Genomic DNA, 72,089 nt, shown 5'->3' on the forward strand with positions numbered 1-72,089 from the left:
ACACCTTCTCATAATTTGGAGATAAAACTTCTTCGTGATTAGACGCTCTTTCTCTTCTATCGTTAAACCATTGTTGTATTTTGAATCTTAAATACTCAGCCATTTCTGAAATGGGATACTTTCTGGCTTCCCTGCTCTGACTATTGAAACTCTCAGCATAATTGCTTGTCAGTTGATTGTATCGCTTACCGGGAAAAAAATGCTCTACTCCATCTTGGGAACCCAATTTCTTCCAAATAGGCAGCAATCCGGTGATCTTTAACCTTGATTTTCTCAAACCAACGATTAAATTCGTGGACAGTGTATGCCCTTGAAGCCGAATCAAACTCCGCATGACACTTATCACTTTTGAATTTGGCCACAATATTCATCTTTATGTGATATGTGCACGCACCGTGGTCTGCTTCTGGGAAAACAGCACACAAGGCATTAGCGATGCTTGGGTGTCTGTCGGATACGAAGACGAGATCATCAACTAATCCAATTGCGTCTCTCAGTTTTTGCATGAAATAAGTCCAGGAGTTATTATTCTCTGAATCAACAACGCCGAATGCGACAGGATATAGTTGCTCATTCGCATCCAATGCAATAGCCACCAATAATTGACCACCCACCTTGTGCTTAATAAAACTAGCATCAACACATAATACAGGACGACAAAAGGATTTGAAACCCCTAATTGAGAGGCCTAGGGACATGAACATATACTTGAAGTGACCGAGCTCGTCTGTCTGTATGTCGGTTATGGTACCAGGATTACACTTCTCCAACATGTAAAGGTATGATGGCAGTATTCCATAAGAATCATCTACCGTCCCTCGCACCGCTATTAAAGCATTTTCCCTTGCCCTCCATGCCTTATTATAAGTCAAAAATATCCCATAAGTTGTCTGCATGTCTTCAATTATTTTCTTAGGCAAGTGGTTATGATGATGGTCCATGTACTTGCTCTTCACGCACTGCCCAATAACCCATGCTGGTGTTTGCATTTTTTTCTTGGGCCTCGACAAAGTTGAGCATGAGTGTTGATGCTCAAATGTCCGGATCTCAAACATCTCAGAAAACTTACCTTTCACAGCCCGCAAACTCCACTTGCATGTCTCATCTAAACATTTGAGTTCCCAAAGATTTTTTTTCTTGACTTCTCCACTTTGAATTCAAAATGATTGGCCATCGCATATTTATATAGAGCAAGTTGAAGTTCTTTTTTATTTTCAAAGAACGAACCAACTTCCAATACGGTTTCACTAGTTAATGCCATCGCAAATGTGGGGTCTGGCAGTGATGTGTCTGTCGGGTCTGTCGATGGTGTACCCATTGAAGATCGTCTTGCACTAGATGGTGTACCCATTGATGATCTTCTTGCACTTGTTGGTGTACCATTTGATGCCTTTCTTGCACTAGTTGGTGTACCCAATGATGATCTTCTTGCACATGGTTGTATAGATATTGATGCTTTTTCACCACTATTAACATGCAAGTCCTGAGTAAGTGGGATGTGAGGCAAAGAGGTTTCTCCGGCTTCATTTTGACTTTCAACAAAGAATTCCAAGGGTACAACAGGTGGAACAAATTTCTGAGTAAGTTGTGGTGGTAGTATACTTTCTTGAGTTGGGTATGTAAGTAGTGGTATCTTTTCTTTACTAAACGCTGACTTCTCCACTACAGATACACACAATGGTGACACTGTTCGACCCAAAATCAAGCGTGATAGATATGTGTTCAAATCCCCATCATTATCAATAAAAACAGGTTTTGGATTTCTGATATTCGGAATATCATACTTCACTTGGAGCACTAAATCGTATGCTGATATCTGTAGATTAAGTCTATCGTAGAGTATATCAAGTAATTCAGCATAACGAGTATTTTGGGGTAGATCAAATGTTTTGATTGAAGATGCATCAAAATACAGTATTCCATCAGCATCAAGTTTTCACTCTCCATTATAGAAAACGAAAACTTCAGCTGCAATATAAAAACATGATTTGATTTAGAGACGGATAATTAATACTTCGCGAATCGCTATGAACTTAGCGAAACGGGAAGGCCTTCGCGAATCGTAAGGCACTTAGCGAAACGAGAAGTCCTTCGCGAATCGCTGGGCACTTAGCGAAACGGGAAGTAAACCCTAATCAATCTCAGAAAACGAACATCAATAAATCATGCTTCAAATAGACGTACCTATTGGAACAGTGCTCGTGCACGTCGTCGAGCTCATAGTGGATTTCGAACGAACTTCTCCGCCGAGATCTCCGACGAGATCGCCGCCGCCGCCGCCGGAGTTTAGAGAGAAGGAGGAGAAGAGCGGGAAGAGAGAGAAGGAGAAGAAAAAAATGAAAAAAAAGTACGAAGGTTATATTAAATAGTAAGGGCAATTTGGACATTTCACATGTCGTCACTTCGCGAAACGCTAAGTGACTTAGCGTTTCGCGACAAGGGCAAAATCGTCCAAAAAAAATAAAATCACCACGAGCGCAATAAAATTATCAATTTACCATCAGATCAAATAACCTCATCTTTGAGGTTATTTGATCAAATTTCCCCGTTAAAATTAGTGTTTTCTATTATTTGATTACAATATGTATATTTTTTTTTTTGTTTTAAATGAATAAGAAGAAAGCAAAACTTCTTAAAGAAGAATGGAAAAGAAAAAAAAATTTAAAAATTAAGTTCAAATTATATTTATTTATATTAAGTCTAATTTATATTTATTTAATTCGTAATTCAAATTATTATTAGATTTAGATTGATTATAATTTAAATATTTTATTTTAACAATATATATATTACTTCTTGTTTAATATGTTTTTTTTACTTACTAATTAGTGTTGAACATAATTTTTAATTTTTTTTAAAGGTGGATAATGATCTAAAAATCTCAAATTCAAGAGTATGCAACTAACTAACGGTTTATATTGATAAAAAGCGGTTCAATCTTAGAAAATCCAATGAGAGATACTATTTTGTCCCTAAGGAACCTAAGGAAGAAGAACCATATATGACTTGTCAAAGTAAAAGGTTTTTATGTTCCTTTGTGTAGTCGTTAGACCCGTATATGTGAATAATGGTGAGTGATTGTTTGATGGTAAGATTTAGATATTTCTATTCATACAATATGTAGCAGCTCAAAGAAAAATAAAAAACAGGCCAGTAGGTACAATATAAATAAAAGCACTAAATTAGTCATTAAATTAGTCATTAAAGAGATCACAAAATAGTGTTTGATTAATAAGGTAACAAATTTCAACTCTCTCAGACATTAAATGTCATCATAGAGTAGTTATAACAAGTCTCCAAAATAAGACTATAATGATAACAGTCTTATTTGATGATATTATTAGAGATTATCCCAACAATAAAAGTTAAATGATCAAATTTTGCAAGTAAGGATATCACAATTCAACAAGACAATGCTAGACCTCACATAGCATATAATGTTCCAGAATTTAGACATGTTGCCAGTAGTAATGGGTTTAACTTTCATCTTGAATTTCAACCACTAAACAGTCCAGACACTAACATTAATGATTTGTGATGATTTAGAGAATTACAATCATTACAGGTTAAGACATCATCATATGCAATTGGTGCATTGCTAAGGGCAGTGGAATCAAATTTTGAGAATTTATCACACACAACATTGACTTTGTTTCTAAGTCTACAAGGATGCATGGTGGAAATACTCAAGGAAAAAGGGCAATAACAACTACAAGGCCCCACATATAAAAAAAGAAGCTCAACTCAAGGCAGGCACTTTACCACATGTTCTGGTAGTAGATAAGTACTTAGTGAAGGTCCGAAGGAGTGTATAAACTACTTGGTAGAATTAAATGAAGCTGATGGACTTGAGGAGTTGATAACATAGATGAATCAACTAGAAGGAGACTATTGAAGGTGACATATATTAGTTTTTGTGTTGGCGGGAAGAATATGTCAGTTTTTGTTAATGAAAATAAGAATATTTAGGTAAGTTTTTGTATGTTTACTACTAATAAATATCTCCACAGTAGAGAGTTTGTTTATGCAGTAAGCATGATCTAACTTCTGATGTAATTAAGAGTTTTAACTATCAAAAAATGATCATCATAGAGTATTTGAAGCCTAAGTCTCCTAACATGTCAATATGTGGTGATTAAATGCTTTAACTTGTACAATTTTAGTCAAATTTAAGTAACCATGGATATATTAACATGCATCGCCAGAATAAAAACAATAGCACCTCATCGCAAGAGGGCAAAGAATAACAAGCATAGCCAAAAAAATCGGCTCTCCTCTCCATTCCAGCTGCCCTCTAGTTCTTCGTCTTTCCGACCTCCAGCGGCAATGTTTCGGCCACCAAGGAGTCCGTCGACGGTGAAAATAGGCTTTTGAACCCTTCTAGAGTCGAATCCGGCCACACTGGCTCCCAAAAATCCGGCAACGATTCAGGGCCCCGTGAATCCTTCAAAAAATCTACCGATTCCTGCTCATTTCTATCCAGAGAATCGGAAAATAGGAAGAACATAATCGGATAGAGAGGCAAGAGGTGGATGGTCGACTATTGTGAGAAGACAGAGACAACGGCGAGAAAAGAGAGAGGTAGAGAATAAGATTAGGGTTTCATAATGGAAGAATCTAGAGAATTTTAATTGAGTGAGCGAGTTACAGGGTATAAATGGGGCAGATTAATAGAGTCGTGTATGGTTAATATATGTTAATTGAGTGACATATGATGTAATATAAGTAAAAAGTGGGGATAATTGTAATAAATAAGTAGAGATTATCCTTATCATTTTTTAAAATATAAGATTTGAGTGGGACGCCCAAAATGACAAAGTGTAAAACTTTAAAAGGAACGGAGGGGGTAAGGGGGTAATGCATTATTTCTTAATCAACGTGAAATAAGTAACCGTAAAGCTTTGAATGGGACGAGGAGTATATTTTTAACAAAATACAATCTAGTAAAAAAAATATTTTTTACTCAGAAAATATGAATAATCTTAATCCAATCCGAAATAGCTAATCTAAAATTGTATTTCAAATTCGAATTACTTTGAATTTTTGATTAATCTGTTAAATGATGATGCCTATCAGTTAGATATCAATGGAGGGGGAATGCATTTATCATCCCCGCCTTTAATACCATCCCCACCTCGTTCGATTTTGTTCGGTTTCGGAGAATCCCCGCAGGCACGTTAATAAAATATTTTTTAAAAAAATAAAAAAATAATATTATATAAACAAATTTTTTAATATAATATATATTGTTATATATTAAAATTTTATATTATTATAAAGAAAAAAAATCTAAAAACTCTTATAAAATGTAGTGAATAAATAAATATATTGATAATTTAATTATGTTTTATAGTGTTCGAAGTATAATTAGGGTGAGATCGGGACGAATCGGGACGGATCGGGACAGGGGACACAAATACCATTCCCACCCATTCCTGTTCAGTTTCGGGGGAAAACCGTCCCAAACGGGACAATTCGGTTAAGTTTTTGCGACGCGGTTTCAAATTGTCACCTTCCTATCAGTTGAATTATTACAATGAGTTATAAATTTATGTATTAAAAAAGTAAATTTCATATTCAACATAGAAATAGTACTGTAATAGATAAATTAGCTATATAAGCATTTAAAATTGACAAAAGACCTCTTATACATAAATTTTCAATGGAGATGATTTCGGGCCTGAGCTCAGTATTTGGGCCTAACAAAATGATTCTTCATCATGATTTATGGCAAAAAAAACTCAAATAAGTAATTTTTTAGAATCATATCCCTACAATTATGAATCACACCTTAGGCCATTTTATTTTTCCCGTGAGATACAATCTTAAGGGTTAATATCCCTTAATTATTAAAAATAAACCAGAAAAACCAGAAAAATGTTTGTGAATGTGCTGTTTTAGGCCAACTTAACATCTGTTTTTCTACAGATTGCAGCAAATAATCAATACTTGAGATGAAGAATGAAACTTACTATATATCACTCACAAAGCAGAAGATGAAAAACGCTCTGCCACGATTGGCAACCACTCTTTAAAATACTTTTGTGAGTCTATCTCTGCGTTAGATAAAGCACCAAGAGGAGTAACAGTTATCTGAAAAAGAAAAACAAATTTAGATTCTTGCTTTAATCATGGGCTCCCAATTTAAAACAGTTTTACTCAAAACAAAATCACATACATATCCTTCTTTCAAGGAGTTATGGTCTGTCTCACCATCTTCTGTTTGCGATCCTTTTAGCTATAGAATTTAAAATATTAATATAAGAATGTATTATCACATAAATGAACAGAAATATTGTAAAGAAAAAGAAAGAAAGTGATGTTGGAGCTCACATCTCTTTTGAACAGGAGTCGTTCTTCTGATTTGGCATTGGCATCATCAGTTTTGGGTGTTAAAGATGGATTAGCTTCCATAGCCATTGTTGATAGTAGATTTCCTCCCTCTGCTTCAGAAGCCACCTGTTTCCACCCCAATTTGAAAAAAGTCTTTCCTTGCTTTGTTAATTTGTATCCCTGTAAATTATCAAAACATATACTACTATGTGAATTTTGAACACCAACAGTTAAATCTAATTACTGTTTCTATAAGAGACTTTGATCTAATGTTCATTTATCAGTTGTTTAGACTTGGAGCTTGTTTTGATGCAGGTTTTTTCTTTTGTAAAAGAAATCCGTGATTGATGATGGAATGCAAAGCCAGGACCAAAATTATGCTATTCTCAAACATGGCCAGTTGATGAAAATTTTACAAGAAAAAATTAGTATCAGATTTACCTTATGGTTTTCTACATTGGTAGGCAGATCTATATTCAGGAAACAGTTTGTGGGGTACGTTTTATTCTTGATATCCGCCAATATAGCACCTATAATCGGTAAGCATGCTTGAGCAGCCAGCGTGAAATCGTCGTCTTTGCTCTTACCCATAGACCTGCAAATCAATTATTCAAGATTATAAGTAAGCCACTTGAAAATATAATGTTAAAGTTTCCACATACCAATCATATGAAATAGAGATAGCAGGTATGTCATAGAAAAAGGCTTCGCGAGCACCAGCAACAGTCCCTGAGTAGACACTGCACCTCAAAATAAGTATACATTAGAAACAAGTAATTCATAAACAAGAACAAAAAAGAGCAACTGACATGTGATAACCGCAGTTGTTTCCCTTATTAATGCCACTAATCACCTGCAAGAACGAAGGAATTGATTATGAAATCTTCTTATCGAGTAAATAAGAAATCATGGAAAGATGGATCAACCAAGTCTGGAACAGTAGGAAAGAGTTCTCCAGAGATGCCCAGTGAAGTACAATCCGCAGGAGTTCCTATACAAGAAACATATACAAAATTGATGAGATTTAAACTGAGGGGGGGGATCGAACTCTCCCCATTATAGATAAATTCTGCAGTCATCTCTCATAACAAACCAGATACTCCATAGGAGGCAAGAGTTCCATCAATATCCATTCTTTTGACTGACAGAGCATGACGCCAAGTAATACTGTGACTAACTGCTGATTTTTCCCTGATGAAAATAAATTGTCATGTAGTATTCATAGGGCACAGCCATGGAAATCAAATAGTTTCATAAGCATAAGGGGGGAATTAAGAGACCAAGAAAGAAACCATTTTTATAAAAACTAACCCAGGAAATCACCAAAAGAGATCACAAAACAGTAAGAGTTAACCGATGATGATATTTTAGAGACAAAATCAAACAAAACAATGATAATCGGATGACAGAGAAATCAATAAAGATGGGTGATGGAATTCAGAAAGGTACGCACGAATCAGGGGCGCAAACTAGAAGTTGGAATCGATTAGTTGAGACAAGGGCGCGAACGAGAGCTTGGAGGCCTGGGGCGTCGATTCCATCGTCGTTAGTGACCATGATTGTCGGTCGATTCCCTCCTCCATCAGCTTCATTTTCCATAACCAACCAAGGTAACTGCAGGACTACGACTTGTAGGGAATGAAGTGTGTTGTTCTTCACGGTCTCTCTCTCTCTATCTGTGGCTGTTGTGAGAGACTTTGTTTTTATAAAACTAATGTCTTCAAAAGTTTTTTATTTGTATAAATTTAATTATAAGTTGAGAGGATGTTATTGGCTGACGATACATTCAATGTGGGTCTTTTGTTAATTTTTTTATTTTGTATTTATATAATTTAGTAATAAATAATTAATTTATAAATAATACAACAATTTGAAGAGATTTTGATAGATAATTGATATTTCATTTTATTTACTTACTTAGTTTGCAATTACAAAACTTTAATATATATTTGAAAATATTCGAAAAATCATGTTAATCAATAGAAGATTCTATTGTTTCATTCATATTTGATTGAAATAAAAACTAGAAAATAATATAATTTATAGTTATATTTTTTTTCATAATATCTAATCAATATGGTGAAAGTTTTACCACATTAATTTTAACACTCCTCCTTAACATACTATTGGATTTCAAGTTTAGTTCGGAGATGTTGAAACATTTCTCTTGGAAGTGCTTTTGTGAAGATGTCAGATACATGTTCTTCAGATCGATAAAATTCAAGTTGAATTTCTTTATATTTTATCGATTGTCGGATAAAATGATGCTTGAGTGCTATATGCCAAATTTGACTATATATGGTAAACTAGGTTATTAGCCATAACAATTGCAGACTTCTGATGAGGACTGAGACCAACTAAAACTATTCGAAGCCATATCGCTTGTGAAGTGACCAGTAAAGATACCCGGCTTCGACAGATGATTGTGCAACACTTTGTTGTTTCTTGGACAACCATGAAAACATCAACCAAAAGAAAAAACAGTATCTCGATGTGCTTTTTATATTGTCTAAGGATCCACCAAGATCACTGTCATAATAACCGACAAGATTAAGTTTGTGATTTTTCTAAAATCTCAGACCGAGGTTGATTGTGTTAGGATATTATAATATTTAATATTATCACAATATTATAAATTGTGATAATATCAAATATTATATTATATTATTTTCCCTATATGTTAATTATAATGCCTATATAATAGACATAACTTATGTAAATATAAACAACAATTCAATACAATCTTTCTCTTTTTATTCTAACATAGTATTAGAGTCTTGTAATCGTTTTTGAGTAATCAAGTGATAGTTTTTCGTGGCTTCCATCAATGGTTAAGGTTAACCATTGATGGAAGGTTCTAATAATTTATTATTAATATTATTTTTGTCGGTGGTCTTAAAAATCTTATCTGGGGTTTTGGATTTTGTTTGAGTGAATTTTTTTCCGTCTAGTTGGATTAGGGATTTTGGTAGCTTGGTGGAAATGGGTTTAGTTATTTTTGTTCTTGAGTGAGGAGGGTAATTTGGATAAATTGAATGTTGATTTGGTTGAATTAGATGATTTAGAAGAAGGTTGATTTTATTATTAGTTTAAAATAGGTTTAAATTTATTTAGTTTCATAAGATTGAATTGAAGTCTTTATTTATATATATATATATAAATATATAAAAAGAGTAACTGATTGTGTTTATTCCTTTTGCAGGTTTGAAAAATAATGTGCATTTAAACATGCCCAGTCAACTATGTCGATGACCTGGTCAACCAGGCCAAAAGTTAGAATCAGCAACTAATGGATATCATGCTAAAATATGATGATGAAATTTGACTACATACAATAGAGGTGGATGGATGAAAAATGAAAGCAAATGGAAGGATGAGGTGGCTCTATTAGGGTGTTCATCGGTTCAGTTTTTGGGTTATTCGAGTCATCGACTCGGTCATTTCAAATTTTTATTTTTTAGTCAATTCAAAAACAGAATCGAATTCGAATAAATTCTAATAAAACCAAACTGAATTCAAATTTGATGTTCAATTCAAATATCTAATAATTCAAATTGAATTCGATTTTTTTTCTTTTATTGCCAAATCTTGAATTCCAAATATTCTAATTCAAAATAAAATTGAATTAGAATGTTAAAAGGCATAGATAGATGTTGAATGATGAAGATGGATCTTAAATCTGAAATAGGTGTTGAACGAAAAAGATAGATCGAGATTTAAGAGTCTTGACAAAAAAGAAGCTCCGAAGATAGCGAGATAGATAGATCAAAGCTCTAGAGGGCGAAGATGACGAGATTAGATCAATAGTCTCATTTCTTAGGTGGGCGGTTAGACGAGAGGTGGGCATGTGGAGACTCTTTTGTATGAGAATATAAATGAAATAGGGAGGTGGCGGCTGAAGGATTAGATTAAGAGAATATAAATGAGGGAAGGAGGTAACTAGAGGGTTAGGTTAAGAGAATAGAGATGAGAATACTAGAGAGATTATTTGATTATGTTAGAAAATAGAGAGATTGTGTTTAGAGAATATATATGAGGTGGACGACTGATGAATTAGGTGTAGAGAATATTGATGAGATGATGGCGGCTGAAAAATTAGAATTAGATTTAGAGAATATAAATGAGATGATAGAGGAATTATTATATATTTTATATAATAATTTATATAATATATAATAAAATAAATAATAAAAAATGAATTCGGTTTGGTTTTTGAGTTGAAACCTCAACTCGAAAACTAATTCGAAAACTGTATTTGAATTCAAATTGGTTTAAAATGCGATTCGAAAACCGAAAATGAAATTTAAATTCGGTTTATTCAAATTTGGTGAATTCAAATTCGGTCGGATATTTGGTTCAAACTAAATATTGAACACCCTTAGGCCCCATGTCTTAATTAATTAGAAAAGAGGTTAGCCCTAGCAATCCCATTTAAATAAATAACAAGGATTTTGTTTGCTTCGATAAGGTTTGATAAACAATAGAGCCACATCGGCTCTTACCTTCTATGCGACCTTTCTCTCTTCCTCGACAGGCGAAGCAAATGCAATAGAAAACATAATTTCACAATTCTTAACCCCTTTTTCAAGATAATCCACCAAACCAGGGAGATCCATAGCCTAATTATAGCCAAAGTATAGTCTTTTTGAATGCAATAAAGTAACACAAACGGTCCCTCCGTAACTAGTCATCACTCATCCATAATATCAAATAAATCATTTTCATCTTTGGTAAATTTACCAAGGGTTATAGTCATAATAATTCTCATCTAATTCTACGGAAAGAATTAATTGAAAGCCCCTAATTGTTTCTGCTAGACCAACATATTTTTTTCCTGGATAACCGGTAAATACTTCTGCTACGAAAAAGGTTTGTGATAAAAAAAACACTCAATTTTTCTTGCTCTTTCCACAATTAAATGATCATTTTCAGATAATTTATCTAATCTAAGGATAACTATAATGTCTTAAAATTCTTTGAAACGTTGAACTCCTTTGACTATTTGTAAAAATATAATGGTCAAATTAGTATGTATCAAACCATATCTATTTTACTCGCTCAAAAAAGGAAGTATTAAGGATACCAAGAACACAAATATGTTAATAAGGGACCGAATCACTCGTGTTAGGATATTCTACATCTTAGGTTTTCCCATTCTATCATTTGGCTTATGTTCTTCATATAGCATTCAGGCTGAATGCCTCTATGAAATTACGTCAGTACTTCCACATATTATGGGTAACGTAGGAGACATCTCTATTTTCTCCTCGGGGAATCTTTCGAACCTTGTGAGCCAAGAAGTAATGTTTGAGTTTGTTGACTTCAAAGACAAGGGAGAAGCAATGACTTTCAACTAGTATCTATCTCAACTCTGGTCCTCTGGTTCAAGTCCAAGGTGTCCCAACTATGTCAGGGAAAATAATAGAAGAAACATTTGACTCCTTCATGCATGCTCATTTGGCTCGGGGGATATAGCTTAGTTGGTAGAGCTCTGCTCTTACAATTGGGTCCAAGCGGTATAATGATATTATCTACATCTACCCTCTACGCCTTTGATCCAGCCAGTGTAACCTCCTGACTTGCTTGCTCTAATCTTTTCTATGTTGATAATTAACTCGCTCATCACTCTTGATCTGGGCGGGAAGTATGAGCAGCGACATTCCCCCCTTAACTCTATACAAACTACATGCTTCTCCTCTCAATTGAATCCTAACTTGGTTGGTATGCAAGCTCAAGAAAGTGATTTACGTTACGACCGAAGACAAACTAAAGCAGGCACTAAGAACTTGGTTTAAAATGTGCAACAACATGTATAAGAGCCAAAATTGGATCGGACTTGTTTAGTATTGAATTGGGATCAAGACAAAAAAGTTCTTCGATAGAAGAGGCCCGCGTTTCCTTTGTTCAAACAAGAACAAATAGTTTTGATTCGATATTTCTTACGAATCAACTTAGTAAAATCTCTAGCTTGTAGGGACAGATTGAACTAAGGAAAAAGAACTAAACTAATAGACGAGCTCAATTGCATCAACCCTCAAATCTTGGTCGGAATTGAAAGCGGGAAATCTGACTACATGATCGGCAATGAGAATAAAACCTAAAACAAGTTTCACTCGTTTTTCAGTCCTCACATATAAGATTCAACTTTCTGAACGGAAAAGAATTTATTAGGGTAATTGAACAACCGAGAGCAATTTATTTACGATACTTAGTTGACATTCAGAAAAAAGTATTTGATGAATTATGAGTTCAATAAATCCCATGCCATTCTCTCACTTTTAGGGTTACCCCTTTTCTTAATGGCTTTACTACAACAGCTTAATTAAATAACCATTCAACTTTATTCATTCCTTCAACCTGCATGGATGTTCTTAAATATTTATCAGGCTCCTCCTCACTAGCTTTCTATCCAGTCTTTGCATCCACTTTGTTCCAATTTCTCTTTTGCTAGGCCCATAGCTAAAAACCACCTTTTTACTACAAATGGCTTTAATACATTTCAAAATCAAGAGATGTCTACTAGAGCGGATTCTATTCGAGAAAAAATAGCCGATCTAGATTTACGAATTATTATGGATCAGTCATTAGTAGAATGGAACAAATTAGGAGAAGCAAATTCAAAATTTAATGATTCAAAATCAAAATTCAAAGCCCCAATCGCCATGATCACTCCACGACATCCGACAACTCCTCTCTCTTGCCACAACGACCGCTTTTTCTTCTATAAGAAAGGAAAACAAAAACACAAAAGACGATAGATCCCCAAAAGCCTAGGCCCATTGCTCAAGGGTCATCCTTAAAGCTTTGGGGAGCTCATCAAGGATAAGAGAGTTTTTATGAGGAAAAAAAGAGCGAGAAGAGCTAAAAATATATTTTCCACCATTGTTGTCGTTCTGGAGCTCTCGAGTTTGTGAGTTTGGAGAGACAAAAATGGTTAAAGTCCTTGCTTTGCTTCGACTTTCTTCATTGAATTGATCCAAGCTCGGATCTGGTGTACTTGACATTGATGAAATATGTTCATCATCCTTGTCTTCTTTGTTAGTGCTAATTAGAACGTCATTTTTCTCAACTTTTTTTCTTCCCAATTCCACGGAAAAATTTCATCAACTTGAACATCTCGACTGATAATAACTTGACATTCTTTTAGGCTAAATAATCTATAGATTTTTCTCACGGTGTTGTAGCCAACAAAATTACATCTTTCTCTTGATTTGTCATGTTTACGTCGTTTCACTTTTAGATTTTGAGAATAGCACATGATTTTGAATACCTCGAGATGGTTCACCGATGGTTTTCTACAACTCCATGCTTAAAAAACAAAGTCTTGTTTGGTATGACTATTATTGAATAGGTAACCGACAGTGTAAACTACTTCAGCCCATAAGATTTTTAGGTAAACTTTTCTCGTGAATCATTTATTTTTTCCATTTTAACTTCCACCTGATTTTTCCTCTTAGTAAAAATATTTTGTTGAGGGGTACACCTTATTGTTAGTTGTCTTTCTGCTCATTCATCTTCACAAAAATTGTGAAACTCCTTAGAAGTGTATTCATTATCTTCGTCACTTGGTGGGTTTTTGATAAAGCATTCACTTTGTTTTTCAACGAGACTCTTGAGTTTTTTGAATATCGTAAATATTGTTGGTTAATTAGATGTTCGCAGCGGAATAATTTATAGATCTAATCTAAACATCTAATCATATGATCATGCATAATTGATATAATCATGATATATAGTTTATAGAAATATACCTTTGATGCGTGAATCAGATCAGATCTGGTAGTAATGAATAATCGAGAGCCCCACGTGTTGCTCCTCTACTTGGTCCACACGAGCCCGACTAGATCTCTTTACTTTCGACTGCTAGGACGAAAAAGACAAAGGGGAAGCAATCCAATTGCTAGATTAAAAGATGATTTCTTCCTCTTGGAGTTCTGACCGTAATATAGCAAAAGCCGTTTTAAAAGAGAAACAATTCTCTCTCTATTAACTTCCGTTTTTTTGCAAATAAGTGAATCCTTTTGTATTAAATAAAATTCCATAATTAACCATTAATTATATATTATTTTATTTCACAAATAAATAATATTTCTTATTATTAATAATATCTAATATGTATTAATTATATATTATTTTATTTCACAATCTTAACTCCATAATTAATCATTAATTATATATTATTTTATTTCACAAATAGATAATATTTCTTATTATTAATAATATCTAATATGTATTAATTATATATTATTTTATTTCAAAAATAAATAATATTTCTTATTATTAATAATATCTAATATGTATTAATAATTAACCATCTTTCTCGTTTATCTAGTTGGTCAACTCTAAGTGTGTGACCTCATAGGACCCGATTATAATAATTATAGGTTTAACCTCATTAATCGTAGTTGACTTCTAGCAAAGCACTACGACTCCTAAAATAATCGGATTAAATTATATCTGTTAATTTGTTCTATCCAAGTTTAGTCATTGCACATTAAATTAAAGGACACAATTTCTTCAATCTTCCACTTGTCCTTAAACAAGTGTGCAATATAAGATACCTTTGTCTCTTAATATCTTATTTGATGATATGGTAACATTCATACCTTTCTATCAAATATGTTTCTTGAACTCTGAGTTTGAACTGTCAATTAAACGGATGATTCATATTAATCCATCCGAGCATGGCCATGCATTTTCAGTTCTAGCTCTTCAAGTGGCCGAGACACCATTCCTGTTCAATGTATCACAGTATACATGAAGTAGGAGGACTTCTCCATTCTTGTATGACTATGGCTCCCACTCAATTTTTAGCAATCCCAACTACTGCCTTTATAACTCCCTTTTACGGAAAGCGTTTAACAATGTCAAAGAAATACCAATCATCAAGTGAGGCCACAACATACTCATGTCTGAGGAATCTACTAAACATGGTTTAACTTAAAACTCTACAATCTCTTTTGGAGAGTCTTAAGGTGGGTCAGTCTTACATGTATCATCCATACACATATATGTAATTGACTAGACATCTCCATGTCCTTATAGCCCATGAAACCTGACGCTATCAGTCAGCTTACAATATAGTAACTTATAAAATCATCTATGTCCATTTGATGATTTCAAACTATAGACTTTTAATAATTCAAAACTTCATTTCACTTAATGGGGTTTCATTCACCAGAACACTTAAGGTGATCCCATTTGTTAATAATGAATTATTTGGACATATTATTCAATATCGATAAAAACAATATAAATAAGGATAAAATATCATATATTATAAAATTATCAAGTCAAACATAAAACTGATGTCTAACACTCATAAATACATAATGTAATACAAAAGCAAACTCAAAGACATTCTCCAATGTGCTTGAGACCCTTAGCTCTAGTGTGACTCTCATGTTTGGGCCTAGGCATAAGTTTGGTTAATGGATCTGCAATGTTGTCATCAGTATGCACCTTACACATCCTAATATCACCCATAGTGATGATGTGTAGAATAAGGTGATACTTTCTCATAACGTGTCTGGATTTGGAGCTCGAACTCGGTTCCTTTTCCTGAGCTATGGCACCATTATTGTCACAATATATGTCGATAGGCATTGAAATGCTAGGAACAATACTGAGTTCATCTAGGAACTTCCTCATCCAAACGGCCTCCTTTGCTGCTTCACTAACAACAATGTACTCAGCCTCTGTTGTAGAATCTGCTATAGTACCTTGCTTGGAGCTCTTCCAGCTCACAGCTCCTCCGTTAAGGATAAAGACATAACCCGATTGAGACTCAAAACCATCTCGGTCAGTCTGAAAGCTTGCATCAGTATAGCCTTGTACGATCAATTTTTCATCTCCCCCATATACTAAGAAATCATCATTTGTTCTTCTTAAGTACTTCAGGATATTCTTAGATGCACTCCAGTGTGCTTCTCCAGGACTTGATTGGTATCTTCTACACATGCTCAAAGCATATGCAACATCTGGACGTGTACATACCATGACATACATGATAGATCCTATAGCAGAAGCATATGGGATCTTGTTCATCTTCTCAAGCTCAGCATGTGTTTTAGGACACTGCGTCTTGCTGAGATATACACCTTGTTGAATGGGTAAAAATCCCTTCTTGGAATCTTGCATCTTGAATCTATTAAGAATCTTATCAATATAAGTTCCTTGACTTAATCCAAGAAGCCTCTTAGATCTATCTCTATAGATCTTAATTCCAAGTATGTACTCGGCCTTTCCTAAGTCTTTCATTGAGAAACATTTCTCCAGCCATTCTTTTACGGACTCTATCATCGGAATGTCATTCCCAATAAGTAGTATGTCATTCACATACAAGACTAAGAAGGCTGCCTTACTCCCACTAAACTTCTTGTAAACACAAGGATCCTCTTCGCATCTAATGAATTCAAACTCTTTGATCTCTTCATCAAATCGAAAGTTCCAACTCCTGGATGCTTGCTTAAGTCCATAAATGGACTTCTTAAGCTTGCATACCTTCCCAGCATGATTTGGATCTTCAAAACCTTCAGGTTGTGTAATGTACACATCCTCTTCCAAAAAACCATTTAGAAAAGCGGTTTTGACATCCATTTGCCATATCTCATAGTCATAATATGCAGCAATAGCTAGAATTATCCTAATGAATCTAATCATGACAACTGGTGAAAATGTCTTGTCATAGTATATACCATGAATTTGTCTAAAACCTTTGGCAACTAGTCTTGCCTTGTAAACAGATGCATTTCCATCCTTGTCATTTTTTAGTTTGAAAATCCATTTGCTTCCTATGGGTTTTACCCCATCTGGCAAATCTATCAAGTCCCATACTTGATTTTCAAACATCGAATCCATTTCAGACCTCATGGCGTCAAGCCATTTATTGGAGTCTGGACCCATCACTGCTTGCTTATAGGTCGAAGGCTCACTATGTTCTAGCATAAGAACATCAAGGCTTACATTTAAGGTGAAATCATCATAACGTCTTGGTTGTACCCTTGGCCTTTCCGATCTACGAGTGGGTTCAACTTGTTCAACAACTAAATCCGGAACATGATCTACAACTGTTTGTAGATCCTCTTGTTCTGGTTCTTGGATGTTTTGAGGCCCTAAGCCTTCAAAAGTAATCATCTCTGCATCGACATCATCCATGTCATTTTGTTGTTGAGTTTGCTGCTCTTCATCATCTTGAACTGTTTTAAGATAAATATTTCTCCCACTTGACTTGTTGGAAAGGAACTCTCTTTCCAAAAAGACACTATCCCTTGCAACAAACACCTTTTGCTGAGTTGGATTGTAGAAGTAATATCCAAAACTTCCTTTTGGATACCCTATAAAAAAACATTTATCTGATTTTGGGGCAAGCTTCTCTGTTTGTAAACGCTTTACATAAGCTTCACATCCCCATATTTTCAGAAAAGACAACTTTGGAACATTTCCAGTCCATATCTCATATGGAGTTTTGTTTACAGTTCTTGACGGAGTCCTATTTAGTGTAAGTACAGCGGTAGTGAGGGCATATCCCTAGAAGGATACCGGAAGATTAACAAAACTCATCATTGATCGGACCATGTCTAACAAAGTCCTGTTTCTCGTTTCAAACACACCATTTAGTTGAGGTGTTCCTGGGGTGGACGACTGTGTGACTATCCCACAGTTTTTCAAATGATGATCAAATTCGTGGCTCAAGTACTCACCACCACGATCAGATCGAAGTGCTTTTATTTTCTTACCACTTTGAGTCTTTACTTCGTTTTGAAATTCATGTGACATAAGGTAAATATACCCATATCTACTCATGTCATCAGTAAATGTGATGAAGTATCTATAGCCACCTCTAGCTTCAGTGCTCATTGGACCACATACATCAGTATGTATTACGCCCAGTAGTTCAGTAGCCCTTTCAAACGTTCCTTTGAAAGGTGACCTTGGCATCTTGCCCATCAGACATGATTCACATGTATCAATGGATTCAAAATCCATGTCTTTTAGAAGCCCATATTTGTGGATCTTCTTCATGCGATTCGCACTAATGTGACCCTATCGACAATGCCATAGGTAGGCCTCACTCAAACTATTTAATTTTTGTCTTTTGTTATTTATGTTATACAATTCTGATTTGAGATCCAATACAAAGAGTCCATTACTCATTGGAGCAGTCGCATAGAAAATATCATTCTTAAAAACAGAAATATTTCCATTTTTAATGCTAAATTCAAAACCTTCAGAATGTAATACAGCAACCGAAACAAGGTTCTTAGTAATGCAAGGAACATAATAGCAATTATTCAGTTCTAATATTAAACCAGAAGGTAAAGATAGACTTAAATCTCCTACGGTAAGTGCAGCAACACTTGCTCCATTTCCAACGCGCGGGTCTATCTCTCCTTTCTTCACTTGTCTTTTATTTCTAAGTCCCTGCACATATGAAATAATGTGAGCACCACATGCAGTATCTAATACCCAAGTAGGACCATTATTTAATGTGAGAACATCGGTTGTCATAATCTTAATAACATAAATACCTGAAGTGGAACTCACAGTCCCGTTCTTCTTGTCTTCTAGGTACTTGGGACAATTTCTTTTCTAGTGTCCCTTGGCCTTGCAGTAAAAACAATCATGATCAGCAGCCATCTTTGGCTTCTCACCACCCTTGGGTTTGGCAACTTGCTTGCCTTTCCCATGGTTATTGTTCTTTTTCTTAGTCACCTTCTTAAACCCCTTCCCATTGTTGACATTTAAAACTTCCTTCTTCTTATCATCAATAATATTGCCTTCAGCATTTTTAAGCATGTTATGGAGCTCATTCAGATCATGCTTTAGACTATTCATATGGTATTGCATTCTAAATGGTGCAAAACCATCATGTAAGGATCTAAGAACAATATCAGTGGTCAACTCTTGGTCATATGGGGTCCCCATATTTTCCATCCTCTTGAAAAGCCCAGTCAGGCTAATCATATGAGGACTCACTGGTTTTCCCTTCACAAGCTTGCTATCAAGTATAGCCTTGTGAGTCTCATATCGCTCTATCCTTGCCTGATCCTGAAACAGCGTTTTCAGTTCAGTTATGATAGTATAAGCATCAGAATGCAAAAACCTCTTTTGCAATTCAGGCTCCATTGCAGCTAGCATGAGGCAAGTAAAAAGTAATGCTTCAGTTTTCACCCGAGTTGATGTTGCCTTCTCCTCATCTGATGAGGTTCCGGTCACAGTAGGGATATGGGTAGTTAGGACGTCCTCACGTCCCTCAGACCTGAGAATAATTCTCAGATTCCTTTCCCAATCAAGGAAGTTCGTTTCATTGAGCTTGTTTTTCTCAACAATTGAGCGCAGAGAGAACTTCAAATTATCGTTCGACATATTCTACAGAGTATAAATGACATACAAATCAGTTTATGTTTTGAAATTTGCAAAATACTTATAATTGAACAATTTAAAATAAGTGAATGCACATTTTATTCAAGTTTTTATAATCCCTTATGAATAAAATGATTCCAAGATCCCATTACAGACAATCCCCAACGTACTTTTGCACTGCCTTAGGTCTTGTGTGTTCAAGGTAAGTAACAATTACTAATTATAACTTCTTATAATTCTTGGTTGATGATCCACATCCAATGTAGGATTCATCCACATGCCTCAAGATCCAAAACTTTGCCTTTTGGTCTCTTGTTGGGTACAACCGTATCAAGGTTTATGAATCCCCGTATAGATTCATCCTCATGATCCTAAGGTTGAGGAGAGACACCCTCGCTTTTGCGAAACCTATCCAACCAAAACCATAAACTTCATGGGTCATGACACGGAAAGGCATTGCCCCAATTTTCTTTAGGAACTTAAGTTTTGATTGTCTTTTATTTATTAGTGAAAATTATTATAAATAAAAACAATGCAATGAAAATTGTGATCCTAGTATGGCCCCTAAGATGCAAAAAAAAATATATAAAGAACTAAACTTCTTTGGTCTCCATGCTTGCACCCTTCATGGATCTCCATCCTTGAACTTCATGGTTTTTATTTGTATTACATAATTATTTATAATAATCTAATTATCAAAATAAATTACAAAATACATGACGATACGTAGATCGTGTTATAAGAAAACATAACGATGCTCAGATCGTATTTCTGGGCCATACTAGAAAAATATTAATCTTTAATAAGTGGGATTTCCTAACTTTTAGAAAACAAATATATCATATTTATTTGATCCAAATATTTATATAATCCAATTAAAATAAATATTTCTTTTATTTTCTTCAAGATAGTTTTACATCTTAATCTATGTAAAATTATATCATCGATATAGATCCGCATCAAAATTAACAGTTAATTTATTGATCCTTTCAATATATGCAACCTTGCGCTCTGATACCACTGTTGGTTAATTAGATGTTCGCAGCGGAATAATTTATAGATCTAATCTAAACATCTAATCATATGATCATGCATAATTATTAGAATCATGATATATAGTTTATAGAAATATAACTTTGATGCGTAAACCGGATCAGATCTGGTAGTAATGAATAATCGAGAGCCCCACGTGTTGCTCCTCTACTTGGTCCACACGAGCCTGACTAGATCTCTTTACTTTCGACTGCTAGGACGAAAAAGACAAAGGGGAAGCAATCAAATTGCTAGATTAAAAGATGATTTCTTCCTCTTGGAGTTCTGACCGTAATATAGCAAAAGCCGTTTTAAAAGAGGAACAATTCTCTCTCTATTCACTTCCATTTTTTTGTAAATAAGTGAATCCTTTTGTATTAAATAAAATTCCATAATTAACCATTAGTTATATATTATTTTATTTCAAAAATAAATAATATTTCTTATTATTAATAATATCTAATATGTATTAATTATATATGTTAGATAAAATCAGACCGGTTCAAACATACCTAACTTAAATAAACTTTCCATGCAGGAACAAGGAACCGAACCGAAACCGGCTAAAGAAAACTAACCGGTCAAGCTAGTAAACCGACTAAGAGTATTCGGAACGTGACCGCACAAAGGAAGGATCGCCCAAAGCTTAAAACCGGAATCATCAAACAGCCGATCATCCACAAGGCAGAGAAATAACCGGAAGAAGTCCGATTACATCACTCATACCAAAAGCCATTCGGTTAAGACAAATGGCCGATCAGAACAAGAAGACAATTCGGGTATCTGTTGAGAACGATACCAAAGGAACAGACTGAACACTTCCATATCCATGCAAGTCTGAGGAAAGACTGTAGGCTGCAGAAGACAGTACTACCGGATCTGTCCACTTCGGGATAAGTCAGAAAGAAGATCTTCCAAGTACAGACAACTGTCCAACAGACAGACAGTGCCTACATCAAGTAAAAGACAAACCCGGCAGGTTTGTCTTACATACCGGAAGAATAGACCGCCAGGTCTGAGACAGAACATCAGGTCTGAGGTTGACCATCAGGTCTGAGGAAACGACCGCAGGTCTGAATCTCTGAAACACTGAATCACTGCACCCTGCTCAGCCAATCAGATTCAAGGTAGTGAAATATGACCGTTGGCATATTTCACCTATAAAAGGGGCAGTTGAAGAAGAGTAAATGCGGGACAACAAGCGATACAGTGGACAAGTGAGAAACTCTAAGAGCATTTATTCTACAAGTGATAAGACCGTGTTGTTCCTAGAAAGCCTAAGTGTTAAAAGTCAAAGTGTGTTCTACAATTTCGGTGTAAATTGTAAGAGTGTTATCGAGCAGGAAATAAGTCTCGATCGGTTTGTACTTGTATTCCTTAGTGAATATCCTTCTCGCGGTTTCGAGAGGAAGGGGTGACGTAGGAGTTTTATCTCCGAACATCCATAAAATCTGTCTTGTTATTTACCTTCTGCCGGCTCCATTATCTAACCGATTAACTCAACTACACCGCTTTAAACCGACTCTATACTATCCATACCGAATTTCCAGATTACCGAAACCGACCCACCATTTTCAAACCTTCATTATCCGAAACCGGCCTTGTCCATCAAACAAGTGTGCTGCTTCAACCTGAAAGCAAACCTCTTCCGCGCTTGAACCTAGTTCAAGGGTTTGTGACAGGTTGTGTAGTATTGAAACCCCGGTGTTAATCTCTAACCGGATTAACCACCACCCTTCGAGTGAGAACCGCTAACCGGTCCAACCCCCGGTTCTCCAGCGGCTACCTAAATCCTAACAATATATTATTTTATTTCACAATCTTAAGTCCATAATTAACCATTAATTATATATTATTTTATTTCACAATCTTAACTCCATAATTAACCATTAATTATATATTATTTTATTTCACAATCTTAACTCCATAATTAACCATTAATTATATATTATTTTATTTCACAAATAAATAATATTTCTTATTATTAATAATATCTAATATGTATTAATTATATATTATTTTATTTCACAAATAAATAATATTTCTTATTATTAATAATATCTAATATGTATTAATAATTAACCATCTTTCTCGTTTATCTAGTCGGTCAACTCTAAGTGTGTGACCTCATAGGTCCCGATTATAATAGTTATAGGTTTAACCCCATTAAACGTAGTTGGCTTCTAGCAAATCACTACGACTCCTAAAATAATCGGATTAAATTATATCTGTTAATTTGTCCTATCCAAGTTTAGTCATTGCACCTTTGTACTTTTGTCTCATTAAATAGACCCAAGTCATATGAGTGTGGTCATCGATGAAAAGAACAAAATACATATTTTGAGTATGAGAAATAATGTCCATCAGCCTGCAAACGTCGGTGTGGACAAGTTCTAATTTTTTTAGCTCTCCATGATACTCCTTTTGGGAATGGAAGTTGGTGTTGCTTTTTGAATGCACATCCTTCACATACATGTTTCTCTTCTTCTATGCGAGGAAGTCCTTACATCATACTCTTGTCAGACAACTCTTTGTGGCTTTGGAAGTTGAGATGACCAAGTTGTTGATGTCATAGCATTGAGGTTCAATAATCTGAGGTAGAAACTTGAAGATGTTTTAGATCTACATAACTGATGTTGAGAGCTAAGATTCAACTGGTGAATACATTTGACTTATCTTGTCTAGCAAAGATAATACACTCATTCGTTATCGAAGTAGAGCTTATGCCCACTTTCCACCAATTATCCGAGGCTGAGTAAATTTCAAACTCGACACACATATGACATTGTTAATACAGGTCGATCATTCCTTCGTCTTGATGGCGATCCTTCCAAATCCTTTTGATTTTGCTTGCGTAACCATTTTCCTTTCTCTTTGTCACTAAATATGCGACACACATAGAATATTCCATGTGTCTCCCGGGTTATTTGTTTTACCTCGGCCTGACTTGTTTGATGAGTGTTCTAGTTCAACCATCTTTGGCGAAGTGGCCAAATCGACATGGTGAAGATTTTACCTTCATTTTAATAATAACATCTACACAATCAAAACAATTAAATGGTAATTTATATGTTAAATAATATATCAAATTTACAAAAAATAAAATTATAATGAAGATGATCCAACATTGTATTTGTTTTAGGGTGACTCTAAAGGCGAACTCGTTTGAGTTCTACAAGAACGAGTGAAAAAGTAGAGTAAGTCGAACGAATCAATTAAGCATTGAAAGAATCTCTACCAAATATTCTTGGCGCCACTGAAAATTGTCATTACACGTGGGTTGGTAAGCAACGCCAAAAAATGTTCTGTCAAATTATAACTAATCATCTACATATAATGTCAAAATAATGAGAAACTCATAAAAACAAGTGATGATACATGTAAGAGGACTTCTAAATGAAAAATCAGTTTAAATAAATCATTATTGAACAAATGAGAAATAACTTCAGAATTGACAACTTTATCTCCTTTGCTGTTAAGAAAATGATGTACACATACTCGAGAAAATATTTACTAAAACAATCGACAAATATGAACAGCAAACGACCCACCAAAATCTGAGAGTATTATTCAGATTATAAAAAATTGAGACGACAAATCTGATACGACTAAACATGATATCAAATCGAATTAAATACGTCAACTCAAATCTGAGTGATGAAAATAAAAATAAGGTAACATTCCTAGAAAAGCCACCGGATGAACCAAAAATATAATTTATGAAGTTAAAATTAAGATTCAATATTTTGTTTTTTAATTTAGAAAGTTATAATATCGCACTGTTTTTTTTTTTTTAATTTAATAAGTCAAAATATCATATGATATTTTTGTTATTGAACAATCACTCAACACTTGATATATCATAATAGTCAAACAAATATTTTAATAATATATATTATTTTAAAATATAATTATAATTTCAATATAAATTCTATTTTCAATTCTAATAATCAAAACATACATTAAAGTTTATCTTAGAGTGAAAAAAAAATCAGTTAAACATCACTTTTAATATGCTGATTATATAAACCCAAACAATGTAAGTAATTCAATTCCAATTAACACAAACACAGTCTAGGATTTTCATAAGAACAACACTCACAATAGTACAACAACTGGGATGGAAAATTGTAGACACATATTATAATTATCATCGTTATTATACATCCTAATTGTGATAAATAAATTATAATTTTCAATCATCTAAAATTAGACTAAAAAAGAATTGGTTTGACCTAAAAGTTCAATTGTTACTTAATTAAGTTTAATTAAATAAAATTTAGATCTCCAAATTCTGATGTTTTATTGTGAGAATACTGTACTAAAATTGGAACCAGGAACCCCCACAAAGCAGAAAGAAAGAGAGACAGACGAGAAGAAACAACACTTTTCATGGCCGCCTTGAATCTTGTGAACTATTCCTCCTCTTCTTCATCATCTAAGCTGCTGAAGAGAAGTGTGTCCAGGATTCCTCCGTCGATCCTGTTCCGGGTCCAGTTCCAACACCACCAAAAGCTCTGTTCTTCGATTCACCATCAAAGGGTTACCTCAACGGACTACCAAAAGAGGAGTAATAGAACACACATCATTTGCAGCTCCTCCTCCTCCGCCTTCAATAACAATACTTCTCCGGCTACATCTCCGGCGATTGTCAATGGTAAAATCCCTTAACTTCCAATACGATTCAATTCGATTCATAACATGAGCGGTCTATAAATGTTGTTTTCTTCTAACATAGATAATCATGGAGGAAGTCGAATTGGAGAGGTGAAGAGGGTTACAAAAGAAACGGATGTGTCTGTCAGAATAAACTTGGATGGCTCTGGAATTGCAGATAGCAGCACTGGGATACCATTCCTTGACCATATGTTGGATGTTAGTATCTCGTTCCTACAATATTCCATTTTCCTCATTGCTGTTTGGTTGCTTTAGTTAGGAATCAAAGAATACCCAATTCCAAATGGGTAGAATTGAAGCTTTTCTGCTGTTTGGTTGAATGTGACAGGAGACTACTTGTAATGTTATATTTCAATAATGAGAATTCTCCATGTTTATTGGTTCTACTAAGATTTGCTTCAAATGGGATGTGATTCTGTTTTCCTTTCTTTTGAATATACCAGCAACTGGCTTCACATGGATTATTTGATGTTCATGTTAGAGCAACCGGTGACATTCATATTGATGACCATCACACAAATGAAGATGTTGCACTTGCTATTGGAACGGTAACCTTCTTCTGCATATGCTTTAGATGATTATTCTGTGAACATTTATTTTTGGTAAACATGTGATTTTAGCAGCAAGTGCTTCTATATTCATTTTCATAACTTCGGATTTGAGACTTAGCTTCATGCTTTGTTTAGGCTTTGCTTCAGGCATTAGGTGATAGGAGAGGGATCAGCCGTTTTGGGGACTTCTCAGCTCCACTTGATGAAGCATTGGTGCATGTCACATTGGTAAGAGTCCTGCACCTCTGAAATAACTATTCTTTAAAATCTATAAGATAGTAAGACCTTAAAGATTGAATGTAACATTAAGTGGATATCTTAATTCTTACCCCACTGTTGGACATAATTGAAGTGTCTTAAATTTCCAGTAAGTTTTGAAGAACCGGAATTACCATAGTTCTTATTACCAACATAGGAGCAAAATCCTTTACGAGATCTTCTGCAATGGTGTTGATCCACGAATGATTGATAATATTATTGCAGTTATCACCATTTCTCTAGTTAACTGCAGTAGTTTGATTCATATTAACTCCCACTTAATGCATATGCTGATTCTACTACCTTGGATGAAGTTTAAACTTATGGACTTGCAACTGCTTACTTCTGGTTCAGGATTTATCAGGACGGCCTCATTTAGGCTATGATCTAAAATTTTCAACAGAGAGAGTTGGCACATATGATACTCAGGTATTTTATTTCTCTACTGTTTTACTCTGCTTTTTGCATTTCAAGAAGCATATATCTGAAATGTACATAACATATTAGCTATATGTGCCTCTATGAAATGTACATAACATCAGAACTAGCCATTTTCCATGAGACTCTTGCTTCTCCTTAGTTAACCTTTAACAAATATTTTGGCTATAAACTAGGTATGCCACTCACAGACCTGCAACAAATGTTGCTTCACAATCTGAGGCTTGCTATAGTGGTTAAATATTATTAATAGAAATAAAGAGCATCATTTGCCCCTCAACTTTTTTCACACGGAGCAGTCTGTTCTTGAACTATTTAATGAGCAATATGGCCCACAAACCTTTTAAATTAGGAGCATGTTAGTTCTATATTGAACATTTTTATCTTGCCCCTGACATTCATCTGTAACATTTTATTTTATAAAAATATTCAAGGCAGCGGATTTGTTCCCAGTTAAATAAGCTTATAAACAATCTTGCCCATTGAATAGTTTAATAGGGGCAAATATGCTTTAATCTTGAATATTTCTCTTTTTCTGAAAATGTTGACACTTTTACATTGCTCACTGCTGTCATGGGAATTTTAATCTTGAATATTGAGAAGCAAAACACCATTTGTTTTATTTTTATTTGGACTAAATATTCCCAATTGAGAGGTCAATGTTCAGTTTCGTGTTAATAGAAAAGAACACTGCTTCATATCAGCCATATCTGTTAAGATTCAGATAAGTCTCAATTGAAGCTGTAATTGGTTCTTCCAGTAGACCCAATGAAGATTTTCTGCCTGTCAAAATGTATATCATAAACTAATACCATATAGAAATTCTGCTGATGCAGCTTGTTGAGCATTTTTTCCAGTCATTGGTTAATACTTCTGGAATGACCCTCCACATTCGCCAGGTAATATTCTTAATCTCCAACACATTTTTCAATTTATTTTCCATTAAATATAATTTTTTTTTTCTTGTAATAGCTTTCTGGGACAAATTCTCATCACATAATTGAGGCAACCTTCAAGGCTTTTGCTAGAGCTCTGCGACAGGCAACCGAGTATGATGCTCGCCGTCTTGGGACTGTACCTAGGTTTGAGAGCATAACTATTTGTCTTTCACTTCTACAAGGGTAGTCTCTTTTAATGCACTAATTTAAATAACTGTATTTTCGTGTGTCCATACGCAGCTCAAAAGGTGTCCTGTCCCGTTCTTGACATTTCAATTCCAACAATAAAGATTGTGTTTCTTATAAGGTAAGACAAAAAAAACTTCCATCCCTCTTTGAGATCTATATCCTAGTTTGCAAAGACTACATCATCACATACATGAATTTCTTCTACAGAAAGCATAAAAATCCTCATTCTTGGCAGTTATATTAGAAGCCTCATACCTCTTTTGTGGCATGAAAGCCAATTATGATCTCTGCCTGCTGTCCTGTTTTTTTTTTCATCATTAATCCTCAAGTTACATCTTGATAACTGTTTCTTGAAGGTCAAGCTATCCAAAGTTTAGTGGGGGCAAAAAGATGCTTCTTTTGGGGATTATTAAGAGCTTAGTTTGTATATTAACTAATCTCTGGATTTTTTTATTAGTGCATTGTTGTTTAAATATTCATAAGAGTGTCCATGATAATAATAATAATAATAGAACAATATCAGAGAGATCCATTTATAAAAGGAAAGATTCTTTAGTTTTGATATTTTAAAATGTTCATATTAGGTATTTTAATATTTTAATTCATGAGTTGAATGTTTTCTGTTAAATGAGAATTTAAATGGGATAAATATAAAAAATGAAATAACCCACTAGAATAATTCATTTAACTTTGCCCACTTTTGTCAGCTTTGTTTTCTTCTCTTTTTCATGTGTTGTCGTGAAAAAGGGTACAAATAAATATTGTATTTCTTTGGGGTTAGGTTTTGCCTCTATTATCAAGCTGTTTACATCTAATTAAAACTTTTATTTCATTTTTTTTCTAATGAAAAATAGAGGCCAAGTGTTGATTCGGTTTGTTTTTTTTTTTTCATAGAAAACTGGTTCTGTTTTTTTAGTGTGATTAATTCTTATGGGTCAAGTAAATAGCATGCAAAAACACTTAATCAAGCGCAAAACTTGTGTCTGACGGGTTAAAATTCAGAACTTCGAAATCATTTAATTAAGCGTAAAATTTGTCGGGTTTGAATTCAGAACTTCCCCGGGTTTGAATTCGGGAAGTCAGGAAATAACATGAATTCAAATTTTCTGAAAAATATTGAAAATGGGGAGGCAGTGGTCTTTATAGTTTGTCAGACTAAAACCATGTGGGCGGTGGGGGCAGCCGGGCAGTTCTCCACCCACTCTAATCTTTACTTCTTATCCCTTCCCTCTTTATCTATCTTGATTCAACTTCGGTTTCCGCAAAAGTAATAATAATTGTTATCTCAATCCAAACAGACCTCAACAACAACAACAGTTTCATTTTTACACATAAATTAAAAAAATATTACATAAAAATTGTAAACAATATATATATGGAGTGGATAATGTAAACACACCTAACCTAGTTTACAGAAAAAAAAAAAAAAAAAAAACCTAACCTAGTGATGATAGCTGTGTTTTTTATTTATTTATTTTTATTAAATATAATTTTGAAAGTGATGTTTTTAACTCAATTATTAAAGTTCCATATGTGAATGTTGTCTCCTCCGTTGATTACCGGAAGTGGTTTAAACAGATCAAACGTCATAAAAACCTTATCTTTTCAAAAAAAAAACATAAATAAATAAAAAACTTATCCTTTCCGTTAAGGCTGCGTGCTTGCTGGTGAACTGTATTATAAGCTGTAGCGCATGTTAGAACATGGACCACCTTCAAATCCACGTGTCACATTATTGTTCGATACACGTCAGCTTCCAATTCTCTTCGCTTTATCGATTCCCCCAAACTACTACTTGCTGTCTTCTTTCTCTCTGTCTCAAAATTTCTGTAATAGTCATCCTTCTCTCTCTAGACTTTCTAGCTAGGTTTTACTACTGTAATTGACTGGGAAGGATTTCTCCGATGGGTTCAAACCCAGATCCAGGCGGCGTTGTTGACCAGCCGCCGGCGAGTTTTGATGAATTTCAGCGTCAGGCGTCTCTAATGACTAGTTGTACTTTGCTGTGGAAGGAGCTCACGGATCACTTCACGTCTCTTGAGCAAGATATTCAGAAGAAATCTGAGGCGATCAAGAGGAAGATCGGGAATCTAGATGCTCAGACGAAAGATTCTCTTGATTTTCTTGAGAAACGGGAAACTACGATCGATGGTTCTATCTCGATGTTGCTTGAGAAGATGAAGGGACGGACGGAGGCTGCGATTACCGCTCTGGGAACTAAAAAATGTGATGAATTTGACGGCATTGATGGAGGGGGAGTAGGTGGAGAGGTGGATGATGGAGAAGGTTTGCTTTTGAATTTGAGTTCTTACTGTAGTAGAATGAATTCCAAGGGTTTTTGGGGGTTTGTGACTCTTAGGAAGAAGGAATTGGAGTCTGTGAGGGCTCAAATGCCGGCTGCTTTGGCTGATTGTGTGGATCCGGCTAGGTTCGTCTTGGAGGCGATTTCTGAGGTTTTTCCTGTGGATAAAAGGAAGGACAGGACTGAGAGAGTTAATGATTTGGGCTGGGCTTGTGTCTTGATACTGGAGTCCTTGATACCCGTGGTGGTTGATCCCATCCTTGGAAAATCTCGGCTTTTGGTTACTCCAATCATGAAGGAACGAGCTAAGGATATAGCCGAGACGTGGAAGTTAAGCTTGGATGAACGCGGTGGGATTGAAAACGTTAAAACTCCTGATGTACACACGTTTTTGCAGCACCTGGTCACTTTTGGCATCTTTAAGAAGGAAGATCTTGATTTATACAGGAAACTGATTATTGGGTCTGCTTGGAGGAAGCAAATGCCAAAACTTGCTGTTTCACTTGGATTGGGCGATAAAATGCCTGGTATTTTTACACACTTCTTAACGTTGATTTCCATACTCACTTCCTTTAGATCTGGTATGTTTGAGATTTTAGTTGTAATATGGTATGTGTTAACCAGGAACGATGATCCCAATTAATTGCTTGAGAAAATGAACATTTTCATATGTTATATGTTTTATTTTGGGACAGAGATGATTGAAGAACTGATTGGAAGGGGACAGCAGGTTGATGCAGTGCATTTCAGTTACGAGGTTGGACTTGTTGACAAGTTCCCTCCTGTCCCTCTACTGAAAGCTTTCCTGAAGGATGCAAAGAAAACTGCAGGTTCTATTTTAGAGGATCTCAACAACTCTGGCCGAGCCTCGGTTAGTAAACTTTAAAATACTGTCTGTTTTTCATTTGCGGGGTTTAAAAAAAAGAAAAGAATGGTGATATTAGTTTGTTTCTGGTATGTGACAGCCTCAGGCTGGTGCTGCGAAGAAGGAGCAGTCAGCACTTAGGGCTGTGATAAAATGCATTGAAGAATACAAACTAGAAGCAGAATTCCCTCCAGAAAACCTGAAAAAGAGGCTTGAACAGTTAGAGAAGGCAGTTAAGACAGAGAGGAAAAGACCAGCTGCAGTCCCTGCAAACAAGCGAACTAGAGCTAGCAATGGAGGGCCAATGCCACCAGCTAAGGCAGGACGTTCAACAAATGCATATGTTTCATCATTCCCTACTAATGCCGTTCCAGCTTTCATGAAATCACCATCTCCCCCGACCCACTATGGTGGTGGTGGTTATCCGGTCTCCCCTGTGATGTATGGAAACAGAAGCCCTCCAAGCAGCAGCCCTTATTCTGCATACTCATCACCAGAAGCTGGTGTACCTCATCTGATAGGATCATACCCAGTTGCTCCCCCACCAATGAACTATTCTCCATATGGAGGAGGGTACGGTAATGCCATGCCACTACAATACCAGCCAGCTTACTACCGATAGACTTGATGACCACAACATGGTTACTGCTGATATTATGATATAACTGCCTGCCTGCCTGCCTTACCTACCTACCTTTTAGATGGTCTGTAATCAGTAATCACTAACCTTTTTAATGGTAGCTGATATCTGTGTGTTAATTTTCATGTTAAAACTAAAACTACTTTAAATGTTGATTATATAGACTTTGTAGTAGTAGTAGTAAGTAAGTAAACTAAGAAGATGATATGATTATGGAAAAGTAATAGTTGTAGCACTTTTAACAATGATATTGGGAAGGAATACCTTACCAACCACCCCTATAATCTCCCTAATCCCTATCTATCTATCTATCTATCAGAAAACCTCTTTATTTATTTTGTTTAACACCTCTATGGTACACTACTATAAAAATTTAGCATTTTTAGAAGAGTAAAGTTATTACTAGCTAGTATTATTTTGGGTAATGAATGATAGAAAAGGATGTACTAGTTTGATGACATGTTGATTCTAGCTTGATCCATAGTAGGGTTGTTGGCATCCAATGGTAATCATTAATGGGGGGAGAAGAAAGTCAAGTGGTGATAATAAATGCATAGTAGTAGTACAACACAAGGCAAACTCTTTAATTTTATTTCTGTTAAAGGATCTTATCTTGTCTGATCTTGCTTCTTTCCAGCCAGCCTAGGTATCCAATGCTCTTCTTTTATAATATGATTATGGATTAAGAATTTAAGTATTAGAACTTACATATAGTACGACAATGGGGCGGTTCGAGGCGGGAATGCATTTATTATCTAACCCGTTTTTATTTTGTAGAATTCCGCGAAGCACCGTTAATAAAATATTTAAAAATAAATAATAAAATAAATATTATATAAACGTATTTTTTTAATATAATATATATTGTAATATAATAAATTTTATATTATTATAAAAAAAATAAATTTATTATTTTTATAAAATAAATTAATAAATAAATATATTGATAATTTAATATAATTAATTATGTTTATAGTGTTCTGGACAGAATCAGGGTGAGATCGGGACACAAATACCATCATTGCCCGTTCGGTTTCAAGGAAAAACCGTCCCAAACGAAACAATTCAGTTCGTTTTTTACATGACGGTTTTAAATTGTCATCCTTACTTACATCTATTTCACTTGTAGTATATTATTATTAGGTTAAAACTCATCAATGAAGTTCAAAGGAAAAGAATTCAGTTTCTTGAGTATTGCTAGCTTCAAAATTTAGAAATATAATATATTTGTTTGTCATTGTTTCAACATAAAGATGTCCACATTATTATTATTTATTTATAAATAATTAAATTTATAAATAATATATATGTTAACACTTTATCGGAGTTTGTTGGGTTGTCGACTTTGTGAGATAAACGAATTTATTAACCATGAATTAAATAAGAATGTGAGAAGTTTCAGGTAAGAAGATAATTAAAGGAAATGAGATAAGATAAAGGTTTTTTTTTTTACCAAATTCATTAATTAGTTTTTTTTTGGACAAATACAACTTTGGTGAAAAAGAGTGAAAATGACTATGAGGCTAATGACAACATAAATAGAACGATGATGGAGGGTGATCATGATAATGACGAAGATACTGACGAAGAAGATTTATGTAGGAGTGAGTATCATCTCACCACCTTATGATAATGACGAAGAAGATTTATGTAGAAGTGAGTATCGTCTCTTACAAACCTTGATGATAATGACGAAGAAGAGGATCAATGCCGGCCCCGAGTTTTGGGATGCCATATCCCAATAAAAAAAATTCTTCTTTTTTCCTAAGTTTAATAATAAAAATTGATAAAAAAATATTATTAAGAAAAATTTTAAATTTATATTTTGAACCACTGTACTACAATATTATATGTTTAAAAGATCATATATTTATCTACATATCTTATATATTTATCTAAATAGGCTGCCATGGGGAGTGAGCTATCCTAGTCCGAGAGATTGTCGGACTTACCTAAGGGCCGCCCTGAAAAGGATATATAGGTAAATATATATCTTACCACCTAATTTAAACTTCTATCCCTCTGAGCTTTATATATGTCTGAATTTTGGATTCAGTTTGTTAGATTATTCCATTTTCTTTAAACTAAATACATTATACTTACAATTAAGTGAAATAGTTTATTTTTGAATTCTTTTTAGATTAAAAGTTATTTTAGGCAGAAGAATAAATATGAATCTATAAACATTAAAAAAAAAAGAAAAAAAAAAGAGAGTTTGTTCTGTTTTATTTTCTTCTCTCCTGATTTTATCCGTTTGATCGGATCTTAGGGTATCAAATCTGATATTCTAGATTTTATGTTCCATTTTATATTACATCCACAAAATATGTTATTTTTTATTGCCTTTTTTCATTATTTTTGATTCATTCTATAAAATTATGAAGGTGATATAAAATAAAACACAACATTTGTTACAACAAATTTGAACCCTTATCTTAAAACTTGTACTCTACTATTATATTATGTTAGTTTTGTAGATCTGGTACATGCGCATGTTTGTTTTCAAGGATAGATGTCTTTAATTAGTATGTTTTGCTTCACCTAGCAAGCATGTTACCATTGTCAAATTTGGATTCTTTAGGCCACAAAAACCAATAAGGGTCATTCTTTCTTTTATTGAGTTTTGATAGTTGTTGATTGTGTAACTAATCAACAATATTAACATCTATGGATTCTTCTTGGAATGTAGGAGAAGAATTAGGGACCGAGTCAGACCGAATTGACTGAGCTGAAGATGAGGAAGATGCCAATGAGTTTGAACCTGTAGAGAATAGAGGAAGAAGATGATGGCTACTAAGAAGCTAAAGTCTACCATCACAATATATAGTTCTATCTAGGTCCCTCCCAAGAAATAGAGTTTGGGTGGCTTAAAACTTTTTTGGGGTGATCTTAAAAAAATAACGAAAAAATTCTATATAAAACCAGTGCATAAATGTGAGTTTTACTATTTTTTTTTAATAATTAGATAAACAAACATCAAAATATATTGAAATTTTTTAAAAAATTAGCAGTTATGGTCAAATTTGAACCGTAAAAAGAAAAAATTCGGGATGGACTCTAGCTCCTATATAGATCTGTCCTTGGTTCTATCTATCTCAAAAGACATTCTTTTCATTTTTAAAAAATAAGTTGGGCATCAACTCAAGCATATTTTAGCATTTATTTTAGGGTCAAATGATATTACATTATGTGATTATGAGGATTGAGGTGATAGTTTAATTTTAATGTTGAGTTATATATTTATCTTTATTGTATTGAGCTCAAATTTCTCTAAAACCTTTATCTTTGTGTCCTTTTTATCTAATTAATATCGATGGGATTCTCATGGCCTTTACTTTTATTTTTCTTTGATATAGCCAGTGAGTTACACTAATTCAGTGGAGGGAGGACAATATCTATAGCATGCAAATATATATGGTAAATATTTAACCTGTAAAAGACCTTCTATTTCTACTTACAACACTAAACGAATATGGTAAATATATAAGATCGTTTAATCCAATTTATGTTTTATATAAATGTTGTTAAGTTGTTCTTTCTCTTTGCCATCAGGGTTTGTCATGAAAATTTTAGGCTTAATTCAAATAAATATTTTGTACCAATTTTGGGTCCTACAAATGTTAATTAATTTATGATATAATCAAATTTATTAAATTTTTAAGTTAACTATTATAATAGTATGATTTTACAATTTTAAATAAGATTAACAACAATTTTAAATAAGATTAACAAAACTAATTTTAAATAAACTTGTAAATTTGTAAATTCTTAAAATTTTAAATTTAACAAAAATAAGATTTTATTGATTTATAAATAATTTAGATTTTACTATTTTATATTATTTAATGTTAAGAAACAAATTTATATTTATAAATTAAAAAAATTATTATTTATTTAAATTAATTAATTAATTTTATAATTATAAATTTTTATAATATTATTTATTTATTATTATTATTTTAATTATTTTTATATTTAAATATATAAAATTTTAAAATTAATTAGGTACAAAATACTTAATTATATATATATATATATATAAATAATAATAATAATATATAATTAATATTTCTTAAATTAAATTTTTACGATTTAAATTAAACTCTACATTTTAGCATCCTAACGATTTTAACTAAATTCACTGTTGGTAATTTTGCTCAACATAACTCAACTTTTATAATTTTTAAAATATTATATTAAATAATTTAATTATTTTTAAAATTTATTTTTTATATATTATGTTTTTCTAAAATAATAATTTAATTATTATTAAACTATTTTTTATAAGATATTTTATGATACAAATTTAATATGTAAAATAATATTTTAATTAATTATTTAATAAATATGAAAATAAAATATTTATATTATAATATTTTTCATTAATATTTTAAAATGATGGTATTATTTTTATATATAAATCTATAATATTTAAAGATTAAAAAAACAATTTAAGCATATTTAATCTTTTAAATTAATTATTTAATTAATATTGTAATATTAAAATAAAAAATTAATATAATATTTTTTTATCCTTTTTTATTGATGATTAATGTTTTAAAACTTTTAATTATTCTTATAAAAAAAAAAAATAATTAATCTGATTAATATCATATTTTAAATAATTTATAATTATTTTATATTTTAAATATTATTATAGTTAGTACATTTTTAACATAAAAATATTATATTATTATTAAATAAATGTAATGATTAATATTATTGTTTAAAAAGAATAATTTCCTTATTTAAACAATATTATTACATAAATAAATAAATAAAAATTAAAGTAATTGTTTTTAATAAAATCCTAAAAGAATAAATCTAAAATCTTGTGCTGAAGAAAACCCTAGAAATCGATTTAGACGGGCAAACTTTCATCATCCTCTAATCTCAGGTCATCGTCTTCACTGATTACCTTCGCTGAAGTTCATCGTCTTCATCAGCAGCATTATCAGGTTTAAATCGAAACCTCTTTGATATTACTTTAATCGCAGTTATTTGTGATCCTCGCAACAGTTTTAGTAAACTAGGTTATGATTTTGTCACATTTCAGTTTGATTTGTCTCTGATCTTCGGTTTCATTCTTTCTCTTCGACCATGAATTGAGTAATAAACCAAACCCAGTCTTGAGAAAGAGCAGTATCAATACCCTTCTTTCTCTCGCCCATTCAATTCTGTTTTGCTGATATAACTATGGAAGAACCATAGCATTTCGTGATTCATTGGTAAATCGACTTTGATTCTCTAGAAACCAGCTGATTCACCTTTAGGCAATACTAGTTGCATTAAGCTAGTTTATGAACTTACTTTATCTAGTTTATCGATAGGCTGAAGAAACAAGAATGATGTGAAAAGAACTAAACAGTAGAAAGGTAGAAAACATGTTCATCACAAGGTTTCAAGAATTGATGTGAGAAAATAGGATAGTAATATAAATTCTGGTTTGGGAAATCCCTTATCTGTCATTGGCCCCAAAAGTGTATTTGGAGGATTTCCTTGCTGTTTTGCTACACAATCTGGTGTTTTGCTTTCTTGATCTGAATCAAACTATGAAAATCTTTATGTTGTCAAGTTGTTAGTGAGAGCATTTGTATGTTTTATGTACAGAATCATGGCCAGTAACGATAGTATGGAGCCAGCAAATGAGCAAGTAGTTGCTAACATATATGGTAACATGCGTTCTGAGATAAACCAAATATACTCGAAGATTACTGAACTTGAGATGGAAGTTAGTGAGCATTCGTTGGTGGTTAATGCCATAAGTCCACTTGATCCAACAAGGCGATGTTATAGAATGATTGGAGGTGTACTGGTGGAGAGGACTATCCAAGAGGTGTTACCTGCTGTTACCCGCAACAAAGAGGGTATTGAGGAGGTGATAACTCGCCTTAACGAGGCTTTGGAGAGAAAGAAAAAGGAGATTGTGGATTTTGAGGCTAAGTATAAAATCAGGATCAGGAAAGCTGATGATTTGAAGGATGATGGTGCTGGCAAGAAGGAAGGATCTGCTCAGGGAGTCCTGGTTGGTCCTGCCAGTTCTTCAAATCAGTAATTCAATTCTTTCTTTCTCTGTTTGAGAATTTGTGTGTTATTTTGTCTACTTGAATCTTCTTTATGGGTTATTTATATGCAAGAAATGAGAACTTGGAATCAGTTTGGTTAACTTTTTGTATCATTTTTGAGTCTTTCAAAAAGTTCAAACAAAAGCTTAAACATAGTAGCCAAATGAAATGCCTAGCATAACAAACTCATAATTTATCTAATCATTATCATCTTCATCATCCCTTCTTGTTCATCTGGGTGATGATGATCTTCAATTTCAATCAGCTGAAGAAATCCTGGACACCTTTTCCGGTAAAAACACGGTCTGAGAGTTCAGCTAAGATAGCATTGAGTGTTAGCAAAACCAAGCTTGATCCAGCGATGACACCTATAACAGCACCGGTCGTTCCCAACACCTTGCCAAATGCTGGCCATTCTATTTTTTTAATCTCTTCCGCCACTCCTCCCCATAAGTCTCCTGCTCCTCCTCCGGTGGCGGCGGCGGCGGCGATATCTCTCTCATTCATGGCTTTTCGAATCTCCTCTCCTAATTTGGAAGGATCTTCTCCAGTTTGTTGGGTATTTTGCTGATTGTTGTCAGTTTGTGACTCTGAGACATTCCCGTTTGTGGGTTTTAAGCTGTCATCGTCGGCGGCGGCGGCCTTGATTGCCAGACGAGGTTTTGTTGTTCTGAAAGTGGATTGGGTGAAAGTAAGATGGGGTTTGACCTGTTGAAATGAGAGCTGCTTCGGCGAGGTCGTAAAGGAGGAGGAAGAAAGAGGAAACTGGGTGGGGAATCGGAGCGCCATGGCAGCAGATTTAGTGTCGCCGTCACAGTTTCCGGATAACCAGAGATTTGTGTGGCCGTCTGGAAAAGAGGGGCAAGGAAGAGGGAAAATCCGGAATTTTATAATATAATATCCAAAATCTGATAAAAGGTCATTTTTTTTAAAACAAATTTTCTTTTATCAAATAATACAATAAATAAATATTTAGTTTATTATGAAACTAATTATCTGAAATATATATATCTAATTCAGCTATTTAATAATTTATTTCTATATTATATTATGAATATTTTATCAAGTATTTTTATATTTAATTAAGTTATTTTAAAATTTTAAAAATTGCCATTTTAAAAATAAATAAATTAAAATAAAATAAAGTTAAAAACATTTGTTTACATGCTTTTTTAGGAGGTCGGGCGAAAGCTGCAATCGAATGTTTGGTATAAATAACTCACTTCTTGGTTTTCGACTTCTAATTAGGGCAATGAGATTTGTCTATTTATCTATCTCTTGACTTAAAATGAGTGTCTCATGCCTTTCTGAACCAAGCCAACCGACGATTAAAGACAAGTCTTTCCGTCTTCTAGTTTCGGGGGAGCAGTTAAAGAATGAACCAAACCAAATAAAGGATCAACTTTTAAAAGCCATAAAATGGATAATATAAAAAGTGTTCATCTTCCTCTACGTTCTCCGGATCAAGGAAAGCTAATATTGTTGTTAGAAAGATCCCTCCGACACACCATCTGAGCCGACAAAATAGGGAGTGTAAAGATCTGCCCATTAGCATTCCTTTTTTTTTTTTTACTAAATGAATGAAACGACTATAGCTGGGTGTAGTAGAACGAATTCAAAAATAGAAAAAGATTCATATATAACCAAGCTTATGGGCCATGAACCAGATTTGGGATCTTTCCCAATATTATCCCAATATCCTCTACGCCTATTTTTCTTCCAAATCCAAAACTTGGTTCAAATTTTCAATCCCTCCTTTTTCCGATCCAGTTCCTCCACCACCGCGAACCCCAGTTAGAGTCAGACATGCTACACTTTTTAGTTATTGGAAAAATCCATAATGAATGAAAAAACGTTCATCCTGAATTCTCTTCCTCAATCAAAATGTCTATCAATAATCCCGGTCAAAGTCTCCACTTTTCACGCCCCTCTACTAAAATGTGCACCATAATGATAGGAATCGGCAAAGACCTTCTTACACACGTCCTTGAGGGTAGCATGAATGGTAATCATCACTAGTTTCTCCTGAGGCCAATTCTGTTTCACTTAATCCTTCTTTCATGGCCCCATATCTTTCCAGCTAAGGAATGACAAATTGTATTTGTTCATTGCCACTTTGGGTTGTGGGGCTAACTCGAAGTTGCTACTGGACAGAAGAACGCTTCGCTACTTCGTGATCTATACACCTATAAGTAGACTAGGGGAACTTACTACTCCAACTAAGGGAAAGGAAGGGAGAACATATTGTATTCGAAAGACTAAACAAGATGATGAGGTTATCTTAGATAACGAGGGCCTCGAACATCAAGGAAACTTTCTCCCTAAGAATTTAGGGCCAGCAATTTTGGACCCGACATGAAAACACGATCTGGACCGAACACGAAAAAATCAAGTTAAACTCATGTATTTTTTTGTTCGGGTCAAAATCATATCGACCTGTTTAACCTGATTAATAAACAGGTCAAAATCGGGTCGACTTGAAGATTTTGTGGAGTTTTGTGTTATTTTTTCCAATTAACACACTCATTTTCTCTTTTGTAAAAATTTTTATAGGCGAATTTGTTATTTAACTTTTTTTTTTGTTTTTTTTGTTGATATTATTTTAATTTGAAACAGAGAGATGTAAATTGATTACATCCGGTTTGGTTCGAATTGAGTTAGGTAAATCATGTCAAATGAGTTAGGTCCGGGTCAATCACAAATAAACGGTTTATGTTAGAGATTTTGACCTGATTTACTAAACATGTCAGGTTCAAGTTAGTATTTTTCAACCCGTTAACCTGCAAACCCGAACTCGTCAACCTAAAACTAACTCAAATTGCCACCCTCCATAAATATGTTAGATTTTTTTCATGTCCATGAAAAAAACATATAACATACTTCTGTTAATATCTTTTATTTTAATCTATTCACAAAAAAAATGTAACTAAATGAGAAAGAATTTAATAAAACTTATAAATTATGTTGTTATATTGTCTAAAAAATTCTCATACTTAATTACAAAAATATGATTGAGAAATTTTCATCTGAAATGGGCCTAATATTCTTATTAATAGTATAGTATTGAACATTTGAACCATGATTTAGTAGCTAACTCTAGAATATAAAAAATCTTATGAAAAGTTGGACCACTATTGCTCACCTTTAAACGACCAGATTCAATAATTAATATCAATATGCTAAGATTAATTTATCTAATTGCATAGTTAATGGAATGGGATTAAACCCTAGTTTGATGATAATGTTATTTAATAATATTGAGTTCTCGTCCTGTCTCAACGTAAAGCACAAAATAACGGTCAAATCCGTCCAAGCCGTTTGCCACCTAATTGGAACAATTAGGCTTTCTAATAAGTTTATTAATCCTAATTGAGATTAAGAGCATCACATCACATTACATTTTATCCTAATTATATTTTATTAATAATAAATCCCTTAATTCTGTAAAGTGTGTGATGATATAAATTCATGCAGCATGTGGACAATATAGTAGGTAATTAGTTGTTGGGTGCTTACATAATTAAACTCATAAATTAATCTCCATTAATTTGTGATTTATGCAGCTATATATATATATATGCTCTTTTACCTGGCCAATATACTTTATTTATTTATTTTTGTTAGTTTTAATCATTATATCAATATTATATTCCATTTACTTAAATTATTCATTTATATTTTCACTTTTCCAATACTTTTTTGTTTTTATTAACTTGATTAAATTGTGTTAATCCTCTTTTCATTTAGTTTTTTCATTAATCCAATAAACACGTAGTATTTTTTTTTTTTTAAGAGGGAGTCTTTTCATTAAAATCTTGATTGTGAAGATCGCCACTTCGTAAATAAACAGGAAATATGATTTGAGGATACTTACCGTAGATAAAATAATCAGACATAGAAATCTGTTTTAAGAAAAAATTATATCATAAATCTCAATCAAAAACAAAAAAAAAAAACTCATTTACGAAAAATGTTACATTTGAAAAATCAATATAAAAGACAATAAACTCTATCGAATTTATGTAGTCTTGTGCCAAATGAGGATTATTTTAACCATCCACGGTCATCAAAAACAAACATTCTACTCAAAATATGAGACCTTAACCGGAGTAATTGTACCAAACTTCAATGGCCAAATCTTATTAAGATACACCACGTGGAAAAACAGTTTTTAGGGACTTCAGTTTTTATATTTTTTAAAAACACGTCTAATTTAAAAACACTTTATAAATAATTTATATATCTGAACCTAAATTTAGATACATATAAATAAAATTTTAATGTCATTTGAAAAGATTTGTTAAAAAAAAGAACTAATTAGTCATAAACTACAATTTATGAAATTAATACATATATAGATTAAATATATACAAAATGTAGTCTCCAATACCACATATAGACAATTCCAAATTCCAACAAATTAATGTTTGTTTGTTTGTTTAATTAATAATAAACTAAGTTTGCACAATTTATGGGTCTTCCAACCCTAATTTCAACACTCAACTTATATAGGTGAAGTTGTAATTGTTACCCTACTAAGTTGAATTAATATTTATAATTAATTAGTAGAGAGTGAGTACAAATTAATACGCCAAAAAATTAAAGTGAAACAGTTCCAAGAAAACCATGCATTAAATCTACCAATGCGCACGCTTCACTTGTTTTTTGCAACCTCTTTTTTTTGTCTAGGGAGAGAACCAATTTGTCATCAATAATTTAAAATAACAAATATTATTTTACAATAATGTAATATGGTTTATTTTATTTTATTTGGTTATAAAGAGGGTATCAAGATAAGTTTAAGAACAAGCCACCTATTATTTATCCCACTTAAATCCAACTTTTTCATTTACAATCAAACTTCAGATTGAGACCTTCGTAATGGTACTAAACTTGATCATAATAATTTGATTAAATTAATTATATTTAAGAGATAAAAGAAATTCCATAATTATCTAAACAAAACTGTATATAACAATATTTTGAAATCAAGATTATCATACAAAATCCACTTTGTTTTAAATCACCCAAAATAATCATAAAAATATGAGTTATTTGCACAGAGTTAATGAGTCTCCACATAGATAATTTATTTGTTAATTAGTGTCTTAAGGCTTTTGTGTGATTTTTTAAGCGGTTTTGATTTTGAGTTTTTTTTTTTTTTTTTCCGATCACAAGTGTTGTTGTTAGTGATATTACGAGGATAATTGATGACAATTTGAACTTAGCTGTTTTTAACGTATTTTTCTCTTCTTTTTGTGATTTTCCCTATCAATTAAATGATATTATGATCATTTCAATTATAAAAAAAAATAGCAATATCTTCTGTCAAGCTAATTAAGTTGTGTTTTTATTAGTTATTTATATATATGTGTTGACTATTCAAAGAAATTTAATAAGAAAATATATATTATATTGCAAATATTCGTGACAACAAGTAATTAATTAATTAATAAAAGATGGTTACAAAATTTAGCCGATCGACATGGTGGCATGCATGTATGAACTAATAATTAACTACGTACAGACGGGTCGGGTCGGGTCACGGGTGGGCATTAATTGAATGAAGCAGTCGGATTCCCTGATGATCTTGGTGGTGGTGGAGGATTAATTAATTAATTAATTAATACTAGCGACGCGACAAGATCAGAGAAAGCACGAACGATGAACTTATGATTACGTTTAGGATTCAAAGATAGATAACAATGAAGAAGTTCCTTTAAGTAATCCCAATCATCATCATACGATAATGATGATGATTTGTGAGCCTCGAACATCTCCTGCATTGATCTTCGAAAATCTTCATACGGGTCCGGCGAGTATGTTTGAATGGCAACGCCGCCGGCTACCATATTGTTGTTGTTGTGGTTGCCGGATTTAGTTGGGGAGTTGGGTAAGGAATCAATAATGGAGTTTGATTCTCCTGGAGAAGAGACGAAGAATCGCTTTGAGGCAAAGACGGCGGAGAAGTCTGGGTCTGATGAATCGGTAGGTGCGGTGGTGACGGTTGTGGTGGTTGTGGCGGTGGCGGTGGTGGTGGTGCTAGTCATGATGAGGTGGTTGTCGGAGGAAGAGAGGTCGTAGAGGGAGTTGAAGTTTTTTATGAAGAAGGAGGAAGGTGATGGACGGCGGCGACGGCGGTGGTGGTGGTGATGGGAATTTGGCGATGATTGCGGCGGTGGTGCGATTGTGGGAAGGCAGTACTTGAAATTGGAAAAGCATATGTGCAAGTTCTTCATTTCTAGAAATTGAGGGAGAGGGGATATGATTCTTTGCTTTATTATTTTTGTGTCTTATGTCTTATTTATAAGAAAAATATATAATTTTCACAATTACCAACTTAATTCATTATTTAAAGTTTAGGGTTTATTTTAAATTTATAATTAGCCCATTAGTTTTCTTTTCAATTTTGTTTAGTTGGGCTGTGCTTCATTGTTAGCCATTATTTTGTTTTCTTGGTTCCGTTTTTGTAGAACATCACGAGTGAAGTAAATAGCTCATTCACAAATTTAACTAGACTTTAACTAGACTTGCGTAACGTATCGTTTAACGGGTTCAAACTAAGAACATCTCTAAGAAAGTATCTATTGTTAACTGCTGGTCCATCGATTAATATAATTTAATATTAATGTTTTTCTTTTCTACAATAATTAATTTTATGTTAGGTTTGTTAATAGATTTTTTTTTTAAATCATACATAAATATTTGTGGTCTTAGCAAAAAAAAAATGTTAAAAAATTATTAAAATGGTTAAATTTACATAAATTAAATAATAAAAAAAGACCAAAGATCAAATTTTCTTATTAAAATTTAAAATAATGTTATTAAAGTGATTGTCACTCATTTTTACTCTCAATTTTATAGTTTATGTATTTTAATAAATTTCGAGTCTATTTCTTTTTAAAATTCATATACGGACTTATTTTACGGATTATTAAATAAATAATTATTTTTTAAGTCATTGTCGTGTCGATTGGACTCTGGAAAAAATAATAATAAGTTATATTTGAATAATTTAAAATATTATTTGATATATTTTATTTTTATTGAATAAATAAATATTTTTAAAGAGATTGTTGTGGCCTGATTTTCGACCGAGAAAAGGCCTAGACAATCTCAGCTGCTCCTCTGAAGATCAAGTCTAAGCCGCGTGAAGACTCTAACAATTTTCTAAGATAGTGTTTTCTCCCACGATATAACTCCGAGTTTAGCTTTCACCACAAGATGAGTGAAATTCAAATTCGTTAATAATTTCAACAAAAGATAACTACGAAGTCCCTAACAAAGACGCGGAAACACTATTAGTCATCTAAGCCATTTTCAATAATTCAAGCATTGTGCCAGGAATTTTTGGCTGAAATATTTATGGTAGCTTATATACACGGACACATAAACACCCAAACTTGATATTTAAAGCTAGAACACCAAACTTGTCTCTTTTATATTCAAAAATATTTTTCTTGCTTTGAAAATTTGTAATTTAGCTCCAAAGATATCTAGAATCTTTGTATGGAATCATTTATTTTCAATTCATTGTTTGCATTTTCAACTTTAAATAAATTCATCTAATTCAATTTTCAAATTATATATATGCGTGTGATGTTTGTTTTATAAAATTGATTAAATATTCTACAAATCAAAGTAGATAGAAATTTTGTGTTCTTGCCAATTTTAATAAATCAAACTATAATAAAAATACCTAATATAAAAAAATAAAGATTTAATTTAACAAAATCATGTTCTTGGACCCTTATTCTTATTCGAGGACAATGGCTCAAGAACATGTTTAATGTTGTAGATTAAATAATAGGGTGTTTGTACCCTTATAAACGCCATTTAGTTTGGCTAAAAAAAATAAAAAGTTATTTAAGCAATTTTTATGATTTTCTTTGATTTTGATGATTGATGTTATGGATGTTGGTTTGATGTTATATTATTGATAAAGATATATAAATTTAAGTTTGTGTGCAAAAAGATTCTAAATTTAGGTTGTTTTGGGTCATTATATATTTTTGTTGTAGTGTGTGTTTTTAATCCTGGCATGGTTTTTTTTAGGGGGGCTTGAAACCTTTTACATGATTTCTGATCAATGATCACCTCATGTCAGAAAATTAGCCATCCAACCGAGAATTTTGGCCTTGCTCACTTTCTAACCGAGAAAAAATAGCCATGACATGGTTTTCGACTAAGAAAATCAAACATTACTATGTTTATGACTGAGATTTTAAGCTAGACACCCTTCTGATCGAGATTTCTAGCCACACCTAGTTTTCGACCGAGAAAACTAGCCATGGCATGATTTTCAACCAATAATTTTTGTCACACGGTCAAAAATCGAGTTAGCGACCGAGAATCACCCAACTGCTCTACTGCTTGAACCCAATCCGGGCTGGTGTGACAGGTCTGACTTATGTCACGGCCCACTTAATTTGGATGGAAAAATCAGCCCACAAAAGAGAAATATCTAGAAAGTTCTCTAGAACTTTCTAGAAGTGTCCAGGTCTTTCCTTTTATGGAATTCTCTAGAATTCTCTAGAATTCTCTAGGAAGTCCTTATTGTAAATATCTGTAATATGTCTCTAGAATTCTCCAGGACTTGCTAAATGTAATTAAATATTAGAAGTCTCTAGAAAGACCTAGGATAAAGGAGTATCTAGAATGATCTCCTCCCATGTATATAAACAAGCCTTGGTCATTAAGCCAAGCACCAAGTAATACAATTCAATCTTATTCTCCAAGCTCTCACTCTCACTCTAAAGTTTCCTTCTTGCACTTTCAAACAGGTTGACTAGTTAGCATTGTGGCAATACTAATCTAGGACCGCACGGGACGAGGAAATCAAGCATTCGAAAGTTAGCCCGTGACAAGTGGTATCAGAGCAAGCGTTTTGTACTTCCGCACTCACGCTGCAAGAAATGGATTCAGGATCGAACGTCACAAAGGTTCCGACCGGCGAACAAAAGGACAAGGCGCCCAAGAGGGGAAGGTCCGTTGAGAGGAATGTTGCCATGGAAGCGCGGGTGACCCGGCTTGAGGAAAGCATGAGCGAGCATCAAGAAGCTCTCGAGGAGTTCAACACGATGGCCGACAAGGTGGCGGAGTTGGACGAGGCAAGTGAAAAATTGGAGAATGAAGTCATGGGCATCATCAACAACTCAAATCGTAGCATTCAGGACGAAGTGCTTGGAATGGTTCGAGGTGATGTCAATGCTATTCAGAACGAGATCCTCGCAACAGTCCGAGGTGAACTACAAACAGTTCGAGGTGAACTACAAACAGTCCGGGGTGAACTCCAAACGATGATCAACGCCTTCCGGAGGGAGATGATGGGAAGGCTAGAGGCGGTCAAAGCCCGGATTGGCTTAAATGGAGGGGAAATTCGAGGTGCGGCACCTCATCGTGTGGATGTTCCCAAACCGACTCCATTTAAGGGTTCGAGGAGTGCAAGGGAAGTTGAAGACTTCCTTTGGAATGTGGAAAGGTACTTTCGAGCATCCAACATACTCGATGATCGAACTAAGTTGGATACATCACCTTTCTTTCTAGTAGACATGGCGCTTCTATGGTGGAGGAGGCGTGAGACGGACATTGAACGTGGCACATTACGAATGGAGACTTGGGAAGATTTCAAGGCCGAGTTCAAACGCCAATTTTTCCCAGAAAATGCAGATTTTGAAGCTCGGAAACGACTAAGCCAACTTGTGCACAACAAGTCCATCAAGGAGTACGTGAAGGAGTTCCAAGAACTGATGCTCGAGTTGCCAAGTCTCACCGAACAGGAGGCCCTGTTCACATTCGTCAACGGTCTGAAGACATGGGCACAACTAGAGCTCTAGAGGGCCAAAGTGCAGAATGTTTCCGAAGCCATTGCGGTCGCGGAAAGACTGATCGAGCTGAAAGTGTCCACGGATAGGCCGAAGTCTAGCAAGGAGAACAAGGAGAAAGGTGGGGGAGACCGCCCATCCAAGAAGTGGCATCCAAACAGCAACTCGGGGAAGCAAACCGAAGAATCGGGTAAGCGAGCTTGTCATATTTGCGGTGCTACTAACCATTTGAAATTTATGTGCCCGTTCGAAGGAAAGAAGGTTGCGGCTGTGCAAGGGACCGAGCCAGCCGAGGAAGAAGAAGAAGGGACTCAAATGGGATCCCTAAAACTGCTTAATGCGGTCAAGGCTAGTGTGGTGGAACCGGTCAAGGGAACAAAGAGGGGCTCGATGTTTGTGGAGGCCTTGATCGGAGGAAAGCGTGTCAAAGCACTAGTCGACACGGGTGCCACCCACAACTTCATGCGTGAAGGTGTGGCCAAAACGTTGGGTCTCAACATCAACCCAACAAAGGGGACCATCAAGTCCGTCAACACAACAACCAAGCCGGTGGCCGGGGAGGCGAAGAGCGTACCAACTCAGATCGGGGACTAGAAAGGAGTGGTCTCTTTCACCGTAGTCCCTATGGATGATTACGACATAGTGTTGGGGCTGCGATGGTTCGACCAGGTACGTGCTTGTATCATTCCTTACTCTGATTCTCTAATTATCTTGGATCACGAGAAGACTAGTGCCATACCAGCAAAGAGGGAATCCGAGGGGAAGGGAATGCTCTCGGCGATGCAATTCAGCCGAGGTCTGAAACGTTGTGAAGAAACGTTTGCGGCTTTTCCCATGGTGGATGATGAGGATGAGCCCAAAGGAAAAGGGGAGATACCCAAGGAGGTCCAGGCGGTGCTGGAGGAGTTCAAAGATGTGATGCCCAATGAACTCCCAAGGAGATTACCACCAGAACGGGACGTGGACCATAAGATCGAGTTGGTGACCGATGCTATGCCGCCATCTCGCACGCCCTATCGGATGGCACCGTCCGAGTTAAAGGAGTTACAGAAGCAATTAAAGGAGCTGCTCGACGCCGGTATGATCCAGCCATCCAAATCGCCCTACGTTGCCCCGGTGCTGTTCCAGAAGAAACATGATGGGTCGCTGAGGATGTGCGTGGACTATAGAGCACTCAACAAACTCACCGTTCGAAACAAGTACCCGATTCCTCTCATTGGTGAGTTGTTCGACCAACTTGGAGAAGCCAAGTGGTTCTCGAAGATAGACTTACGATCCGGTTATTGGCAAGTGAGAATAGCCAAGGGAGATGAGCCCAAGACCGCCATGGTAACCAGGTATGGATCGTATGAATTCCTTGTTATGCCCTTTGGCCTTACGAATGCACCGGCCACGTTTTGCACTCTAATGAACAAGGTTTTCCACCCTTACTTAGATAAGTTTGTGGTGGTCTATCTCGATGATATTGTGGTATACTCACCCACGTTGCATGAGCACGTGGAACATTTGAGATTGGTTTTCCAGGCCTTGCGCGAGAACGAGCTATACGCAAAGCTGGAAAAGTGCTCCTTCGCCAAAGATGAGGTGATGTTCCTGGGTCATCGAGTGAAGTCCAGGTGCATCATGATGGATGAGGCCAAGGTCAAGGCCATTCGAGAATGGGAGCCGCCCAAAACTGTACCCCAACTTTGGTCGTTCCTTGGCCTGGCCAACTACTACCGAAAGTTTATAAAAGGGTACTCCAAGATTGCTGCACCCCTGACCGACCTTTTGAAGAAGGACCGAGCATGGAGCTGGGACGAGCGGTGCGTGGAGGCCTTCGAGGGGCTCAAGGCCGAAGTTACAAAACAACCTGTGCTAGCACTGCCCGACCACACTAAGGAATACGAAGTCCAGACCGATGCATCTGACTTCGCCATTGGAGGTGTATTGATGCAAGAGGGGCACCCTATTGCATTCGAGAGTCGGAAGCTGAATGACACAGAGCGTCGATACACTGTCCATGAGAAAGAAATGACCGCGGTCGTGCATTGCCTACGCACATGGAGGCACTACTTGCTCGGGAGCAAGTTCAAGGTCAGGACGGACAACATTGTCACTAGCTACTTCCAGACGCAGAAGAAGCTCACACCAAAGCAGGCTAGGTGGCAAGAATTTCTAGTGGAGTTCGACTACACATTGGAGTACAGGCCTGGGGTCACCAATCGTGTAGCCGATGCACTAAGCCGCAAGGCGGAGTTGGCCGCCATAAGCCAACCCGAGACCAACCTGAGGGAACGCATACGGGAAGGCCTGGAAAAAGATCCCCATGCGAAGGACATGATGGAATTTGCTCGAAGTGGCAAGACCCGAAGGTTTTGGGTCGAAGACTGGTTGCTCCTTACAAAAGGGAAACGGGTGTTCGTGCCCAAATGGGGAAGCTTGCGACGTGATGTTTTGAAGGAGTGTCACGATTCAAGATGGGCTGGACACCATGGAATGCATCACACTATGGAGCTAATGGAGGATTCATACTATTGGCCCCGGATGCGGGAAGACGTGGAGGCATATGTGCGAACATGTCTTGTGTGCCAACAAGACAAGGTGGAGCAGCAACAACCGGGCGGGTTACTCCAACCACTACCAGTGCCGGAATATCCATTCGAAAGCGTTTCAATGGATTATATCACAACATTGCCAAAGTCAGAGGGGTTCGGTTCCATCATAGTGGTGGTAGATCGATTCTCAAAGTATGGCACATTCATTCCGGCACCACCCGATGTCACAGCCGTCGAGACGGCCAAGCTGTTCCTAAAGAACGTGGTGAAATATTGGGGAGTCCCAAAGAGGATCGTGAGCGACCGGGATCCCCGCTTCACGGGGAAGTTTTGGTTCGAGCTGTTCAAGTTATTGGGGACCAATCTAGCATTCTCGACCAGCTTCCACCCCCAAACTGATGGGCAGACCGAGAGAGTCAATGCCTTGCTGGAGTTGTACTTGAGACACTACGTGAGCGCCAACCAGAGAGACTGGGCAAAACTTTTGGACACGGCGCAATTCTCATACAACTTGCAGAAAAGTGAATCGACCGGAAGAAGTCCGTTCGAACTCGTGATGGGGAGACAACCATCCACACCACATAATTTGGCCACAAGATACGTGGGTCAAAGTCCGGCTGCCTTCACATTCGCTAAATCCTTCGAGGAGGAAGCGGACCTTGCTCGGGCATCTTTAGATAAAGCAACAAAGAAGATGAAGAAATGGGCGGATCTAAAGAGGCGGGCAGTCGAGTTCAAGGAGGGAGACCGAGTAATGGTGAAATTACTCCCGCAACAATTTAAGTCCCTCCGGTCCGTGCACAAGGGGCTAGTGCGAAGACACGAGGGGCCGTTCGAAATTGTGCGGCGTGTAGGCAATGTCTCCTATCAGCTGGATTTGCCACCCAAACTAAAAATCCATCCGGTATTCCATGTGAGCAAACTCAAGCCGTTCCACAAAGACGAAGAGGATGCCGGACGGGGAGAATCAAATCGGGCAGCAACAGGCGTCACCATCTCCTTCGATAAAGACATTGAAGAAATTATATCCCATAGGGAGGTTAGAAGGAGGGGCGTTCCACCTTACACCGAGTACTTCGTACGATGGAAAGGCCTACCAGATGCCGAGGGTAGCTGGGAAAGTGAAGATCACTTATGGCAATTCAAGCAGAAGATCGAAGAGTACCGGTCCAAGGTCGAGACGAGGACGTCCACGACTTAGGTGGGGGAGCATGTCACGGCCCACTTAATTTGGATGGAAAAATCAGCCCACAAAAGAGAAAGTTCTAGAAAGTTCTCTAGAACTTTCTAGAAGTGTCCAGGTCTTTCCTTCCATGGAATTCTCTAGAATTCTCTAGGAAGTCCTTATTGTAAATATCTTTAAGATGTCTCTAGAATTCTCTAGGACTTGCTAAATGTAATTAAATATTAGAAGTCTCTAGAAAGACTTAGGATAAAAGAGTATCTAGAATGATCTCCTCCCATGTATATAAACAAGCCTTGGTCATTAAGCCAAGCACAAAGTAATACAATTCAATCTTATTCTCCAAACTCTCACTCTCACTCTAAAGTTTCCTTCTTGCACTTTCAAACAGGTTGACTAGTTAGCATTGTGGCAATACTAATCTAGGACCGCACGGGACGAGGAAATCAAGCATTCGAAAGTTAGCCCGTGACATTTAGCTCTCCTAGGGCTTTATTTGTTTCATAGTTTTTTTTTATTTTGTTTATTTTGTGAATTTAATTTATTTTATTGTTTTAATTATTTTTTTAAAATACAAAAAATATAAAATATCTGAAAATAATATTTTAAAAAAGAACACAAAAAATTCATGATAAGAGTCTGTTGGGCCCAAAACTTAATATTTTCTCAACTTTATAAAGTCATAATTTTCAAATTTCTTCTCCAAAAAGTGTGAAATTGATATATTTGTTATCAAAAAAATATATTCCTATTTTCACATATTTTTGGATATTTTGTTTTTTTTTTACTTTTTTCAATATGACTCTATTAACGGTTTTGAAATGTTTAAATATTTTCTCAATGCATTGTTATGTATATTTTGTTAATCTAACATATATATATATATTTTTTACATTATTATGGAATCTTTTTATCATGAGATTACGAAAATAGTCCGTGTTCTTTAATAAACGGTCGGTCGTCTACATGAAAATCAAATTTAGCACTAGGATTAGCACGGTAGGACAAATTTAACGAGAGTTTAAATACATAAAAAGTAGAGTGTGAAATAATATTTTTCTAAAAGGCCAAAAATATAGTACTAGAGACCGTCTAACTAGACGAGCGTTTAGGGTACGACAATATCATTTTTCACACGTAACCAAATATCGAGCCCATAAAATAGAATATCTAATTCTTGGTGTTCATACGTCAAAAATTATATTTTCTTAATTCTGCAAGAAAAAATATGTCACGACTCTACGTCGTTATATTTATTTTAAAAATTGGAAAAAGCTAAAAGAGACATATATCAACCTATCATTAATTCTCAATCTCGGCTGAGATTTGGCGGGAATGTAAGTTATGAGATTTGACTATAAAGTCTAATTTATTGTACAAGATAGTTCGATTTAAAAAAAAATATTTAAGCGACTTAAATAATAGAAAAAATTGAGCGAATTTTATCGCGTAGTATAAAAATGGTTACAAATAGATAAAAAATTACGAATTCGATTTTCTCCTATACTAACCATAAAATAAAATGAAAAGTGTATAGATTTTTAAAAACAAATTTTTTATAGAAAAAAAGTTATATAACAATATTTTATGAGTTAGATTTTTAGTCCGGCATGTTTTAATACTTTATGGAGTTACGATATTATTTGATATGGTTTGTAGTCCTTTATGATATTTGTACTTTCTCTAATTGTTCGCGTTAAGCAAAGTAATTCCTTTTCAAAGAAAAATAATAATTAGTTTTATAAAAAAAATCATGTTATGTTGCATGGTTGTTGGATTTTTAATTGGAAACCGATCAAATGATCATTTACATGCTTTCTTTGAAAGTTAGGATTGATCAATCGATCTCAAACTAAAAAACCCAAATTTAAATTTGAAAAAAAATTAAAAAATGGGTTTTCTATTCTTGGGTTAATCCTCACGAACAACGGCTTAAAAAACTTCTCAATTTGTTTTTAATGATGTTAGACAACTATTTGAATCATGTTTGATCCATCCCGACCATGTTTGATCAAAATCAAAAAAATTAAAATAAATGAAAATTTTGAGTTCTTGAATTGGTCCAAATAAACAGCTAGTGTTTATGTTTAGGTAAAAATCAATCATATGAAGTATATTTGTTGTAATCTTGGAGCCAACATAAGGTAGAACAATTGTTTATTTGGTTTACGTTGGTGACCTATTCCATTATCCCATGGATCATTACAAAACTTGCATGATTCTAATTCAATTTCATCCTGTTTAGGATTGGGATCAACGATAAAGACGGGGATTTTACTATGTTGAACGCTTACACACTTCGTTTGATATTAACTCTATTAGAAGTTAATATATGTTTCTATTCTTCGCAAGTCATCACAAACTCTTGAACCGAATTCAAGTGCGAAAATGTTTGTTTAGACTAGAAGTGGCAAGTGAATGAGATTGAAAGAAAAGAACACACGAGACAATAAATTTTATGGATGTTCGGAGTAAAAGCTCTTACGTCACCCCTTCTTCTCAATGTTGAGAAGAATATTTATTAGAAGATTTGGTTTGAATACAAAACTTGTACAAACCCAGTCGGACAATCAAGACTTAGACACTGCCTGTTTCAGAACTTCTAACACACACTATGTTGAATAGAAACAAATTATGTCAACTTACAACACTAAATACTCACACAGAACATGCAGTATGTAATACAGTTTTAGCACTTTAACAAGCTTACAAACTTTTAGAACTTGATAGAGAGATTATGATAGCAGGTTCACTCGGGTAATAGTGGATTAGATCAAGGTTGAGCTTGTATGTGAGCGCTGGTTGAAAAGATTGGTTAAGATTCAAAGATATTCAAAAGGTTATCAAAAGGTTAAGGTTGTCGGTGTACAACAAGTTGTCCTATGTCTTCTTAAGTAGGTAGGATGCAACGAACATATTTGCTTCTCCAACGGTCGTATTTACTTTAGAGGACACCCATCCTAATTTGATTGGTTGAGTTCCAAAATGGTACATCAGAAAAGATCCTATTTGATCTTGTCTGTATCTGGATAATAGTAAGCCAAATTGTCATAAATGGAATTACGATGTACGAGGAACGTACATCTCAGAAGGTTTGACTTGTCGTGGTTCATAGCAATCTTTTGTAGATCTGGTTCTGCTGCCATATCAGACTGCCCATAACGAATGCTTATTCAGGAACTAAGGTTGATTAGGAACAAGAAAGTGCTTATCCAAAATGCCCAACTTGGGAAAATATCGGATATGCTTATCCAAATTCCGATTTGGATAAATTATCGGATATGCCTTTGATAGAAATGTTGATCTTAATATAAAATCGGAAGCTCACAAACTACCGGATGCGCCTTTGTAAAATACCGACTTTAGAAACTACCGGACGCATTCATAAAATACCGAAGTATATAATACCAGATACATCTTCTTTATAAAACCGAACTTGCAAATTATCGGATACATCTTCTTTATAAAACCAAACTTGCAAATTACCGATTTTGGGAAAAATCTCGATTTGGAGATAAAACCGGAAGCGCCTCTTTGCATAATACTGGACTTGATCAAACTGTCGGACAACTTTTTCTTTCCAGTTTTTCTTTAATATGTACAAGATTAATTTAACACAATTCAATTCTTATTTATACACTAATAGTTGATTAACTATTTTTACTTAACACATCCCTACAAAATAGCATGCAACCTTGTTTACACGCATCGATTCTCATTACAGGCAAACTCAAGTCGTCAACCAACTTCTTCATGTGGTAGAAACTTTCCGGTAAGACATTATCGTTAGGAAATAAGGATCGAATGTAGTTTATAGTTTCATTGGTACCCCTTTTAGACCAATTGTTGTTAGACTTTATATTAAGAAGTCTAACTGTTGCTGATAATTTACTCTCGCTTAGATGACCTGGCCAGACTGGTTCATTTGCAACATTCAATGCATTCCAGAATTTTTCAGATAGAATATGTTCATAATTTTTGTTAGAACCTTCATTTCTGATAGCTGGCGGGTAACTAGATGCGATGTCATGAATCATACACTCGTATGCGTTTGAAGATCCCCCTTGTTGTTGATTCCATTTTTCGCTACACGTGCAGGTCTTCTCCGAGTATAATTGAATGTTTGAGGATTCTCAATCTGTTCACCATGAGTCGACCAAGTGTAATAATTGGGCATAAAACCATGTTTAATCAAATGTCTTTCACACAAATTAGGCATAATATACTTTCACACAAATTAGACATAATATACTTCTTAATACAACATTTCACACATGGGCACCATATCTTATCACCATTCATGTACTAAGTTTGACTAATTATAAAAGACACAAATTCTTGAAGTCCATTTAGAAATTCATCAATGTTGTTTTCTCTTTCATTTGATGATGATTTATAATTATACATCCAAACCCTTTTCGACCTCATTTCTATTTCAACAAATAACAGATATATGCATGATTAATTACCAAATTTATTCAAAATTGATTCTCACATCAATTCTATAGGAAATGGACTTTTGTATTTATCTGCAATACATGCAACCCTATTAAGATTTTAAAGTTAAAACAATTATGCAACTTCTTTTCTGAAAAATGAAATGTGAGCATTTATCAAAAAAATTGTCTTAAATGATATATGTTACCTTGGTGGGTTTTTCTTTCCAGGAAGTAACTACATTTCTGGCATGATTTTAGTTCAGGATTTAAATAGAGCATGATTTAGTTTAGGATTTAAACATAGCATGATTTCAGTTTATGATTTAAACATAGCAGGATTTCAATTAGGAACCCCAAGCCTAACAAATATCATAATAATTCATTCTAATTTACAAATAAAATTATATAGATCATCTTTTGAATTTAACCAACAATAGGATATACCTTAGAAAACAATTACACCAAGATGGCAGAAAGCTTCCGAATTTCATACTGAAAAACGTTTGAATATACAAATTAATAGTTTGAATGATCTAAAGAATTCTTACAATGGTTAGATCATATAGAACAAGGATTTACTGCATATGAAAGAATAATATCAGTAAATAAAATAATATACTAATGATCGAACCTCTTACTTGAACATGCAAAATACTTGTGATCGATCGAACCTCCTACATGAATCTGTAAATCCGAATCTTCAAATTTTAACAAAAGCCAAACTAGAACACAGTAAAAGAATAAAGATGTATAAGAGAAATATCGTTTAAATGTATATTTAATTTAAAGTGATATATTAAACATATGGAGTTAAAGTATCTTGCCGTTAAAGAAAAGTTCAGAAATAAAGAGTGTTAATCGAACATATAAGCACCAAATTAATGATGGTCGATCCTTTAATAAAATGATTGAACTCCAAGACATATAATGAATATGTCGAAAGTATGGGGATTATGAGATACCACTTATGATGTAGTACATGTTCAATTATGACGAATTTAGGCTCATGATTTTGTTGTTTCTGATATAAATGTCATAAATCTTGTTACTTATGTTTTTATATATACATAATAAATTATGTGAATTAAACAGGATTATTTGTCTTTGAAAAAAATATTATTGTTGAACCTTATGTATACCTTCATGAAAGGTCTGATTATATGAAGAACTGGTATGTGTTACATAGAAGGGATTATGTCGATAAACTGACATACAATCGCTATGATTCATATTAGTTTCTTTGCTTAATTATGACATTATGATGTTACCATATGATTATAGATTTATCTTATATTATGTGCACGTTATGATTATATTTATTACTTATGAGCAGTGGGAGAATATAAGCCTAAAGCTCATTAAGTATTAATATATAATAAGATAAATCATTCATATGGGTTGGGCCATTAATATTATGTGATTTTTAATTAATGTCCGGTACACAAACATTTTGATGGATATTATTTGTTTTACTATATAAGGAGGTTGACACGAATTAAGGGTTTCTTTCTCTCCATCAAGAAGGGCGGTAAATAGAAAACCATTGAAGCTTCTAGTAAAGTGAAAAGTAGAGAGAAGCTTAACTTTCGGACCAACAACATAAAGATCCGCAAAGTTTTGAGACCAAGTATATATTACTGCTTAATGATCAGTGAAATCATACAGTTCGAAAATCCTTGACAATAATGTTTAGAAACTTAAGTTTCATATTTATCTAACATGGATATTCCAATCGCAACACAAAATCAATCGCGATTAGAATCACATTTACAATATCAATAAGCAAAATTAAGTAAATTCACTACAACAAGACTATATATATATATTAAGCATTAAAAAATAGAATATTCTAGTGGCTATTAGAATATTATAGGCTTCTTTGATTTTTTATGAAGACTTAGGACTCGTTAAAATTATCGCAAAAGGAATGGCGATATTTTAATATATAAGAAAATAATGAGATACTTTTTACCATTTGTTTACTCAAAATTTTACACCAAAACCCTTCTCTCGTCCGACCCTCCCAATCCCTTCAACTCCCGTTCAACCCTCCAAAACCCTTCAACTCCTGTCAACAAATCAAACCCCAACCCACATATACATTAGGACCGAACCAGTGAGAACGACCCCTTACCAATTTCAAGGCTTTTACGACTAAGTGGTTCTGAGAATTGTGCAACTCCTGGTGATTTACAATATAGAGAGAAACAATTGAGTGATCGAGGAATGAAATAACGAAACAAGGTAAAGAGTCTCATTCTCTCAATAACCGTTGTTTTCCTTAATCATTCGTAAGCACGTCATTCATTATGATTATGTATTTAGTCTAATACTGAATGTGTACTACTATATTTCTCTCATATGTAAGAGATGGTTTAAGATTAAGGAGTAGAACACCATTAAGCTTTACATCACTATAGCAACAAAGCCATGTTGTGAGACAAAGATTAGGGTTTCAAAGGTTCCAATGATACATGGACAACAAATTAAAAGTAATAGATAATTAGTTATTTATTTTAATTAGTTCCTTAGTAGAAAATGATACGAGACAAAGATTAGGGTTTCTTGATTTCTCTTGGCCTCTCATCTCTATTTCCTTAATTGTTTAAATAAGACCTACATAAAAGTTAAATATATCCAAGTAGAGCATCCGGAGATGTGAGAAGATTCCTAAGTAAATAATATACACTAGTAAATGGGCCTTTTACCGAAAGTATAATCTGTCCGTAAAAGCCATATATTTGTCGATAATACCCCTTTGCCGACAAGTTGTCAGACTGTTGGCATCTGTCGGCATTGCTTTTGTCGGCAAAGGTCTAGAGGCCTTAGCCGACAGATTTCAAAACTTTCGGTAGAACCTATACCGAGAGATTTATGCATAACTTTTGACATATCTTTTTCCGATAAATATGATTAGATCTATAAGCATTAATTATAAAATGACATTTTAACATAGATTGTATTTCTTCTAATTATGCTGACAACAGCTTGGATATATAAAAATCAAATAGGCTATTTAATCTTTATTCAGGTAAATAGCGAAAGATTTATTGAAATATTTCAGAAATGCCTTTACCGAAAAATATATTGAAAATCTTTCGGTATAGTCTTTACCGAAAGATTTCAATGAATCTTTTGGTATTACCTTTACCGACAAATTTATCCTTTACCGACATATTTGTGTAAAACTGTCGGAATTATGTAATTAGGCTTTTCTGACAGATTTATGCAAAACTGTTGGAATTATGTAAATAGGCTTTTCCGACAGATTTCTTGATATCTTTCGGTATCGCCTCTTTACAGATTTGTAATGTTTTGTTTGTTTTTTACATAACCTTAACCTGTTAATTATCAGCCAAACAAAAGAAATACATTAACCAAAAAAATTCATTTCATTTTTCAAAATTCTAAATTAATACGTGTTACAAAAACACGTGTATTAATCCAAAAACATAATCCAACATGTACTTATTCCAAACACGATAAACTAATCCAAAAACTACATAATTTATGACCCAAAACGTACTAACTCGGCGGTGGTAGTTGATTCTGTAACCTTGCTAATATTTCTGTAATCTATTGTTGTGTTCTCTCGTTATTAACTTGAACTAGTTCTTCGAGTTCATCGACCTGCGCCCGGAGCTGTTGGTTCTCCTCCCTTAACGACGACCCTCCACGTTGAGAATTGTCGCTCCTCTGCTGATCACCGTGAAAGCTAATTGAAATAATAATTCTAATTACAAATTAAAAATACCAAATATATAAATTAAAAATACTAACCAAATTTGAAGACCAAACTTTATGAATTCCAAAGAAATGTAGAATAGATCTATAAACAAAAGAAGAAAGGAAGAATTAATGACTAGATCTATATAAACGAAAGAAAGAAAGGAAGACATATCTACTTACCTGCGTACGGGATCGGCGGAAAAAGAGGGTGAGGCAGCGGGATCTAGCAACGAGAGAGGCGGGGTCGGAGAGAAAGCAGCGGCGTCAGATTCAATGGAGAAAGAGCGGAGACGGAGGTTTTGGCGGAGAGAGAGAACAGGGGAGGGTTTCTGCTCAATTCGCGATATAAAGAATCAATACCGACAGTTTATTACTCCTAATTTATTGGGCGACAGTATCTTTCAACTTTGGCTAGGAAGTGGGCAAACCCAAAAGATTTAGTCAAATCTTTCGGTTGTATCCTTCAAAACCAAAAGATTTAATACAAATCTTTCGGTATTCGACCTTTTTAAATTTATTATTTTAACTTGATTTAAGCATGATTATATTTTATCCTTAAAAATTTAAACATAATCCTATACTTAGAAATTAAACACAAACCCCACACATACAAATATAAAACATTCTCACTCATTCTAAGTATAATCAAACACAAATGTTTATTATACATCTTTATATAATCAAACACAAACTTATACTTGTAACTTCAATCACAATCTCCATACTTGGAATATTGACTCACAATTGATATGTTTGAACAATTAAACAAGATTCATGTACTTAGTAACCAAAATACCAATTGAAAAAGGGGGAAACTTAGGAAAGAGAGACCAAAACAGAAAGATTTGTATTAAATCTTTTGGTATTAGAATGGGATAAATGACAAATTTAGAACTTTTGTTGAAAGATTTTGTCAAATTTAAGCCTCTCCTAATTTGTTGTCATTTGAAGAACTATAGTTACATCATTTTGTTATATTTAGTACTCTCCATCTGTTAAAATGATTTAACATTTAATTTTATTTATTTAATATAATATTTATACACGTATCTTTGTATTCCCATCTCTGATTCTCTCTCCAACTCATCACCACCCCCATCCTTTGAACACCGCATTTCCGATTCTATCTCCACCTTATTTATATATATTTTTTTTAATCAAGGTCGCTTTCTTTTTCCTTATCCCTTTCTCTTCAAACTCCACTACAACAATCACATCATCAAGAGCTTTTTCACCATTAACATCCCTTCTTCGTGAAAGTTAGTAATATGCAAATTGTCAATCGAAACTAATTAATCAAATACATTATTGTGTTCAAAAGCTTTTCAATCTTCTTCTTAATTCTCATGGTTAGGATTCTTAAAATCTTTTCTTATTAGACTTGATGAGTTTTCCATCAAGTTCATGCAACCTTCCTCTGTAAGAATGATCGCAGAACTTCCTTTCTTTGTGAGCACGATTGGCGAGGTTCTTCGGATTAATCTCCCCTCTGCATGAAAAATTATTTGTTCAAATTCTCATATATGGCAACTTCTCCCGGTTGATCTCCGGCAAAGTTATATCTTTAGTACTGTCTCATACGAATACTGATCGAACAAGGATTCATTTGAAACCATACTCCAATCGGTTTGATTCGATGCTTTATTTGAAAAAATTGAGGCATGTATTATTTCGCAATTATATTCGGCCGGAGTTCGTTCCATCGTTTTCAATGAGGGGGGTTGCTTCGTATATGAATGATTAACCGTGGTCGTTTCATGAGAAGTCGCCGCCTCCGATGAGATTCCTCCATTGACGAGCACACAATGAGGAGAGAATGCAGTTACTATTCAGGACTCTATAGTGGTCAGTGTTAATTTAGCGTTGACGGTGACGGTGATGAGAGAAGAACGATTTACGAGATAGGATGGATTAACTGAAAAGGAGAGTGAAAATGGTGGAAGTGGGGTTGGAGTGAAGGACTGAAGTAAGTGATTATATAATAGTGATGTGTAAAAATATTATATTAAATAAATAAAAAATTAAAATGACATTCAAATATTTTAATATATTTGTTATATAAAGTAAACGGTGTTAGTGACTAAACTTAAATATAAGAAAAAATTGTAAGTTGAGTTCTTTATATGACAAAAAATTAAGAGAGTTCTAAATTTGATAAAATCACTCTACTATAGTCTTAAATTTGTCCTTTATCCCGTATTAGAATGTAAAACCAACAGATATACATAAATCTTTTGGCTTTGGCCTTCAATAACCAAAAAAATCAAACTACTGGGAAGTGGGCAAACCTGAAAGATTTAATACAAATCTTTCGATATTTGACCTTTTCAAATTTATTATTTTAACTTGATTTAAGCATGATTATATTTTATCCTTAAAAATTAAACACAATCCTACTTAGAAACTAAACACAAACCCCTACACATACAAATATGAAACATAATTACTCATTCTAAATATAATCAAACACAAACCTTATATACATCTTTATATAATCAAACACAAACCTATATTTGTAACTTCAATCACAATCTTACGTACTTGGAATATTGACTCACAATTGATATGTTTGGACAATTAAACAAGATTTATATACTTTGAAACTAAAATACCAATTAAAAGAGGGAAAAGAAATTAGGGAAGAGAGACCAAAACCGAAAGATTTATATTAAATCTTTCGGTATTAGAAGGTAAAATCGACAGATATACATAAATCTTTCGGCTTTGGCTTTCAATAACCAAAAAAATCAAACTGATGGGAAGTGGGCAAACCTGAAATATTTATCCAAATCTTTCGGTTTTACCCTTAAAGAAAACCCAACAATTAACCGTGTTTTGAAAAAAATTTAGAAGGGATCAAAGCCGAAAGATATAGTTTATAACTTTCGATATATCTCTAAGAGAAAACCCAACACTTAGCCATTTTTTGAATTTTTTTTGAAAGATATCAAAGCCGAAAGATATAGTCTATATCTTTCGGTATATCCCTTAAAGAAATCTCCAACACTTAACCGATTTTTGAATTTTTTTTAGAAGGGATCAAAGCCGAAAGATATAGTCTTTATCTTCTGGTATATTCCTTAAAGAAAACCCAATACTTAGCCTTTTTTTATTTTTTTAAAGAGATCAAAGCCGAAAGATATAGTCTATATCTTTTGGTATTGACCTTTCAAAAAAAGACTATATTTTAGATGAATTCAAAGTCGAAAGATATAGAATATATCTTTCGGTATTGTCTCTAAATACCGAAAGAAATGTAGAGACTGTTGGCATTTTTTCTCATTGGCGATAATTTTCTTCCTTTCGGCACCTATACGACAGATATATAAATCTGTCGAAAAAATCTTTCGGTAAAACCTCATTTTTTACTAGTGATATATGTATGTCAGACAAATACTTTGTATGAAACTAGCACAGTAGAGATTTTCAAGCCTCAATGTCTTATCTAGCAGTTTAAACTCGAGTTCGATAAACATGTGACCAAATTCAAAACTTGTGGTGGTAAGTCCCTTGATCCAAGCCTAATATTATCTCAACTACCCATGGTGGGTCTATTAACATGTAGGATACTATAAGATTTTTTTAAAAAATTATTGATTGACTTAAAACAGACGTCTTCAAGCTTGAGCCTATTAAGCCCAGCATAATTCAGACTCAATCTACAATCCTAACATATTCTAGCTAACTAATTTAATAAATATTAAGATGTTCAACTCTTTTCAATTCATGAATATCTCTATCTACATATAGGCATATGTATTTGCATATTCAAAACAGTTTTTATCTATGAATTAGGCTTGAGGATTGTTACTAGTGATTTATTGAATTAGATGAATTAAATCTCTTTCATTTAAAAAACATGTCCAATACTTCTGTACATAATTTACAGTTGTTGTATTTAAATAATTATTTTTCTGCTATGTTAGTTTCATTTACATCACTTGCTACATATCTATGGAATTGAATAATATATGATCTTCAAAAATGTTTTATTAATGTTTATGTTGTTTATAACAATTTCTTAATTAACTTGGACATGTTTTATCAATAAAAGTGGGATGAATCACAATCTTAAAAGGAAAAAGCATATAATTGTAGAGGAAGAAGAAGAGAATTTTGATTGGGATCCAGAAGTTGAACCAGAATCTGAAACAATTTCAGAAAATATGAAGACTAATTTGGAGTTAGAAATGATTGATTAAGGAGAAGATGTGCTGCGAAAGTATTCAAATAAATCTAAAACCTCAAAAGGAAAGGATCCAATAACATATACAACTACTAGAAGTCGTTAGTTAGACAAAATTCAATCGGACGAGGCTCCCATTAGTAAAAGAAAAGCAGCACAAAAAGTAAAACATGTACAACAGACACAAACTCCTAGTAAAGAAGTCAACCGAGTGTAAAAATATCCATTACAAACAAAAAGCAGAACATAGGTACAAAGGGGAATCCACACAACTCTAATGCTCCTACAACTCTCAATAATTTAACAGACACTACAAGTGAAAATATTAACTCAAAGAGTACAACCACTAAACAACCAAGCAAGAAGCCGAAAGTTGTGTCAACTGTCAACCAATATAATAAGGCCCCATAAAACAACAATCCAAATGTAGATACTACATCAGTGAACATGAGGACTATGGCACCTAGAAATGTCAGTAATAAATCAAGTATAGATACTACATTGAACAAAAATTATAAGCAAAAATCAACTATGCCCTAGAAGAGAACAATGATGGGACAGTCGTCAAGACAACAAGAAGTAAGATCTCAACCAACCTTCTAGTTGATTAACTCTGAATGATTTGAAAGAACTAGAAAATTACGTTAATACTGACTTAACCCAATCAGTATCAAATGATGAAGAACAAGACATTGTAAAATTACCTAACTTGAAGCCTTACATAACTATCAATGGGAAAAAGTGAGTGTTTTGTTTTCCGTTAACCTCATTTATGTATTTTCAAAAAAATTAATATCATTATAATTATCGTGATTTAACTAATTATGTAGTTTTGAGCCTCACATCACAAAGGATATCAACCAAATTATTATTAGTTATTGGAGGAATCCATATTTTAACTAGAAAAAGGTCCCTCAATACATGAAGGAAGTTGTTGGAGGTCCAACGAATGGAAGAGTATTTGGACTTGGATACATTGGGACGAGTCGATCTTGGAACATGGGTCCATACAACAATGAGTTATCTTTGGAGGTTTCTCAACTAAAGAAATGAAATGATGAAAAAGAAGCGATAATCGCAGCCTAGGATGAAAAGATTATAGTTCAGGAAGAAAAAATTATAGCTCAAGACAAAAAGATTATGGATCAAGACGAAAAAAATACTTATTTGAATGTCAAACAGGAAACTCTTACCCAAGAGAATAAGAGCCTGACATTAAATTTGAGAAACTGAACAAAAAGTTTGTAACGATATACCGGTTGTATGAGAACTCGGGTCAACCTTTAACTAGTGGTTTTTCATTAACCCAAGAAAAGTAGCAGGTATGTAATTTCTCTATTCATTTATATGTGACAATATGAATATAGAATTAGCATATACACTTGCAATTTCTATATTACCAAATATCAATTTCAATGAAATTTCAAAACATAATTTCATTATTTGTGTATTGAAATTCTGAAACTTGTTATGTTTGGGGGAATTTCAAATATAATTTACTAGAATATTTAAATAGTTGTGTTGTTGTGGGTTATCTTATATTATAGGTTTCAAATATAAAGTATTGAAAAAGAAATTAAAGCAAATGTCATACAATTAAGTGCATGTATATTTTTACACTTTGTCTAAATGCTAATTAGTAAGTTTACTTTGGAGAATTATTTGTATTCAATATGTAAGAATATTGTGTTTTATGCATACATGGAGACTTGTTATTAACACAAAAACTATTAAGCTTGCTTCATTTTCACAAAAAAAATAAAGGTTTAAGAGAAATTAAAATTGCTCTTTTGTGTTTTTGTAAACCAAATACCTCTAAAAGGTTTAAACATATTGTAATATGGATGGAACAACTTATGAATGCTTTACCTTTGATGATTTTGTTGAATGTTTAATATTGATTCAATATTATATTTATTAGTTTAGGGGAGGATAATATATATATATATATATATATATATATATTTTGGCATTTTGTTTTGTGAATTCTAATATTTCTAAAACAAGGAAAAGCATTGAATTAAAACTCATATTTACTTCATATTCTTATTTTTGCAATTAAAATATCAACAATGAACGCAAAGGATAAATTAAATATAGATCTTGCAAAATCAATCGCTAAGGGATTCATGCAAAATCAATCGCTACGGGTTTTTTGAGACTTTAAAATTAAATCGTTAACTATATTTTTGAATGAAACAGGCAATTTCAATTAGTAACTTTTATCTTTTCATTATAAATTTTAAAACACAAGTAATGGTAAATATAATTCGTGATGGAAAATTATTTATTTTAATTTTTATCGCTAAAAGTTATTATAAATTCTCATATTTATAAATTATAGTGGAAAAAAATATTCTACTTAATAATGTTAAATTCTATATTGGAAACTCATTTTATTACAAAATAATTGGTATTCTCAACAAAAAAAAATTATCTTCCAAAATAAAAAAATTCAATAAATAATATAAATAACAAATTTATTTCTATATCAATAGAAATTGTTTCACTGCTATTTAAAAAAATATTCAAATAAATAAATAATAAGTCACAACTCTTATTGATAATTAACAATGTCAGACTCTATCCCAAAATAAATATTGTAAAGTTAGCCACATCTATTATACGACTGATTTGTGAAATGTCACAAATTTTATGAACAAAATTATTTTTGTCGCTGAACAAGTTATAAAGTGTTCTTTTAAATAAAAAATTCAATGGCAAACTTTTGTTTTTGTAGTGGTAGTGATCAATCACAACATTGTAATGTTTCATTATTTCACTTGGATCCTCGATTGGATTTTTTTTTTTATTTCTACTTAACTTGTAATTATTTATTAAGTTATTTTCAACCATTACGTGTGATTATTATGTTCTATTTAAAAAAAAAAAACAAAAAGCATAGAACATGATAAAGAGTATTTAATTAAGAGCAGAGAAAATGAAACTAATCATCCATCAGGATCGATCGATCGATCAACATGAACTAATGTTGACTATATATAATTAGATAGATCTCTTCTTGATTAATTAATTACTAATGATGATGATGATCGAGACCTACATGAGAATCAATGGATGATGTTGTGGCGGCGGCGGTGACAGCGGTGGCGGCGGCGGCGGATCTCCTCCTCCTGAGCATCTGGAGCATGGCGTCTGCTACTCGAGTGGCTGGATTAGATTTAAATTTACGGCAAAACGACATATGTGCCTTCACAGCCTCTCCGATGGCCAAGGGCGGTGGCGCCGGCGCCGGCGAAGGTGTAGCAGTGATCTTATAATTACTAGTTGATTTGATGAGTAATAATACTTCATCTGTAACGGCTTCTGAACACAACCCACAAAGCCATTTGCCGTCGAATTTGTTCTTGACTTGTGTTATGTAATCTTGGGTGCAGTCTTCCTTCAGTCCACAACATTCGCACTTAACCGACTCGATCTCCATTAATCAAAATATTACTCAAATTAAGGAGAAACAATATTATTATTCATAGAAAGAGAGAGAGGCCATAAACCAACTCCATGTTCTAAGGTGCATCAGCCACTCAAATCATACAATTTGGGACCACTTTTACAGACCCATTCTCCCATCCCAATTTTATTTTTATTAATCAAATCAAATACCATTTCTTAATATACACTCCCTAAACTTTAGCATTATATTGTTTTGAATGGGTAAGTTAATATATTTTATTTTTATGATTATAACTTAAAACGTTTTAAGTGTAAATCAAATACACATGTAAATTTTGGTATCTAAAAATAGACTTTTTATTATTTGAGTTAACAATAAATTAATAAAAGTGAAATAAAATGTAAAAGGTTTATGTATTGTTTAAAATTCAGTATGGGGAAATTTGCTTGTTTAGCAAAACATTAAGGGGCTTATTAGTAAGTTTAATTTGTCAGATTGTGACTTTTGGGTTAGTTGATTGACAGTTACTTTCGGTTGACACATTATTGTAGAGTGGCACCATATTTGGTCAAATGACCAGAAGTGTCAAATATTATTATTTTTTCTTATATCACTTCAATTATTTGGAAAAAATAACCCGCTTAATTATCTAATAACCATAAACCATAAGTTTTGCTTCTTTGAAGGGTAGGTTTTGGGTTTTATTTGAGTTTTTTAACTCTTGTTTCATAAAAATTATAAAAAAAAATGCTTTTTAAAATTAATTTATCTTTGAGTTGAGAAAATATAATGAAAGTGAGAGAATTGTGGATTAGAGAGAGAAATGATAAAGTGGTTTAGAAAAATAGAAATAGTTTTAATATTTAAATAAATAAAATTAATTATTAAATTATTAATAAAATGTTTGAGTTTTGAAATAAAAACTAAATTTATCCCAATAAACAAATATTAAAGAAGTCCTCACTTAACATCTCACTTAACCTTTCATATATATATATATAATATGGCCTTAGATCTTATTTGATGCTTGAATATGGGTCATTTTTATTAAATTGGGTTTGAATTTGGAATGTTTTTATATATCAAAATTTTTAGTATTTAAAATTTTTATAGTATTAGTTTAATATATTATTTTTCATTTTCTAATTAATTTGTTACGTTTTTAAATGAAGTGATATTTAGATACGTCTTTAACGTGTTTTTTTAACGTGTTTTTTTAACGTGTTTTTTAAGAATGGAGTATTATTTTTGAAATTTACGCATTCTAATTAGTCAAACTTAATTTTAGTGATTAAAAAATGTGTAATCTAAAAAAAATTATAAGAAAAATTGAATAGAGATAGAATTTTTATTAATTTTTCAAAAACTTTTATAATGATTTAATTTTATATACGTTCTATCAATTTAAATATTTTTTATTTTATATTTAATATCTTTTTTTAGATATATTAATTCAAAATTGCCTTAATGTGAAACGTGTGAAAATAATTTAAAAATATTATTTTTTACAAATTTAGTAAATTAATTAAAAAAAATATTAAATTAAAATAAAAAAATAGGACTTATTCGTTTGTAAAAAAGTTTCAAATGACTAAATTTTAATAATTCAAACTTACTTAAAATAATTTAAAATTAAAGCCCTATGTGAAATCATGTTCAATTAGAAAAATAATTGGGGAGGGAAATTGGGAGAAGAAATCAAGTGATTAACAAATTTGTCATCTATTCTCTCTCTCCTCATTTTATCTTTTTCGCTAATAATGTGTAACACGTCATTCCTTCCCTGTTCTCTTTCCCAAATTTCGACCATTTCTCTGTCTACCTCTGTTACATTGACTTTTTTCCAATATACCCACTTTTCTATTCACTTTCCTAAAATACTCACCCTCTCTTTAAACTCATAATTAACTCATTAATTACACATATTTTAATAATTTTAAATTCTCAAATAAATATTAATATATTTTATCTATATAATTAAATTAATAATACTTAAACAATTTAAATAAAATAAATCAAAATATTATATATTAAAATAAAATATGTATTATATAAATACTAAAATTACACACATATTTTATTTTTACTTAATTTTATAATTATAATTTATATTATTAAAATTAGGCATATTAAATTAAATAAATATACACTACATTAAAATAAACTTATAAAAAAAATTAAACTAAATAAAATATACATTTTAAGATATTTTATTTTAGTTTATAATATTTATTTAATTTAAAGTGCACTTATCCTTCTTAATTAACTAGAAAATTTTACAACTATAAGTTTAATTTTAATTATATATATTATATTTATAAAATTAAATAAAAATAAAAAATTTAAATAAATATAAATTATATAAATATTAAAATAAAATGTACAAAGATAAATTAAGTTGTATAATAAAATTAAATTATTTTTTAACCACTTAAAAAGAATTCATATCTTATAATAAAATTAAATATAATATATTTATAAAATTAAGTAAAGATAAAAAAAAAATGAATAATTCAAATAAATATTATACAGTAAAATAAGATGTATATAGACAAAATAATATTGTAAGAGTAAAATAAGATGTATAAAGATAAATGAATTTTATTTTATCCTTTATATAATATATTTTATTTTAATTTAATATGTTTAATTTTAATTATACATATTATATTTATAAAATTAAATAAAGATAAAATATGTTAATATTTATTTAATATAGTTTATTTTAATATTTATATAATTTATTTATTTTAATATATAATATTTAAATTTTGTTTAATAAAATATTATTAATTTTAATTATATATATTATGTTTATAAAATTAAGTAGTTATTAAGTTTAGTGAGAAAAATATGTAATTAGTAAGTTAATTAATGAGTTTAGTGAGAGAAATATAAGTATTTTGGAAAAGTGAATAAAAATATAAATATTAAAAAAAAATGAATGAAAGATGGATAAACAGTTCCCAAAATCTCTTCACTATCACCCCTGGTTCAATTATTATAAGGAATATACTGACTATAATATCATATTCATGACTTAAAGTTAAAATTTTAAAAATAAAAATAAATTGTTCCACAAAATTAACAAAATAATATTAATCATAATTTTAACAAAATTAAAATGTATTCATAAATTAAATATACAATTATTATATCCAATATATAAATAAATCATAATATATAAAAAAAATATTAATATAATTAAGAAGTGTATATAAATTAATTTATAATATATATTAATTAATTAATTAAATAACTACAAAATTGGAAAAAAGATATAGAAATTATTAATAGTGAAAGAAAAAAAGAAATAAACATATTGAAATATGCTTAGTTAAGTCTAATCACCATTTTCAAATTTTTGCAACTCTTCTTATCATTCCTCTAACTAATAATACTATATTTAAAAAAAAATAAAAATTTGGGACATTAAAATATTTGGGTTCTATACAATTGCTTAAGTGGTTAGGTATCATATATATATATATATATATATATATATATAAATATATATATAATTTCAGAAATGGAAAGACTATACATCTTCACAATTAATTTAATTTTTAATACATAGAATGAATTGAGGGATTTTAATTATAAATAAAATTCATACAATTAAATACAAAATAAACTAATGAATTGGACATTGTAACCACAATGACCTTTAAAAGATCATTGTTATACTTTGTTTGGATTCAATTCAAAACATTCAACAAAAATATTTTATTTTGTTATGTTTTATTTTTTTATTTTAAGTCTGAGACATATATATACATCACTTTAATTTTATTTTGAGAAATACCCATTGTTTTGTAGACTCATTCCCATTTATATAATCGAAATCATATATATATATATATATATTCTAAATTGAAACATAAGTTCACCTACCCTATAGCCCGGTCCTAACTATAATTAACTTCTTAATTCAAAATATATATAGATCTTTAAGATCTTTTAAGATCCTTTAAATTATTCTCGTATTGCTATCGATAGTACAAACATTATTTGTAAAAAATATATTATTGTTCAATCTCATATTTATTATTTTAGATTAGATGGCGTCTGGCCAACTCCACTGTAGGAGGTAATGTGTAATAGTTTAATTAATTAATAATGGAGTTTGAATCTATCCACGTCTCTGATTGGTAATTAGTGCTAATACTAGGCAATGATTAACTAACTACTCTATTATATATATATATATTATTTTATTAAAATTAAGATATATACAATTATACAAAGAAACTGAAAGGAAACAAATATATATACTATTTTTCTGATACCTTTCACAATAATTTATTCTTTCAAATTTATAATAAAATCAAAATCAATAATAATAATAATAATTCAAACTAAATAAATAATGGTTGTATTATATTTAAATAAAAATTAAAATATTCCTTCCAACTAGATCAAGCTGAGTCATGGTATATATCAATTTTTATTTTTTTATTTTTCACCTAATTTGAAATTGGAGCACTAAATAAATTCTTAATTATGAGATGATTCAAAATGTACAAGGTTACAACTCAAACTAATAACTATTAATATTCAATATAAATATCTCTTATTCTATATTAGCTTTAAAAATAAATTAATATCTAAACCTTCATGAGATCTTGGGTTCGAGCTATATGTTTATCTCGGGATATTCCGGGATTAGTCGCACTCCAAAAAGTAGATATACACAGATTAAAAATAAATTAATAAAATCAAGATAGATAAAAGTGCACTATGATAAGAGCTAACATGTCAAATAAATAAATAATAATTTTTATATTTAATTTGTATTATATATATATTAATAAATAAGAAAATAGAGAAATAGCAGCAGTGATAGGCGCTAGGAAATAGTCGGTTTGAGTCGACTGGACAAAGGCAGTTCATGTTGGATCTAAATCTTTTAAATTTCAAACTTTGGAGGTGTGCATTGAAGTTGTGGCTATATCAAAAATTAAGAACGGGAAAAAAGAGCGACTGAGATTGATTTGGTTCAATTTAAGTTGTTAAGTCGGGCCCTTCAGACGTCGACGTGGAATCGACTTGGGACCGGACCTAATGAGAGCGTTTTTTGGTATGAATTCAATTCTCATGGAAGATATATTGCTCTGTGGAAA

At 33.0% G+C, this 72,089-nt stretch overlaps 7 protein-coding genes across 10 annotated transcripts; 3 read left to right on the forward strand and 4 right to left on the reverse strand.

Annotated features, from left to right (window-relative positions):
- Nucleotides 1-5,721: 5,721 nt before the first annotated feature.
- Nucleotides 5,722-8,028, reverse strand: LOC124920666 (5'-nucleotidase SurE). Its single transcript, XM_047461207.1, has 9 exons — nt 7,787-8,028; nt 7,427-7,524; nt 7,260-7,324; nt 7,143-7,186; nt 6,996-7,073; nt 6,775-6,928; nt 6,334-6,513; nt 6,179-6,238; nt 5,722-6,093 (listed from the first exon to the last, which is right to left on the reverse strand). The coding sequence occupies exons 1-9, from the start codon at nt 7,930-7,932 to the stop codon at nt 5,983-5,985; spliced, it is 936 nt and encodes a 311-aa protein (XP_047317163.1). The 5' UTR covers nt 7,933-8,028; the 3' UTR covers nt 5,722-5,982.
- A 17,022-nt stretch (nt 8,029-25,050) lies between these two features.
- On the forward strand, nt 25,051-28,305 carry LOC124921906 (imidazoleglycerol-phosphate dehydratase 1, chloroplastic-like). Of its 4 annotated transcripts, none has more exons than XM_047462613.1 (9): nt 25,051-25,387; nt 25,469-25,605; nt 25,851-25,955; nt 26,094-26,186; nt 26,571-26,645; nt 27,491-27,553; nt 27,627-27,736; nt 27,833-27,899; nt 27,989-28,305. In XM_047462613.1, the coding sequence occupies exons 1-8, from the start codon at nt 25,123-25,125 to the stop codon at nt 27,858-27,860; spliced, it is 876 nt and encodes a 291-aa protein (XP_047318569.1). In that variant the 5' UTR covers nt 25,051-25,122; the 3' UTR covers nt 27,861-27,899; nt 27,989-28,305. The 4 variants fall into 4 exon arrangements, with proteins under 4 accessions (XP_047318569.1, XP_047318567.1, XP_047318568.1 ...); XM_047462611.1 differs by having other exon boundaries at nt 28,017-28,305; XM_047462612.1 differs by having other exon boundaries at nt 28,138-28,305.
- Nucleotides 28,306-29,601: 1,296 nt separating this feature from the next.
- Nucleotides 29,602-31,762, forward strand: LOC124919216 (FRIGIDA-like protein 4a). Its single transcript, XM_047459409.1, has 3 exons — nt 29,602-30,610; nt 30,779-30,954; nt 31,049-31,762. Exons 1-3 carry the CDS (start codon nt 29,686-29,688, stop codon nt 31,568-31,570), a joined length of 1,623 nt encoding a protein of 540 aa, XP_047315365.1. The 5' UTR covers nt 29,602-29,685; the 3' UTR covers nt 31,571-31,762.
- Nucleotides 31,763-37,167: 5,405 nt separating this feature from the next.
- On the forward strand, nt 37,168-37,766 carry LOC124919218 (probable prefoldin subunit 2). Its single transcript, XM_047459411.1, has one exon. The coding sequence runs from the start codon at nt 37,191-37,193 to the stop codon at nt 37,641-37,643; it is 453 nt and encodes a 150-aa protein (XP_047315367.1). The 5' UTR covers nt 37,168-37,190; the 3' UTR covers nt 37,644-37,766.
- Nucleotides 37,728-38,537, reverse strand: LOC124919217 (preprotein translocase subunit SECE1). Its single transcript, XM_047459410.1, has one exon. The coding sequence runs from the start codon at nt 38,440-38,442 to the stop codon at nt 37,915-37,917; it is 528 nt and encodes a 175-aa protein (XP_047315366.1). The 5' UTR covers nt 38,443-38,537; the 3' UTR covers nt 37,728-37,914.
- A 4,731-nt stretch (nt 38,538-43,268) lies between these two features.
- LOC124918590 (transcription repressor OFP16) lies at nt 43,269-43,892 on the reverse strand. The gene has a single exon (XM_047458673.1). It carries the CDS (start codon nt 43,890-43,892, stop codon nt 43,269-43,271), a length of 624 nt encoding a protein of 207 aa, XP_047314629.1.
- Nucleotides 43,893-66,551: 22,659 nt separating this feature from the next.
- On the reverse strand, nt 66,552-67,015 carry LOC124928510. Its single transcript, XM_047468793.1, has one exon. The coding sequence runs from the start codon at nt 66,994-66,996 to the stop codon at nt 66,589-66,591; it is 408 nt and encodes a 135-aa protein (XP_047324749.1). The 5' UTR covers nt 66,997-67,015; the 3' UTR covers nt 66,552-66,588.
- Nucleotides 67,016-72,089: the final 5,074 nt, after the last annotated feature.

This window comes from Impatiens glandulifera, chromosome 1 (assembly GCF_907164915.1).
Source record: "Impatiens glandulifera chromosome 1, dImpGla2.1, whole genome shotgun sequence".
NCBI classification, from domain to species: domain Eukaryota; kingdom Viridiplantae; phylum Streptophyta; class Magnoliopsida; order Ericales; family Balsaminaceae; genus Impatiens; species Impatiens glandulifera.

Coding starts and splice junctions, on each gene's coding strand:
- LOC124919217 (XM_047459410.1), bottom strand. CDS start 38,442: ATGGCGCTCCGATTCCCCACCCAGTTTCCTCTTTCTTCCTCCTCCTTT.
- LOC124919218 (XM_047459411.1), top strand. CDS start 37,191: ATGTACAGAATCATGGCCAGTAACGATAGTATGGAGCCAGCAAATGAG.
- LOC124919216 (XM_047459409.1), top strand. CDS start 29,686: ATGGGTTCAAACCCAGATCCAGGCGGCGTTGTTGACCAGCCGCCGGCG. Junction 30,611..30,778: donor ATTGGGCGATAAAATGCCTG/GTATTTTTACAC, acceptor ATTTTGGGACAG/AGATGATTGAAGAACTGATT. Junction 30,955..31,048: donor ACAACTCTGGCCGAGCCTCG/GTTAGTAAACTT, acceptor GGTATGTGACAG/CCTCAGGCTGGTGCTGCGAA.
- LOC124921906 (XM_047462613.1), top strand. CDS start 25,123: ATGGCCGCCTTGAATCTTGTGAACTATTCCTCCTCTTCTTCATCATCT. Junction 26,187..26,570: donor CATTGGTGCATGTCACATTG/GTAAGAGTCCTG, acceptor CTTCTGGTTCAG/GATTTATCAGGACGGCCTCA. Junction 27,737..27,832: donor CGTCTTGGGACTGTACCTAG/GTTTGAGAGCAT, acceptor GTCCATACGCAG/CTCAAAAGGTGTCCTGTCCC.
- LOC124920666 (XM_047461207.1), bottom strand. CDS start 7,932: ATGGAAAATGAAGCTGATGGAGGAGGGAATCGACCGACAATCATGGTC. Junction 7,187..7,259: donor TTCCTACTGTTCCAGACTTG/GTTGATCCATCT, acceptor TCGTTCTTGCAG/GTGATTAGTGGCATTAATAA. Junction 6,514..6,774: donor CCAATGTAGAAAACCATAAG/GTAAATCTGATA, acceptor GATAATTTACAG/GGATACAAATTAACAAAGCA.
- LOC124928510 (XM_047468793.1), bottom strand. CDS start 66,996: ATGGAGATCGAGTCGGTTAAGTGCGAATGTTGTGGACTGAAGGAAGAC.
- LOC124918590 (XM_047458673.1), bottom strand. CDS start 43,892: ATGAAGAACTTGCACATATGCTTTTCCAATTTCAAGTACTGCCTTCCC.